Below are 60,919 nucleotides of genomic sequence, written 5' to 3' on the forward strand. Positions count from 1 at the left end.
AACAAGTCAACCTAAAGCAAATTAAGTGACAAAGTCTCTGTGCCACTGTGGCCGCCTAACCTGACGTCCACAGCGAGATGTGATCTGAGGGGACTCCTGAGAAGATGGGGAAAGCGTCCCAGCATGGCCAGTCAATGAAGAAAGGGGAGAGAGGGAGCGACTGCGGGAATGAGGGGAAGGAGGGGCACTAACTGCAGTGGAAGGCGGCTTCCTTCCAGCTCTGGCAGGCATATAAGGGGGAGTAGGAGGGCAAAAAGGTAGGGCCCCTGACAAGGCATTGAGAGGAGGGGCCGAAGTCACTGAGGTGCTTGCATCAGCCACTCCAGCTGGGGTCTGGCTGACAACTGTGGCAGCTGGCAAAGTCCCTTTGTAGGCTTTCAGTCTATCGTGGTGAACAACCCACGTCCGTGAGTCTGTGTTCCTTGGATCCGTGATCTCATAAGTGACACCAGGTTGTCCATTTCTGCACAACCTATGCAGGACCACAAATGGACCCTTCCACCTAGGGGCAAGCTTGTTCCACTTCCGAGCAGGATCATCCAGGAGAACAAGATCACCTGGCTGGTGAGGATGAAACACCATCTTTTTGTCGTAATATGTTTATTGTAGTTGTTTGGCAGCAGCAGAGATTTTAGATGCATCCCTAAAAGCACGTGACAAACGTGTAGAGAGGTCCTGAGCATAAGCTGCTGGTGTACCTGGTGTAGGAGAGGTCACAGAGGGACTACAGTTTAACATGACATCCAGTGGTAGGTTTGGTTCCCTCCCATGTACCAGGAAGAAAGGGGAGAACCCAGTACTTGAATGAACACTGGAATTGTAGGCCAGCTCAAACTGAGGCAGATACTGGTCCCATTCACCTCCACTCTGTGATATGTACTTGGCGAGTTGATCTTTTAGTGACTGATTCAGTCTCTCAACCATACCATCTGACTGGGCCCGGTATGGCGATGTGCGTGTTTTGTTGATCCCAAGCATGTTGCAAAGGTGCTTAATTAGATCTGATTCAAACTGGCGGCCTTGATCAGTGTGAATTGACTCTGGTAAGCCATGTTGCCTAATATAATCCTCAAAGATGCACTTAGCAACAGTAGTAGCACGCTGGTCCTTCAGAGGATAAAGGTTAACATAGCGTGTGAAATAGTCCATCACTACCAAAGCATACCTGTTTCCTTGTTGAGTGATGGGAAGCTCAGTGATATCTGCAGCAATCTTCTGAAACGGCCTTTCTGCATGGATTGGCTGAAGAGGGGCTCTCGTGCGGAGTTAGGGAACCCCGATCTGGCACGGCAAGCACTCTGTACAAAACTTTTTTATATCGCGCATCATGTATGGCCAATAACAGATACGCCGTGCTCTCTGTAGAGTGCGCTCTGCACTGAGATGACCACTGAAGTGATTGCCATGCAAACCTGACAAAGCTGTGGGGATGAGTGTTGTTGGCAGTAGAACTTGGAAGGTTGTAGGGGTGTGAAAGTGAGGTCTTGTTTTCCTGCAGAGTATTCCCTGATGCAGAGTCAGTTTTGGGAATTCATGCCAGAGTTTCCTCAATGTGGGTGAGGACTTTTTGAGGCGACCTAGAGGCGGTCTTTGGGCATTGTCCTCCAGCCAAGCGATGACCTGGCTAAGACAATCGTCATTGTTTTGTTGTCTACAAAGTTCGTCTTGGTCAACAGACAGCGTGTGACTGAAATCAGGAATATTCGAGGTATCCTCAGCAACATGCCTGTCTGAGGAGGTAATGGTAGAGATGATACACTGAACAGCTTGGTTGCAAGTCTCCGAGGTGGGGCGCCTAGACATTGCATCTGCATTGGCATGTTGTTTACCTTCTCTGTGCAGTATTTTGTAGTCATAAACATCCAGCTCTAGAATCCACCGACTACGTCGACCTGTGGGATCATTGTCCACTGGAGCCTTCCTCAGGCTCAAAGGGGCTTATGATCTGTGATCACTGTGAATGGGCTACCAGATAGAAAATGTTTAAAATGTCTTACAGACCAAACAATTGCCCAGAGCTCGCGGTCGAAGGTAGACCATTTTCTCTCAGAAGGCTTGAGTGTGTGACTGGCATAGGCGATAACACGTTCTGCCTTGTCCTGTTGTTGAGCCAGCACAGAGCCAACACTGTCCTGAGAAGCATCAGTGTACAACAAGAATGGTTGTGAGAAGACAGGATGTGCCACACTCGGAGGTGAGTGAGAGAATGTTTTAGTGACTGAAAGGCGTCGTCACATTCATCAGTCCACTTGAAAATCGCTCCCTTTTGGGTGAGGCGTGAAGTGGTGCAGCAATGACAGAAAAGTTCTTGACAAACCTACGATAGTAGGAGCAAAGGCCAACAAATGATCTAACCTCGGTTGTTGTTCTGGGTGTAGGCCATCCACGAACTTTCTCAAGGTTCCTTGCATCTGGCTGAAGTCCAGCATTTGAGACCACATGTCCTAGAAAGGTCACTTGTGTCCGTGCTAGCTGGCACTTCTTGGCTTTCAACTTGAGACCAGCTGAGCGGAAACGACTGAAAACCTCTTCAAGGCTCTGTAGGTGATCCGCAAAGAGCGACTGAACACAAGGACATCATCCAAGTAAATTAAGCATTCCTTCCAGTGCAAGCCATGAAGCACAAGTTCCATTAACCTCTGGAAAGTTGGCGGAGCGTTGGTTAACCCCATGGGCATAACTTTGAACTGGTAGAGAGCTCTGCCAGTGTTGAATGCTGTTTTCTCTTTGTCACGAGGGTCAAGCTCAACCTGCCAATATCCGCTGGATAAGTCCATCGTGCTAAACCAGCATGCACCTGACAAGCTGTCAAGGGCATCTGAGGATGTGGTAGGGGTATGATTCATTAATGGTGGCTGCATTTAACTTCCGATAGTCAATACAGAATCTGTAGCTGCCATCTTTCTTCCGCACAAGAACCACTGGAGAGGACCAGGGGCTACAGCTTTCCTCAATGACATCTTGTGAAAGGAGCTGCTGAACCTGCCTGTCTATCTCTGCTCTGATGTTGGGTGAGGTGCGGTATGCTCTCTGTTTGATAGGTGGAACATCTGATGTGTTGATACTATGTCTGACCATGTCAGTGCGTCCATAGTCTTGGTCATGAGCACTGAAAACATCACTATAAGTCAGCAACAGAGCTTCAAGTTTTTGCCGTTGCTCCTCTGTTAGTGCTAATCCTTCAAGATCAACATCTGGCAGTGTCTGCTGTGGGGTCGAGTCTGTTACCATAGCTACTGTGGCTGCCTCAGCATCAGCTATGAAATAGTCATCCTTGCTGTCTCTGCCTAGGGGATGAAAGTCTCCTAACCTAGTGTCGCAAGGAATCTGCATGTCTGTGTTAGTTGGGTTCATAACTCTGACATAAGTTAGCCCTGCCTGAACAGTGGCTAGCGTGCGTGCTGCCAAAAGACCAGGGAAACCAGGTGGGCCTGGCTCCAATACACCTGTGTAGTCAGTCTGAATATCTGGGATGCCAGTAGTGGGCTGTACTTTAGCTAAAACAGTCATCTGTGACATGGCAGGAACTACAACTGGAGATAAGGTGACAGCGTTACAGCATAAGGAGCAGTCTCAGTAGCACACAGAAGAGGAACGGAGGCACAAGTGCCTACTTTGAAAATCTGTACCCTCAAGTCCAAGACTGCCCGGTGTGCGAGTAGGAAGTCCCAACCCAATATCACTGGTTCTGTAACATTTCTGACTACTTGAACAGAGTGGGTGAAAACTTCGCTGCCTACCCTGATGGTAATAGAAAGTGTGCCCAAAATGTCTAAATAGTCACCAGTCACTGACTTAGGAAAAAGCTCTGAATGTTGCATGGCTTTCGTTCTTAGAGAGGGGATAGACATTCTAAAGGCCTCACTTATGAGTGATATATCTGACCCTGAATCTATGTAAACTTTGGTAGCAATGTTTTCAATGACAGCCATCACATAGCGTGTGGGGTGCCTGTATGGGGGTGGCTGCACCTGTTGTGGGGCCTCAGAAGCAGTAGCAGCAGACACTTGGCCCTCAAAATCTGCTACCATTCGTTTCCCTGGGTAGAGAGGTCATCATTAAAGCTCACATGATGGATTCTCTCCTTTTGTGATGGGCGTCTGTCCCTGGCAGGATATGCTTGGTGTGAGACATGCTTGGATTGAACAGAATCACGTGGGGGAGAGCAGGACTTATGTCTGCAGGAGTCATGTCTGTGAGTAAATCCCTCAGTGAAGTTGTCAAAGGGGCGCCTATCCGGGCTGTAGCGTCTGACGTGATCCTGACTGCTGGCAGAAGGGCGATCATACTGATGACATGGAGAACATGGAGGAGTAGGAGAGTAGCGTCTATCACGGGGACCAGGAGAGTATCTGCGATGATGCTCATCACTGCGTGCCCTGCTTGATCTGTGAGGGTTGAAGTAGTCACCACGGTCAGGTGACATGGATGGAGACCGACGGTATCTGTCCCTGCCACGTTCACCGTGCCATACACCAGGAGAGTCATACTGATGTGTTGAGTGATAAGCAGGAGAAGCATGGTGACTAGCCAAGCGACCATATTTCTTTTCTAACTGTGTTACTTCAAGCCGGAGTGTCTGAACATCCTGTGAAAGCTGTCTGACGGCATCACAAAGTCCAGCAGAGGGGTCTGGGTGAGGCTTTTCTCGGTTTGTGGAAACCATGGCTGAGAGTGTTGAATCATGTGGAGCAGGAGGAGTGGCTACATGCTGATAAACTGATGGGGGAAGGAGTTTTAATGCTTCCTGAGCACGTTCCCACTTACATGCAATAGCTAAGGCCTCCTCTAGGGTGGTAGCACCATGCTCATGACATTTAGCCTGAAGAACAGGGTCTAACCCAGCAACAAATCTTCTAAAGCGTTCCATGTCAATAGCTGACTGTCCATAGTTAGGGAAAGCCTCCAGCACTAGACGTGTGATTTCAGCAGCATAAACCTCCAAAGGCTCCTTAGGTAAACGCTGACGGGCATTGACAAACGTTTGGAAGTGAAGCATGAATTCTTTCCAAAAAACTTCATTTAGCTTAGCTGCACACTGTTCATAGTCTTTCTGCACTTCTGGTGATAAAGACACCCAGTATGCTAAAGCATCTCCACTGAGGCGAGTAGGGAGTATTGTGGCAATGTCTAGCTGCTGTCCATCCGAACAGGCCTTAACAGCTAATTCAAGTCTTATTTTCCACAGTGAAAAACTCTCCTTGTCCTTACCATCTCCGTGAAAATATGGCGGTAGTTCCACTCTGTAGAGAAGCACGGTCCTAGTATCCCTTTGATAGTTGCCGTGCGCGCCATCCTGATCAGAGAGAGCTCCGTCGTCCTCTGGTACATCCACGAGTGACTCTTGCGACATGCCGAAAACACTGTCCAACTTAAACAACCAGGAGCCATCTGGCTGCTCGCAGTTTCCACCGTCCACACGATTGTTAAAAGTCCAACGACTTAAACAAAGTCACAGAAAGGCACCGAGGTCCGCAGCCGCTGTCCGGAATGTCCACTGATGTAGATAGTTGAGTGCCTTGGCTAATCGGAGCTAAACACCGCTGCCACCAGTCTGTAACCCTCCTTTCCTGAATAGTTCCCTTTTCCAGTCTCTTCTGGGAGTAGGTGATAAACGGGCTACAGGGTTATTCCACAGTGGTCTTTATTTGGCTCCAATAGACACCAAAACGGCATAACAGTACAGCGTTCCCTTGTCAGTACGTGCTCACAGATACCTGAGTAACAACTCACACCGTCCCACTGTTTTTACGTCCCTCCTGAAACTACGACCGGTAGGAACTAATCTTTACAACAATAGAAAGGGGACTTATACAGTAACTTACATATTACACGTGTAAACATAAATAATATTTAGAGTACAGTGAATGCAAATAAGATAATAGTTGTTAATAATTATAAACTTAATTCTGTAACCCATAAATAATAAGAATAGGACAGAATCACTCCTGCAGTAATAAACTAAATACAATGCAGTGCACAAACTGCTATAATAACCACCAGGAGATTTATGAAGTCAAGTAATATTAATTAACTAAACAAATGTACTCTGTGTAGCAATAATGGTTACATTAGCACAGCCCGAGTCAGCATAACATCGTCAGGCATGCTAATTTTCCCCTCACTACTGGACAGTTGTGTGTTTTTGTTCAGATGAGTTATGCTGAAGTAAATGGAAGAAACAGAGGGACATGTATTTGCAGGAGAGGAGAAAGGAGACAGACTGGAGGAGTGGGTCAGGGACAGGGCCATCAGGACCCTCCATCACCAAAGGGGGAGGTGAAGAGGGGGGTCGAGGACAGTCGGGCTGCAGAGGACTTCCATGAAGATCAGGGCCAGCAGATGAGGTATAAAGTTTTTTGACAGCACACACAGTGTAAGAAATATTTAGGGAGAAATGTCTTCATAGGCTACAAAGGGAAAGTTGTCTTCTTTTGCCACTTTGTGGACAAACAAGAATATAAATAGTGTCATAGCAGAACCTGTGTACTGTGTTAATATGTACACTTTTGTGTTTTATCAGAACATCATGTACTCCTCTCTGAAACACTACTACCTGCTGCTGCTTCTGCTCCTCCAGCACCTGGCCCATCCACTCCAGCTGCTGTTCCCACATGTATGTAAATGAATAGAGCCACATCAATCAACAAATGATGGACTTGTTATTAAACTGATCATTCTGATCACTATAAAGAAGGAGGATCACAGCTTTCTTTGGACCAGATCTTTTATAATGTAATTCATGCATGTACTTTTTATCTTTGGTAGAGCTAGTGCTGCCTCTCGTGTCACAACCTGATCCTTTTCTGTGTATTTCCTTAGTAGTATTCTATCAATAAAATATTATTGTATCACTAAATACGGCAGTGAGGAGGAGACCCCTGAGCAGGGACGTAATTTGGGGGGGGCAGGGGGGACATGTCCCCTGCACTTTTTAAAATGGCAGTTTTGGTCCCCTGCAGTTTTTACCATCCAAAAACAATGTTACGCTATATTAAATGGAGACAGGTTGAGCACTAGGACCAAGCGGAAAACGGCTGCTCAAGCTGAAGCCTGTTTCCCTTTAGACCGCCCACTGGCCCACAAGCTCATCGATTGGCTTTGCCGTTTCTTGCTAATGTGTGATTGGCCGTCCCCGCTGTCACTCCATCTGGTTGTAAACAGCGCCTGGACTATAGCACATGAGCACACCGGTGTTTAGATAGTTGTCCATGAGTCCACGTTCATCTGCTGCTGTAAGTTGTTAACATGTTGGGCATTTGTTCTGCCTGGGTCACGTCAGCTAGACGGATTTTGATATCAGAGGTTTCGTTTACATTAACATTGAATGTGTGTCTGTGTGTGTGCGTGCGTGCGTGTGCATGTGTGTTTGGTAATTAGGCGCAGCCAGGTGGCAAGATGTCGAAAAAAGAAAACTGGATATAAGAGACTTCTTTAGAAGTCAAAGTGTAAGTTACTCAGAGGAACATATTACACCACAAACTCCTTCCCCTCATCATCAGAAACTCAGACTCTCTCCCCTCCTATTATTATTATTATTATCATTGTTAGTAGTAGTAGTAGTAATAGTATTACTTCTATATTTTTTTATATTCTGTTATTTAACTTTATGATAAATGTATGTATTGCAATTTATATGTTCATATTATGTAATTGTTTTATTCTTGTAAAGTGTCTTTGAGTTTTATTGAAAGAGCTGACAAATAAAATATTATTATTATTATTATTATTATTATTACTGTAGAGCCTCAACAACACAGAGATTTTAAAAAAGCGTATATTTAAAGCCAAAGAGATACACTTTTTGATTTTTTTTTTCATGTATTATTTGTGTTTCGAAAGGCAGCCACTGTTTAAAAACACTAACAATGAAAGTTTGTGGGAAAAAGAAAATAAAACCTTGGAATACAAATGTGATTTTATACATCCATATTGTTTGTGAATAAAGTAGACATAATAATTGAGAAACTGAGTTTTTTCTTCAGACTATACCATCAAAATCAATGATTGTTGCATCCCAAATTGTCCCACTGTTCATATGTCATCCATCAATATTTTTTTGTCAGGTGACAGATAATAGAAATGCAGAAGAAGATACAGGAGGAGGTAGAGCAAGAGAGGCTGGAGGAGATGGAGGAGGAGAGGCTGGAGGAGGTAGAGGAGGAGATACAGGAGGAGGTAGAGGAGGAGAGACTGGAGGCTCACAGGTGAGGTTGAAAGAATAAAGATATGTTAGTCATGAGATTGAGCATTGTGACAAATGTTAGAGTGATGATAATCTTATTTTTATATGTTACTATAGCTTATTATAGCTTATTTTTACTCAAAAATTAGGTATAATTTTATATAAATGAGGCCTATTGACCATACCCCCGTACTCAAACCAGTTGTGTCCCCCCCACCTCTGAAATCCAAATTTCGTCCATGCCCCTGAGTGACTCCAGACAGCAGCTGATGGAGGTGGAGAGGATGTTGCTGGATGCCCTGAGGACCTGTCCACCTGCAGCAGGAGGTGGAGAGGATGAAATGTTCATCAAAAGTCTGCTTCCTTCCCTGCAGAGATTGCCGCCTCAAATAACCAAATTTGTCTTCAAATTCATAAACTGATATATGAATATAGCACTGTTCTGCTTAATCTATAACAACTGGAACCAACAGAATAGTTTCTACAAACTGAGTTAAAAATCTCTGCAGGGAACGAGCCAGACTTGAATCTCCCTTCTCCTCTCCTTCTGACCCCTCCCTCTTCCATTGAACTCCTCCAAGCAAGCTCCTTTGTGTTTCTGTTACAAATTAATTTAAGTTTGTTTAAATGTTAAGTTACATGTTTGTCCCTGCTTGTTTGTCCTTTTTAAAAAGCACTCAGAGAGCGCAGACCTCCTCCATTAGTCCTATCTCCCAATAGTAAAGAATCCTTTAAAAAAATTCCTGGATCCAGACGGTGATCCGGATCACTCCCAAAATCTGATCAATTCTTCCTTATCCCATTTCTGACATTTCCTGAAAATTTTATCAAAATCCATCCTCAACTTTATGAGTCATGTTGCTAACAAACAAACTCACTAACAAACAAACCCTACCGATCACATAACCTCCTTGGCGGAGGTAAAAATACAATAAATGAATTATCTGAATTCAATTTTTAGCAACTGTTAAAATCAAGCTAATGTTAGCTGGCGAAGAATTTACTCACTCATGTCAAACTCTAGCTAATGCTGATTTTACAAATGACCTCAAATTTAATAAGTGATGGTTTTTGCCTATTCTAACTAGCAAAGCAGTAAGGCATTAACCTGTTTATTGTTAGGATGGAGTTGGATAACAATGTGATTTCTAACATCACTCTCCTTCCAAGCATGTGCTCTCACCTTCTTGTTCACAAAAATGCAATGTAAAAATACAAGAAATCACTGTTTTCTTTCCTTGAAGCAGTAATACAGTAAAATACTGTTCTAAACCATTATTTTAAAGTGTTGAAACATAACAGGATCTTACCGTTGAAATTTCCCTGTTAATTTACAGCAATTTCTTAGAGTGCAATCAGGTTCTGATCGACATTCCTCCAAATCACCCCACAAAGTTTTTCACCATTGCCCACATGAGGGTTAGGAATGACGAATCACACTTCTTTATCTGGCAATCTGATGGACGAGTCTGGGTTTGGCGGTTGCCAGGAGAACGGTACTTGTCTGACTGCATTGTGCCAGGTGTAAAGTTTGGTGGAGGGGGGATTATGGTGTGGGCTTGTTTTTCAGGAGCTGGGCTTGGCCCCTTAGTTCCAGTCAAAGGAACTCTGAATGCTTCAGCGTACCAAGAGATTTTGGACAATTCCATGCTTCCAACTTTGTGGGAACAGTTTGGGGATGGCCCCTTCCTGTTCCAACATGACTGTGCACCAGTGCACAAAGCAAGGTCCATAAAGACATGGATGAGAGAGTTTGGTGTGGATGGATTTGACTGGCCTGCACAGAGTCCTGACCTCAACCTGATAGAACACCTTTGAGATGAATTAGAGTGGAGACTGAGAGCCAGGCCTTCTCATCCAATATCAGTGTGTGACCTCACAAATGTGCTTCTGGAAGAATGGTAAAAGATTCCCATAAACACACTCCTAAACCTTGTGGAAAGCCTTCCCAGAAGAGTTGAAGCTGTTATAGCTGCAAAGGGTAGACCAACGTCATATTAAACCCTATGGATTAAGAATGGGATGTCACTTAAGTTCATAATTATGTAAGTCAAGGCAGGTGAGTGAATACTTTTGGCAATATAGTGTAGATTAGTTCTTTTTACATCTTTAATCAGCATCGCAAAGTTCTGGTTATTGATAAAATATGGATTTTGTCATAAGTATCAAATGGTACACCATTTGACATTTCACTCTAAAATTAAATTAAACAGGCATTATCATGGACACCTATGGAAGCATGTGGTACTTTTAATTTATATAATATTTTTTTCTTATGATTATGAAATCAAAACATTTTCTTTCTCTAGTTAGATCTAAATAGTCGAGTAAACAGTGTTCAAGGCCTGAATGTTGACTGTGAAATTTTCTAACATCAGTGAAAGAACAGAAAAGAGAGAGAGAGAAACACTCCACCACAACAAACACTAAACAGAGAGCATGTCAAGATACTTCCTATATCTGTCTCATTTCTTGCTAGCCAATCAAACACAGCGTGGTCTGTGAAGAGAGAGAAACTGTCAGTTTTCTTTCATTTAGCAGGAAGATTTGCGCACGATGACATCTGCAGTGTTTGCCTTCATCCTGACGTGTTTGATTGTAGGAGAAACTGGTGAGTTAGGTTTTTATTTCTATCTGCTTTAAATCACTGTATGCAATGTTTGTATTCAGTGTTTTAAACATTATGTTCTTTGTATTCTCATTTCAGCTCAGACAGTTGCTCTGGAGTCGCCTTCATCTGTTCATCATGAGAGACAAGAAACTGGAGAGAGTCTGACTTTACAATGTGCCTTCAGAAATCACAGTTCTTCACGATTTTATTGGTTCAAGCAACCTCTTGGAGAGAAACTGAGGCTCATCTGTTCTTTCAACCTACATGGAACCTTTAAAAGTTTTAACGGTGAGTTTAAGGACAATCCACGCTTCACACTGGACACTCAAAGCAATATAAATCACTTAACCATCTCAGATTTGCAAATGTCAGACTCTGCAATTTATCACTGCATAGGCTCCGATAGTTTCATACTACAAGTTCTAGCAACCATCACAGTCAGTGTGAAGGGTTCAGGTGTGAGCGTCCCAGCTCTGGTCCATCAGTCAGAGTCTGAAACCATCCAGCCAGGAGGCTCTGTGACTCTGAACTGTACAGTCCACACTGGGACCTGTGATGGAGAACACAGTGTTTACTGGTTCAGAAACTCTGAGGAAGCTCATCCAGGACTCATTTACACCCATGGAGGCAGGAATGATCAGTGTGAGAGGAACCCTCACTCACACACTCACACTTGTGTCTACAACTTGCCCATGAGGAGCCTGAATCTTTCTCATGCTGGGACCTACTACTGCGCTGTGGTCTCATGTGGACACATACTGTTTGGAAACGGGACCAAGCTGGACTTTGGAGGTGAGTTTCTTCATTGATGTGTCTGTGCCCCTGTTATTTACTCAAAGCCAGTTTTTACAACCAGTTTCCTCAATTTAATTTGCCATTGTTTGTCTTTTTTGTGAAATTATCACCCATTTTTGACACATTTTAACACCCTTCATAACCGTATGCTACTAATAAACCTTGTTTCTGCTTTTAACACATTGATGCTAATTTTTGAATCCAGTTCACCACCTTTTCTGCCCATTTGTGCCTCTCAACTCAATTTTTCCATCTGTTCATCCCATTTTACCTCATTTTTACATCAATTTCTGCCCCGTTTGACTCATTTTTGACACTATCTACCCCTTGTAACACTTTTTACACCCAATTTTGCCCATTTTAACCCTTTCCCGCCAGATTTTGCGTCTTTTAAACCATTATAATTAAAATCCCATTTCACCACATTTTCTGCCAATTTTTGTCTTTTTCTTTCTTTCTTTTTACCCATTTTAATTCTTTTTTTTATGAAAGAAGTTTATATTTCCTAAAAAGGCTGTTTACTACAGCAGGCTTTGATAATTTTTATTTATTTGCAAAAAAAAAAAAAAAAAAAAAAAAAAAAATTACATGGTTGTCCTAGCTTAATTTACAATGGACCAAGATCTTTCTGACTCTAGGGGCCCCAGAAAGCTCTCCATCCAGTTTTTGCCACTTTTCATATTTTTTTTTGGCCATTTTAAGCTCTTTCATAACGTTTTGCTACTAATCAATTATATTGTCACTTTTAACCTGTTTTTGCTGATTTTAAAATCCAGTTCACCACCTTTTCTGCCCATTTGTGCCTCTTAACTCAATTTTGCCACTTTTCAATCAAATTTTACCTCACTTTTGCGCCAATTTCTGCCTCTTTTGACTCATTTTTACCACTATCTACTCCTTGTCCCACTTTTTACGCCCAGTTTTGCCACTTGAAACCCTTTTCCACCATATTTTTTCTGCCAGTTTTTGCTGCCTTCTGACACTTTTAAACCATTTTGGCCTTCATAAACCCATACTTGCTACGATTAAAATCCCATTTCACCACTGCTTCAGCCTATTTTTGCCACTTTTTAAACCCATTTTAATACCATTTTAATCAAAGAGATTTGCATTCCTTAAATGGCTTTTTATTACAACATGCTTTGATAAGAGTGATTATTCTTCCTTTAAAAAAATACATGGTGCAGCTTAACTTTACAATGGACCAAGATTGGGCCCCAAATTTGGCAGAGCCCCAGAAAACTCCTACCTTTATCCCCTCCTTATGGGCGGCCCTGATCCCACATGAGAACTCTCTAATCAGACTAAACACAGATATAAAGCTCTGAGCTCGGCTTCTTCTGTCTGACTGTACCCACAGATGAGGTGAGCTCTGGTGTCTTGGTGTATTCTCTGAGTGGAGCTTTGATATCTGCAGTTATCCTGATAGTTGTCCTGGCCTTCTTATTGTACAAGATGAACAAAAGAATCCACTTCTTATCTCAAGGTATGATCACTAACACTGTTAGTATCTTCCTGTTTTCACTAAGTCTTCATTCTGAATTCAAGAGTGATTTCTGTGTTTCACCATCAGAGATACAAGCAAGATTTTCAGCTCCCTCCACAACAAACATGGAGGTAAGAGGATTAGAAATATTTCGTGGCTTCTTTTCTACATATTTGAAGGTTCACTTTGTGACGGACTTTTACTCTTTGTTTTCCAGGGTAACAGAGGAGCAGACGACGTCTGTTATGCCGCTCTGAGCATTAACCTGCCCAACACATCAAGAAGACAGAGGAACACAGCCAGAGATGAATGTGTGTATTCCAGTGTGAGGCAGTAGAAATCAGTGTTTTAATGGATGTTGGAGCAGATTTGGTGACTTTTGAGAATCAAATCTTCTGCTGCAAAGAACCTTTTTTGCTCTTGTCCGGCCATGAACCTGGACCCCCTGATCTAAGGACTGCACCAACACCAAGCAACATTTGATTTTTAGTTTGATATGTAGTAAATATGTGACAGTTTAATGGTTGAGGTTTTCAGGATGAATTTGTCATGTTTTACAAAAGGAATAATAAACTGCCTTTGTACTTTTCATGTTTTTATTAAATAAAAGGTTTGATAAATGAATCATTTACACAATTTTAGTAGGACATACACTAGCAAGGATGCAGTGACTCATTTAATGCAGACTAAGTGTGTATTATGAGATGAATGATGAGGTTTGTGGTGTTTGGCTGGTCTGGGACGAGCAATGAGGCTCTGCAGAGGGACTCAGGATGGGGGTCTGGTCTGTGTGATCTGATCTCAGACTGTGCCCAGGATTTGATATAAGGGTGAGGTGAACAGCTGAGTAGGGAGGGATGGGAAAGAGGTCACTGAAGTGGAGGGGGACGATCACTCTTTTATGAGTGCATTATTAACCCTTTGGGGTCCACGATCAACCTGGCGTGATTTCATCATCTTTGTCACATTAAAGCATGAAAACAAAACCACATTTTGCACTGCAATCAGTCAGTGTGGAAAGTGGGATTTTTTAACCTTTCTCAGTTTTTGTTTGATGTCAATAGGCCAAGTTAAACAGGAAATATGATCATTTGAATTTGATCTAAAATTTAATTTTACACAGCAGTTGCACCGCACTGTACAGCAGTGGTTCTCAACATAGGGGTTGGGACCCCTTTGAGGGTCATGAGACACTGAGAGGGGGTCTCCAGATGCCTTAAGAAACACTGAGAATATTTTCTAAGTAACACATTTGCCACTTTACACCAATTTTGCCAAATTTAACCCATTTTCATCACTTTTTCCCAAGAATTTTTGCCAATTTTAACACATTTTTACTACTTAAAATCCATTTTTGCCCATTAACTCTTGTTTTTCCATCGCCTGTTCTTGCAACCTCTAAACTAATTCTTGCCACTTTATGCCTATTGTTGCCTCTGCAGGCCCACTACTGCCCCTATAAATCCACTACTTTTTACCTACACCCATGTATGCCCATTTTCAAATGTGGTAACATTTCACTGTTTTTTATGCCCATTTTTGCCACTTTAACCCATTTTTGGCTTAATTGCTGCAAATTGTGTTGGATTTTTGACACTTCTAACCCATTTCTGCTACTTTGAAAATTCAATTTCACCTTCTTTTCCACCAATTCTTGTCATTTTTAACTCATTTCAAGCAATGTTGACTCTGTTTTTAATTAAAGGATTTACGGTACAAATAAAAAAATACATTTGCTGCTTTGATAAGTGTGGTTATTCTTCAGGTTAAATATAAAATATAGATATCACAGCTTAACTTTATAGTGGACCATGATTTTGCTGATCTCCATGGGTCCCCAGTTTTGCTGGGCCCCGGGAAGATCTCCCGTTTATCCCCCTTTATGGACGGCCCTGTCTGCAAATTTAACTTGCGATTCTTTTTTTTAGGTGAAATGTGTAAAATTGGGAATATCAACATCTGACAGTCAATTCTAGATTGCAGTGCTCATTTCTCTGGTCCATCTCTGTTACCATAGAAACATGCAAAATGCAAAAATTCAAGGTAAGATGGCGGTGTCCATGGAGGGGAACCTCCCTATGTATGAATAAAAGGCTAAGTCTGTGTGTATTATCATATATTATATTTAGGTGATTAACAGTAGTTTAGATAAACCTTCTCATAAATATTATGTTTCATTTTTACTAAGTTTGTTCCTCTTAATGCAGCTCGGCTAAATATTACACACTGCATACACTTTAACTTCCTCATTTTATGTATTTTGAACAAACAAGTAATAAATCATTCTGTATTATAATGAACATAATATTAAAGAGATGAAACTTTAACTGTTCCTCCCTGTGAGCCAGACCTGTGCTAAGATGACATTATTTATTTATCTATCTTTATTTATCTACTTCAATCCCTGTCATAAATCTACCGATTTGTTGAACTTAAAGTTTTATACCAATCATCTTTAAACTAGGGCTGAAAAATTCTGAAAAAACATTCTACTATTATTTTGACTCCTTTTGCAGATGCAAGGGCACATTCACACCAGAGCTGTTTGGTCTGCTTTAAATAAACTCTGGTCTGTTTTCCTGAATAGTCCAGTCTTTTGGAGTGGTGTGAAAGCTCACACGGACTCTGGTGCAAACCAACAAGCGGTCTCTGGTCCATTTCCAAACAAACCCTGGTGTGGTTCGTTTGAGGTGTGAAAACAAAGCGGACCAACTTGTGAACCAAAGGCAGGAAGTGGCATAAAGCGTAATGATTAGTGGACTTTTATGTGATTTAATACACTCAAATATATGTTCGTACCTCACTTGGCGTCTGTGTAGCCATAGCAACACCTTGTAGTCTCTCGTTCACATGTTGGCTTGCCTTTTTCTTCGTTGCTGATTTATTCATCTCACGCAAAGAACGACATGCTGGACAGATCACCACCTCACTGACTGCTCGTAATGCCCCAGTGTAAACGCAGAAACCTCAAGACAGCATACATTCTGTTTTTTTCATTGTTTAATTGGGCAGAAGAGATGGATTTCCACTTTCGTCTTGTTCTACGCCTTCTTTTTCGTCTTCGTCGCCGTTGGTCTGTGACGACAGCACCCCTAATGGGCAGAGGTTGTAGGTGTTCTGGCAGTTTGGTCCAACCAAGATCAGTGTGAATGCAAACCAAACCAAAGGGAAGTGCAACAATGTTGCAATGTCCTATCAAAAGCAGACTGAGTCCCCCAGACTGTCAGGTATGAAAACGGCCAAAGCCACATCCATTTCCTGAGAGGGGCGGAGTCAGACGGCTCATTAAAGACCCTGTAAAGTGAAATCCAAAGTTTTTGTCTTAATACTCTAAAAATGTTGGAATATGGTTGCTGCAAACAGGTAAAAACTCAGATCTACATTAGACTGAATTCTGGATTTAGGCCATTTCATCTCTTTCCTGGCTTGGTTTCATGTGGGCGGGGCCAATATGTGGGCTCACGATGTCATGAGCCCACAGTAGAGAATGACCCCGCCCTCCTAATTCTACAATATTGTGGAAGGAAGCAGTCACCTGGAGCAGGGACTTCTGGTTCATTTTGTGCAAAGGAATTCAGTCTTGTACTCTTGTACCGTTCTATAATGTTCATGTTTCATTGCAAAGTTATAGTTATGCATGTTTTGTTTTATTGGTTCATGTTTTTAGGGGAAAATATTTTTCCAAGTATGACACCATGAGTGAGGGGGTTAATGCTGCAGACTACCCGTGTCCTGAGTGGGCGTGGTTTCAGCTCTTTCAACAGACACGCCCACACCATCCTGGAGCAGATTTTACTGACTCATTTTTCTGGATTTGAAGCTGAATTTTACAAACTTGGAGATGCTGTATGTGACTGAAATTTGACCTGGGGGTTCATAACACAGTGATCTATTATACAACAAACCTAAATACAGATTTATTTTTACTTTACGGGGTCTTTAACATTTTAAGCCACAGACACAGAAACAGCTCATTCTGAGCAGGGCTGAAACAGAGGGGTTTTTAGAAATACAAAAACCCAAAACTGGTGTTTTTTTTTTTGTTGTTGTTGTTTTTTCAGCAACAAACTTCACAGGCATGTCTTAGGGACCTCTGAGACCAATATAAACTTTTCTTAAAGGGGTGTAATATTGCAACTGCTGCAATTTTCACTGTAATTTTCAAATTGCAGTAGTTGTTCATTTCTGTTGTATGGGCCTGGAAGCTAGGCTATACAGTGTAACAGATGGGTTCGGTTTCTCTGTGGAATTTAGTTTTGGTTGATTTGGGCCTCAAAACAATGTTGGCTCAAATGTACCCACTATCAAAGGGCTTGATTTTTTACCCAGAAAGCTTCTGTGTTTTTGTCACTATTTTGCAATGCAAGAGTATGTAACTGGTGGCCAAAGTTCACATCCCAAAATAGTGACATATAAACATAAACTTTAGGGGTAAAAAAAAAATAACATGCTTCAAAATATTTTCAGTAGTGTGTGCTTTTGAGCCAACATTATTTTGGGGCCCACACTGCCAAAGGTACCAAAAGCTGCTTCAGTGACCATGGTGTTGCTGTGCTTGATTGGCCAGCAATCTGGCCTGACCTGAACCCCATACAGAATCTATGGGGTATTGTCAAGAGGAGGATGAGAGACACCAGACCCAACAATGCAGATGACCTGAAGGCTGCTATCAAAGCAACCTGGGCTTCAGTTACACCTGAGCAGTGCCACAGGCTGATCGCCTCCATGCCGCATTGATGCAGTAATTCATGCAAAGGAGGCCAAACCAAGTATTGAAGGCATAGAAATTAACCTACTTTTCAGAAACCTGACATTTCTGTTTAAAATATCCCTTTTTATTGATCTTATGTAATATTCTAATTTTCTGAGACACTCAGTTTTGGGTTTTCTTATCTGTAAGCCACAATCATCAACATTTCAAGAAATAAAGACTTGAAATATTTCACTCTATGTGCTATGGGTCTATATAATATATGGGTTTCACTTTCTAAAATGAGTGACAAAACTTGAACTTTTTCATGATATTCTAATTTTTTTAGATGTACCTGTATAGCAGGGGTGTCCAAACTTTGTCCTCTTAACAATGGTGGGCCCACTTCTCACTTCTCTTCCCTATCCTGAGGATTGTAAAGTCAGTAAAACCAAACTTTTGATGGTTAAGATGTGTAATTAGGTATAGTTAAATGGCTAGTTAATGGCTGACAAAGCAAATAACCAATCATTTTAAGGATTTCAGGGAGACCAGTCAGATCTTAGGGTGCCCTGGTCTGCCCCTAAAACACAATCCATACCCCTATTGGCCTTCATGATCCATCAGGCATTCAAAATATTGTTAATATGTTGGTTGCCATATGTTTTCAGATCAATCAATTCGTCTTGTCAAAATGTTTGTTTACAGAAATAGCATGGTAGCAGTACAACACAGTCAAGCACAAGCTTCATGTTCAAACGTGGGCCTTATTTTATTTAATGTTTAGAATTTGCTGCAGGCCAATCAAAAATGGACCACGGACCACATTTGGCTGCTGCACCATAGTTTGGACACCCCTGCTGTGTAGCCTAGCTCCCTGGCACAAACCATACAACCAGCAAGTCCTTCTATGAGGACCAATGCTCACTGAAATCACTGTAGGCTAAAGCAACTACTACTGCTATGTACCTCAATGACCCAACTTCAAAAATACTGGAATATCCCTTTAATAGCTGTAACTCATAATGCCATTGAATCTAACTGTTACTCAGCATTAGTATCTACTGAAGCTGTTTAAAGAAGCTCTCTCTTTAGAGGTCGTTGGATGAGAAGCTGTAATGAAGGCCTGTCAGGTGATGTGACTGGGCCAGCCATCTGTCATTCTAGGGAAACAATCAGTGGGCTGCACCCCATGCTATGTAGCCTGGAGAAGAGCAATGAAAGGAAAAAATCACAGATAATTTCACCCATGAGAAAAAAGCCCAGAAAGCCAAATAACCAGCTCTGCTGTGGCCACAGGTGAGCTCTGCTACCTTCATCTCTGCAGTGGAATAAACAGTTATGAGAGAGAATACCACACTGACAAAGCCACAACACTAAAACAGCGAGCATGTCAGTGTGTGTCCTATATATGCTCCATCTACTGTTAGCCAATCAAATGCAGCGAGGTCTTTGAAGCGGTGGGAAACTTTCAGTATTCTTCCATTCAGCACGAAGATTTCAGAGCGATGACTTCTTCAGAGTTTGTCTCCATCCTGGCTTGTTTGGTCCTGGGGGTTCTTGGTGAGTTAAGCTGTTATTGCTTATTTAATTTGGTTTATGCGATCTTATTCAGTGTGAGTAAGGTTTTCAATATTTTGTTCTCATTTCAGCCCAGACAGTTAATCTGACATCGTCTTCATCTGTCCGCCATGAGAGACGAGAAACTGGAGAGAGTCTGACTTTACAATGCGTCTCCAAACAAAACAGTGTTCCATGGCTTTACTGGTTCAAGCAAACTCTTGGAGAGAAACCCAGACCCATTTCTACTATTGGCAGATATGGAACAGATCAAAGTTTCCTTGGTGAATTTAAGGACAATCCACGCTTCACACTGGATTTTCAAAACAATAAAAATGACTTAACCATCTCAGATCTGCAAATGTCAGACTCAGCCATTTATCACTGCATAGGTTCAAAAATCTCTGTGTTAGAAATTCTAGCAACAATCACAGTCAGTGTGAAGGGTTCAGGTGTGAGCGTCCCAGCTCTGGTCCATCAGTCAGAGTCTGAAACCATCCAGCCAGGAGGCTCTGTGACTCTGAACTGTACAGTCCACACTGGGACCTACTACTGCACTGTGGTCTCATGTGGAGACAGGACCAAGCTGGACTTTGGAGGTGAGTTTCTTCATTGATATGGCTGTGCCTCTGTTATTTACTCAAAACCACATTTTATAACCAGTTTTCCCCAATTTTAATTACCATTTTCCATCTTTATTGTGAAATTTTCACCCCTTTTTGGAACATTTTAACCCCTTCATAACTTTATGCCACAAATAAAAGATATTGTTTCTACTTTTAACCCATTTGCTAATTTTTGAATCCAGTTCACCACCTTTTCTGCCCATTTTTGCCTTTTAACTACATTTTTTTACTTTTTAATCCCATTTTACCTCATGTTGACCTACTGTTGTCACTATCTACCCCCTTTCATACTTTATATGCCCAATTTTGACAATTTTAACCCCTTTTCAAAAGTTTTTTTCTGTTGGTTTTTGCTGCTTTCAAACCATTTTGGCCTCTTTTAATCCATATCTGCTACAATCAAAAGCCTTTTTCACCACCTTTCTGCCTATTTTTGCCTTTTCCAACCCTTTTTTAACTCTGTTTTAAGCAACAAAGTTTAAATTTCTTAAAAGGCTTTTTACTACAGCATGCTTTGATAAGGGTGATTTTTGGTCATTTAAAAAATAAATGGTTATCACAGCTTAATTTACAATGGACCCAGACTTCTCTGGCCTCTATGGCTCCAGAAAGCTCTGCCCTTTATCCCTCCTTATGGGAAACCTTGATCCCACATGAGAACTCTGTAATCAGACTAAACACAGATATAAAGCTCTGAGCTCGGCTTCTTCTGTCTGACTGTACCCACAGATGAGGTGAGCTCTGGTGTCTTGGTGTATTCTCTGAGTGGAGCTTTGATATTTAAGACTGTCCTGATAGTTGTCCTGGTCATGAAGAACAAGAGAAACAGCAGGAAATCTGATGGTAGTATTATTTATTCTCTAAAGCTTGTTTGACTTTCATGGCCTTTGTTAAAATACATTTTTCTTTGTGTCTCAATCAGAGTCTTCCTCCACCACCACAGCAGAGGTGAATCCAAATATCTCACATTTAATGACTGTTAATGTGTTACCAAATATTGGCTGCATATTGAATACTTGCTTGAATAAAATCTATTTTGTTACCAGGATTACCAAAACCTCCAGCAGCTCTATCCTGCTGCAGTCAACGTGGCCAAGAGATCAAGAAGACAGAGAGATCTGACCTGGAGTGAATGTGTGTACCACACCTTAAGGAAGTAAAACCTGACATGTTACATCTGAGCTTTGTTCTAAAGGAAGCAGATTTTCTACGTCACTCTTTTACTGTTGAAAGTGAATTTAGATCTTTGTTCCTTTCAGAAAATGTAAAACTTTGAGTCCTTCTCTGAATTTAACCCATTCATGTCTGCAGTGGTATTTTATGATTTCCTTTATAGCAACTTTTGTTCAAAGTAGAGCTTTACATTTTTCTGAATTCTAGTCAGGACATGTGTTTTGCCTATTTCAATTCATTTACATTATATAGGATTATCTAAAAATAATCACCACTATCTGCTGAATTTCCCCAATAAACTATCATAAATTGTGGTTATATTCCCATGTTTGCAATTTAATATTTTATATTTCTAAATAAAAATGCAAGTTTCATTCTGACAGTATGAACCAGCTCCTACCAGTGCATTGATTTAAGAATCAAATGAATGCAAAGAGATGCATTTTGGGATGTTACTTTCTAGATTTATCATTAAAATAATGACTGCATTGCTGCACCAGTGTGCCCTGAAACCATGATTTAGACAGAGCAGGCAGCTTCAGTGTGGTTATTATGCCAAAAACAAAGTTTAACACTGTTATATATTAAGACATAGACAGGAGTGCATGTACAAAATGACCCACTGACTTCATGTGACAGTATTAAGACTTCTCAGGAGCTCCAGTTTAGCTGTGTTGTCTTCATAGAAACCCAATGAAGCTATGAGATTTAATCAAAAACTTACCTTTCATGCTTTTATTTTGTAATTTTTCTCTCATTGATGCTGTAGAAGCTTTACAGAACTTCATAATAAACTGCATTATTCATTTAAAGTTTTCAGATTGTATCATTGATGTTTGTATGAGTTTATTCTTTTTTTCCAGAATTATCAAATAAACTGACCAACCTTAAATCCTTCAAATGTGTGTGTGCAGATTTATCCAGATGTACTTTAGTATTTGTTTGAACCATATTTACCAGAACATGTGACTCGCCCTGCCTACATCACTTTGTTTATATTACTAATAAATTCTGTGTCTTTTAATCTGTTTATAGTCAAATGTTTGGTCTGTGTTGGTCCAGATTAGACCTTTATTTTCTACAATCATGATTAATCACACGTTTAATTCCAAAATAACTTAAATCTTGATCTAAATACAAAGATTCATTTACAATCTTAACTTTTAGATTGTAATGAGTGCTGCACTTATGTACTGATGTGTAGACGTGTGGTTATAGTGGCTGATTTGTTTCCTTTTTTAATCTGGGTCTACCTGCGTTTGACAGTCAGCTTCAATCATCTTTTCATTGTAGCTGTTTGCGTGCAGAAAAGAACAGACGGAGGTAAAGGTCTGATGATGTTGTGGTTGTTTGAAGCCCCTGCTAGTGCAGGAGGCCACTTCTAGTCATGTCATCAAGGTTCATGTGGTTTGTGTGTTTGATAGCCATCATGCACTCACAGAGAGGCCCGCCCAGAGAAGTGGCCGGGCTCCTGACAAACTCAGAGGATGAGCCCTCACCTGTGTAGTTTAATGACGGTGTCACTGCATGTGTGTTGGATCAGCAGCATTGGTGCTAGCATCCTGGCTAACAGTTACTTCATGTGAGAGCTGAACAGTGTGTTAACTATTACTGTGTTCTGATGTTGAAATTATTTATTTGCTTTACTTTTAAACAACCTTTTCCATCCATAATTGCCACATCTTTTGCCACTTTTAACCCATTTCAGGTGTTTTTTTTAGCCAACTTTAACTTTAGCCATGTTTTGCCACTTTTAGCTTCTTTTGACCAATGTTGGGCCATTGTTGCTTTTTTCTTCTTCTTTGTGCCATTTTCTACCACTTTTTACCCATTTCTGCCACATCTTTTTGACAATTGTGCTAACTTAAATGTCTTTTTGCCTATTTTAGCTGCTTTTAACCAATTTCTGCCACACTTTGCCCATTTGTATTTCTTCATCCCATCTTTGCCCACTGATGCCACTTTTTTTTTTTGCCACTTTTTGCCCATTGTGTCCACTTAACCCAATTTAGACACCTTTTGCTCATTTTTACATTTATTTTAGCAACTTTTTGCCTCATCTATTTGCCACCTAATCCCCTTTTTGCCAATTTTTTGCCACCCCCACCCATGCTTGCCTATTTCTACCCACTGTTGCCATTTTAACCAATTTACACCCCTTTTTTTTAACTATTTTAATCCATTTTGTCTCTTTACCACTGATTTTTTTTCTTTTATTTTGTCTCTTTACAATTATTCTGTTCTTATCCAAATAAAGTTGTCTCAGATGGATATTTTTTGTACCTCTTTTTGCCCATTTCTGCAATATCCTGTGGTAACTTTAACTTACTTTAGCTGTTTTTGGTCATTTTTTGCCACTTTTTGCTGCTTTTCACCCATTGTTGCTACATTTTGCCCATATCCATGCACTTTTGCAGCTTTTTGCCCATTTTATCCATGTTTTGTGTCTTTTTGTCCATCTTTTGTCACTTTGTACCCATTTTTCCCCCTTGATGCCACTTTTTTGCCACTTTTTGCCCATTGTGTCCACTAAACCCTTTTTTGAAACCCTTTTTCCCATTTATCTGCTTCTTTATGCCACCTTACCCCAATTTTGCCACTTTTAATTCACTGATGCCACTTTTCACAGTTTTTCCAATTTCTACCCTTTGTTGCTTTTTTAACCTATTTTTTGCCGCTTTACATCAATTTTTACCAACTTTTGCCCATTTTTTGTCACTCTGTGCCAATTTCTGCCCATTGATGCCATCCTTTGGTACGTTTTGCCCATTGTTGCATTGTTTATTACTACTTTTTGCCTATTGTTGCCAATGTCTTCCATTTTTCAACCCTTTTTAGGTCAATTTTTTACTGTTTTAATCTGTTCTTCAGCAATCTGTGCAAAAGGAGCTCCAAAACATTGTAGAGTGTGTAAATGAACATCATTTTTAGGAATTCACACATTATTGTATATCATAAACCTTTTTTTTTTAAACTGGTGTTTTGTTGTATTATTTTGAAAAAGTAGATTTTTTTAGTTTCTGAGCTGTAAGCCAAATCATCAAGCAAAAACATTTAAATATTACACTTCAGATAAGATTAGTCAAGAATATATAGAAGTTTAACTTTCTGAATAATAATAATAATAATATTAATAATAATAATAATAACAATAATACAATTATATATATGAGTCAATGATGAAAAAGGGTTGGCAAGATGAGAAAAATAAAATCCCCCCGAAACTTGTTTTTACAGCATGCATTTAGTTTGTTAAAATGTAAATTTCATATTTTGATGGTTTCAGGTAGTTTAAAATTCATTTTTTTCATAATTAGACTAAAATTAGCTGAAAACGTCAAAATGTGTAACCATGAAAGAATTACTGCTGTTAAATATTTATATACCTAAGGTGTATTCAAAGGTACTTATGTAAACAAGTAACTCTTCTTTACATATAGAATGAAAATAGATCATATATAAGTACCTTACATTTGTTAAAATACGCATGCGCCGGATGTGTGAGGACGCTGGCGTGTTTGTCGCCGCTTCACAATCCTAAGAAAACTGTCTGCTTTCGCTTAATGTCGATTATTTCTTCTTACATTTCTTCTTATTTCTTTCTTCTGCTGTTCCTCTGCTGTTGCTAAACCATCCAGTCGAGCGCTGATTGATATCAGTTAGCTCTAACTTTGCTACAACGAACCTTGTGTTGTCATCAGCTGAAGTACTCACCGCCCCACAGCTGTTAGCATCCTCCGGCTAACCTCTAGCCCCCTGTCTTAGCAAGTGTCCCACCGGAGCTCCGACTGTACTTTTCCCCTTCGAATCTTAAGCATTCTCTCCTGACCACCTGTGAATCTTCCATCAGGTTTTCCCAGCTAGATGCCCGTGAACTGTAATTCCTCTCGGATTAGCTGTTAGCTCGTAGCCGCCGATCAGCTGTTAGCCTCTGTGGGCTAGCAGCTAGCTAGCTAGCTAGCGGCTAGCAGCAGCCTGCTCCCACGGCTTCCTCGCGCAGCTAACATGGTGCTCTTCAAATACTTGCCCCAGCAGCTTCTCAAAGTCATCTCTTTCTCCACTCCAGCCTGTCTTACAGACATTAAATCCCTTGGCCTTCTGCGTCGTCCTCGTTATATCCACAGAGCACAGAAACAAAAGTTTGTTTACTCCAGCCACGCTGTCCCCACAGTCCAGTCGGACCGGCGCCCTGCCCACTCTCGACGACGTCATCACAACAAACCACACGTACAGCTCAGTAACCTGAGACCTCTCAGATGCACCAACGTCCCTCCCACTTCCCTCTGCTTATCATCTTCAAACATTTCCACCACATTTATGCTGCAAAATGCCCGGTCCATAAACAATAAAGCCCACCTCATCCATGACATCATCACAGACAGGAAAGTAGACTTCTTATGTCTGACTGAAACCTGGCAAAGCCCAAACGACTACTTCACACTAAATCAAGCAACCCCACCTGGCTATGTGTATATCCAAAAACCTCGCACCACTGGTCGCGGTGGGGGGCTGGCCGTGATATATAGAGAAGATTTCCAGGTTAAGGAGCTACCAGCACCCAGCACCTCAGCTCTCGAGTGTCTAATCATCTCTCTCACTGGATCAGCTCCACTTCAGATCGTCCTCATCTACCGGCCTCCCAAAGCAACTACCACCTTCCTGTCAGACCTGTCTGAGCTCCTCACCTCTGTCTGCTCCAGGTCTTCTTCCATACTTCTCCTTGGAGACTTCAATATCCACGTTGACTCCACCAGCTGCACACTCACCTCTGTATTTCTATCACTACTGGACTGCTTCAACATCACACAGCATGTCCAAGGACCCACCCACTCCAAAGGTCACACACTGGATCTTGTGTGCTCCACTGGTCTCACCCCATTCATTCCACAATGCCTGGACCTAGCCATCTCAGATTACCATGTTTTCTTCTCCATCCCCACCCCCCTCACCCAGACAGCTTACAAAATGCAACGTCACTTTCCGTAACCTCAAGTCAGTAAGCATCCCAGCCCTCAAGAACATGTTAGCTACCAACCTGACCACTACACACCCTATAACCACAGTTGATGCCCTGGCCAATCACTACAATACAGCACTATCCCCCAGCCTGGATTCTCTCGCCCCTCTGAAGACTCGCTCAGTCTCCTTTACCTACCCAGCCCCCTGGTACACTGCTGAACTCTGCTCCATGAAGGCTTCTGGCCAACAGCTGGAGAGACTTTCTAAAAAATCTGGCCTCACCGTCCATCTGGAGGTCTATAAAGAGCATGTGCGCTCCTACAAAGAAGCTCTCTCCAGAGCAAAGTCCAGCTACTACTCATCCATCATCAGTGACCAGCAAAACCAAATTTAAATATTTTTCATAACGATTATTATATAGAAACATTTTCTTTCTCTAGTCAATCTAAATAGTCAAGTTAACAACATCCAAGGTCTGAATGTTGACTGGTGACATTTTCTAACATCAGTGAAAGAACAGAAAAGAGAGAGAGAGAAATACTCCACCACAACAAACACTAAACAGAGAGCATGTCAGGATACTTCCTATATCTGTCTCATTTCTTGTTAACCAATCAAACGCAGCGTGGTCTGTGAAGAGAGAGAAACTGTCAGTTTTCTTTCATTCAGCAAGAGGATTTGAGCACGATGACATCTGCAGTGTTTGTCTTCATCCTGACGTGTTTGATCATAGGAGAAACTGGTGAGTTAGGTTTTTATTTCTGTGTTTTAATTCACTCTATGTTATCTTTGTATTTAGTGTTTCAAACAGAATATTCTTTGTGTTGTGTTTGTGTTTATTCTGTTTTCAGCTCAGACAGTTGCTCTGGAGTCGCCTTCATCTGTTCATCATGAGAGACGAGAAACTGGAGAGAGTCTGACTTTACAATGTGCCTTCAAAAATCACAGTTCTTTACAATTTTATTAGTTCAAGCAACCTCTTGGAGAGAAACTGAGGCCGATCTCTTATTCCAGCAAACATGGATCTTTTACTAGTTTTATTGGTGAGTTTCAGAACAATCCACGTTTCACACAGGGTACTCAAAATGGTCAAAACTACTTAACAATCTCTGATTTGCAAATGTCAGACTCAGCCATTTATCACTGCATAACTGCAGAAACTTTTATAATACAAATTCTAGCAACCATCACAGTCAGTGTGAAGGGTTCAGGTGTGAGCGTCCCAGCTCTGGTCCATCAGTCCGAGTCTGAAACCATCCAGCCAGGAGGCTCTGTGACTCTGAACTGTACAGTCCACACTGGGACCTGTGATGGAGAACACAGTGTTTACTGGTTCACAAACTCTGAGGAAGCTCATCCAGGACTCATTTATACCCATGGAGGCAGGAATGATCAGTGTGAGAGGAACCCTCACTCACACACTCACACTTGTGTCTACAACTTGAACATGAGGAGCCTGAATCTTTCTCATGCTGGGACCTACTACTGCGCTGTGGTCTCATGTGGACACATACTGTTTGGAAACGGGACCAAGCTGGACTTTGGAGGTGAGTTTCTTCATTGTCAACATGATCCCACATGAGAACTCTCTAATCAGACTAAACACAGATATAAAGCTCTGAGCTCGGCTTCTTCTGTCTGACTGTACCCACAGATGAGGTGACCTTGCATGTCTTGACTGGAGCTTTGATATTTGAGACTGTCCTGATAGTTGTCCTGGCCTTCTTATTGTACAAGATGAACAAGAGAATCTGCTTCTTATCTCAAGGTATGATCACTAACACTGTTAGTATCTTCCTGTTTTCACTAAGTCTTCATTCTGAATTCAAGAGTGATTTCTGTGTTTCACCATCAGAGATACAAGCAAGATTTTCAGCTCCCTCCACAACAAACATGGAGGTAAGAGGATTAGAAATATTTCGTGGCTCCTTTTCTACATATTTGAAGGTCCACTTTGTGATAGACTTTTACTCTTGGTTTTCCAGGGTAACAGAGGAGCAGACGACGTCTGTTATGCCGCTCTGAATGTTAACCTGCCCAACACATCAAGAAGACAGAGGAACACAGCCAGAGATGAATGTGTGTATTCCAGTGTGAGGCAGTAGAAGTCAGTGGATGCTGGGTGACTTGAGAATAAAATGTTCTGTTGCAAAGAACTGTTTTCTCTCTAGTCTGACCGTAAACCAGGACTGCACCGACACCAAGCAACATTTGATTTTTAGTTTGATATGTAGTAAATATGTGACAGTTTAATGGTTGAGCTTTACAGGATAAATTTGGCATGTTTTGCAAAAGAAATAATAAAATGCTTTTGTACTTTTCATGTTTTTATTGAATGACAGAGTTGAAGCGTGAATCATCTACACAGTTTTAGTAGGACATACACTAGCAAGGATGCAGTGACTCATTTAATGCAGACTAAGTGTGTATTATGAGATGAATGATGAGGTTTGTGGTGTTTGGCTGGTCTGGGACGAGCAATGAGGCTCTGCAGAGGGACTCAGGATGGGGGTCTGGTCTGTGTGATCTGATCTCAGACTGTGCCCAGGATTAGATATAAGGGTGAGGTGAACAGCTGAGTAGGGAGGGATGGGAAAGAGGTCACTGAAGTGGAGGGGGACTAGCGCTCTTTTATGAGTGCATTATTAACCTTTTGGGGTCCACGATCAACCTGGCGTGATTTCATCATCTTTGTCACATTAAAGCATGAAAACAAAATAACATTTTGCACTGCAATCAGTCAGTGTGGAAAGTGGGTTTTTTTTTACCTTTCTCAGTTTTTGTTTGATGTCAATAGGCCAAGTTAAACAGGAAATATGATCATTTGAATTTGATATAAAATTTAATTTTACACAGTGGTGGCACCGTACTGGTTCTCAACATAGGGGTTGGGACCCCCTTGGGGGTCGCAAGACACTGAGAGGGGGTCTCCAGATGCCTTAAGAAACACTGAGAATATTTTCTAAGTAACACATTTGCCACTTTACACCAATTTTGCCAAATTTAACACATTTTCAAAACTTTTTCCCAAGAATTTTTGCCAATTTTAACACATTTTTACTACTTAAAATCCATTTTTGTCCATTAACTCTTGTTTTTCCATCGACTGTTCTTGCAACGTCTAAACTAATTCTTGCCACTTTCTGCCTATTGTTGCCTCTGCAGGCCCACTACTGCCACTATAAATCCATGTCCACTACTTTTTACCTACACCCATGTATGCACATTTTTAAATGTGGTTACATTTCACTGTTTTTTATGCCCATTTTTGCCACTTTAACCCATTTTTGGCTTAATTGTTGCAAATTGTATTGGATTTTTGACACTTCTAACCCATTTCTGCTACTTTGAAAATTCAATTTCACCTCCTTTTCCACCAATTCTTGTCATTTTTAACCCATTTCAAGCAATGTTGACTCTGTTTTTAATTAAAGGATTTACGGCACAAATAATAAAAAAATACATTTGCTGCTTTGATAAGTGTGGTTATTCTTCAGGTTAAATATAAAATATAGATATCACAGCTTAACTTTATAGTGGACCATGATTTTGCTGATCTCCATGGGTCCCCAGTTTTGCTGGGCCCCGGGAAGATCTCCCGTTTATCCCCCTTTATGGACGGCCCTGTCTGCAAATTTAACTTGCGATTCTTTTTTTTAGGTGAAATGTGTAAAATTGGGAATATCAACATCTGACAGTCAATTCTAGATTGCAGTGCTCATTTCTCTGGTCCATCTCTGTTACCATAGAAACATGCAAAATGCAAAAATTCAAGGTAAGATGGCGGTGTCCATGGAGGGGAACCTCCCTATGTATGAATAAAAGGCTAAGTCTGTGTGTATTATAATATATTATATTTAGGTGATTAACAGTAGTTTAGATAAACCTTCTCATAAATATTATGTTTCATTTTTACTAAGTTTGTTCCTCTTAATGCAGCTCGGCTAAATATTACACACTGCATACACTTTAACTTCCTCATTTTATGTATTTTGAAGAAACAAGTAATAAATCATTCTGTATTATAATGAACATAATATTAAAGAGATGAAACTTTAACTGTTCCTCCCTGTGAGCCAGACCTGTGCTAAGATGACATTATTTATTTATCTATCTTTATTTATCTACTTCAATCCCTGTCATAAATTTACTGATTTGTTGAACTTAAAGTTTTATACCAATCATCTTTAAACTAGGGCTGAAAAATTCTGCAAAAAACATTCTACTATTATTTTGACTCCTTTTGCAGATGCAAGGGCACATTCACACCAGAGCTGTTTGGTCTGCTTTAAATAAACTCTGGTCTGTTTTCCCGGATAGTCCAGTCTTTTGGAGTGGTGTGAAAGCTCACACAGACTCTGGTGCAGACCAACAAGCGGTCTCTGGTCCACTTCCAAACGAACCCTGGTGTGGTTCGTTTGAGGTGTGAAAACAAAGCGGACCAACTTGTGAACCAAAGGCAGGAAGTGGCATAAAGCGTAATGATTAGTGGACTTTTATGTGATTTAATACACTCAAATATATGTTCGTACCTCACTTGGCGTCTGTGTAGCCATAGCAACACCTTGTACTCTCTCGTTCACATGTTGGCTTGCCTTTTTGTCCGTTGCTGATTTATTCATCTCATGCAAAGAACGACATGCTGGACAGATCACCACCTCACTGACTGCTCGTAATGCCCCAGTGTAAACGCAGAAACCCCAAGACAGCGTAAATTCATTTTTTTTCATCGCTTATTTGGGTAGAAGGAGATGGATTTCCACTTTCGTCTTGTTCTACACCTTCTTTTTCTTCTTCATCGCCGTTGGTCTGTGACGACAGCACCCCTAATGGGCAGAGGTTGTAGGTGTTTAGACGGTTTGGTCTGTTTGACAAAGATCAGTGAGAATGCGAACCAAACCAAAGGTAGGTGCAACAATGTTGCAATGTCCTATCAAAAGCAGACTGAGTCCCCTGGACTATCAGGTATGAAAATGGCCTAAGCCACATCCATTTCCTAAAAGGGGCGGAGTCAGACAGCTCATTAACATTCAAACCCACAGACATAGAAACAGCTCATTCTGAGGAGGGCTGAAACAGAGGGGTTTTTAGACATGCAAAAATACAATACTAGAGTGTTTTTTTCAGCAACAAACCCCTCAGGCATGTTTTGGGGACCTCTGAGACCAATGTAAACTTTTCTTAAAGGGGTAAAATATGTGACCTTTAATTTGAGGTCAAATAAATATTGCAACTGCTGCAAATTTCACTGTAATTTTTAAATTGCAGTAGTTGTTCATTTCTGTTGTATGGGCCTGGAAGCTAGGCTATACAGTGTAACAGATGGGTTGGGTTTCTCTGTGGAATTTAGTTTTGGTTGATTTGGGCCTCAAAACAATGTTGGCTCAAATTTTCCCACTATCAAAGAACGTAATTTTTTACCCAGGAACCCTCTTTGTTGTTGTCACTATTTTGCGAGAGTATGCAACTGGTGGCCGAAGTTCACATTGCAAAATAGTGACATAAAAACATAAACTTAAGGGGTAAAAAAAATAACATGCTTCAAAACATTTTCAGTAGTGTGTGCTTTTGAGCCAACATTGTTGTGGGGCCCACACTGCCAAAGGTACCAAAACCTGCTTCAGTGACCATGGTGTTGCTGTGCTTGATTGGCCAGCAAACTGGCCTGACCTGAACCCCATAGAGAATCTATGGGGTATTGTCAAGAGGAAGATGAGAGACACCAGAGCCAACAATGCAGATGACCTGAGGGCTGCTATCAAAGCAACCTGGGCTTCAGTTACACCTGAGCAGTGCCACAGGCTGATCGCCTCCATGCCACGCCGCATTGATGCAGTAATTCATGCAAAAGGAGGCCCAACCAAGTATTGAGTGCATAGAAATCAACATACTTTTCAGAAGCCTGACATTTCTGTTGAAAATATCCTTTTTTGTTGATCTTATGTAATATTCTAATTTTCTGAGACACTCAGTTTTGGGTTTTCTTATCTGTAAGCCACAATCATCAACATTTCAAGAAATAAAGACTTGAAATATTTCACTCTATGTGCTATGGGTCTATATAATATATGGGTTTCACTTTCTAAAATGAGTGACAAAAAATAATGAACTTTTTCATGATATTTTATTTTTTTTAGATGTACCCGTCTAGCAGGGGTGTCCAAACTTTTTCCTCTTAACAATGGTGGGGCCACTTCTCACTTCCTTTACTCATCCTGAGGATTGTAAAGTCAGTAAAACCAATCTTTTAATGGAAAAAATGTGTGATTGGGTATGCTTAATTGGCTAGTTAATGGCTGACAAAGCAAATAACCAATCATTTTAAGGATTTTAGGGAGGCCAATCAGATCTTAGGGGGCCCTGGTCTGCCCCTAAAACACAATCCATACCGCTATTGGCCTTCATGATCCATCAGGCATTCAAAATATTGTTAATATGTTGGTTGCCATATGTTTTCAGCTCAATCAATTCGTCTTGTCAAAATGTTTGTTTACAGAAATAGCATGGTAGCAGTACAATACAGTCAAGCACAAGCTTCATGTTCAAATGTGGGCCTTATTTTATTTAATGTTTAGAATTTGCTGCAGGCCAATCAAAAATGGACCACGGACCACATTTGGCTGCTGCACCATAGTTTGGACACCCCTGCTGTGTAGCCTAGCTCCCTGGCACAAACCATACAACCAGCAAGTCCTTCTTTGAGGAGCAATGCTCACTGAAATCACTGTAGGCTAAAGCAACTACTACTGCTATGTACCTCAGTGACACAACTTCAAAAATACTGGAATATCCCTTTAATAGCTGTAACTCATAATGCCATTAAATCTAACTGTTACTCAGCATTAGCATCTACTGAAGCTGTTTAAAGAAGCTCTCTCTTTAGAGGTCGTTGGATGAGAAGCTGTAATGAAGGCCTGTCAGGAGATGTGACTGGGCCAGCCATCTGTCATTCTGGGGAAACAATCAGTGGGCTGCACCCCATGCTATGTAGCCTGGAGAAGAGCAATGAAAGGAAAAAATCACAGATAATTTCACCCACGAGAAAAAAGCCCAGAAAGCCAAATAAGCAGCCCTGCTGTGGCCACAGGTGAGCTCTGCTACCTTCATCTCTGCAGTGGAATAAACAGCTATGAGAGAGAATACCACACTGACAAAGCCACAACACTAAAACAGCGAGCATGTCAGTGTGTGTCCTATATATGCTCCATCTACTGTTAGCCAATCAAATGCAGCGAGGTCTTTGAAGCGGTGGGAAACTTTCAGTATTCTTCCATTCAGCACAAAGATTTCAGAGCGATGACTTCTTCAGAATTTGTCTCCATCCTGGCTTGTTTGGTCCTGGGGGTTCTTGGTGAGTTAAGCTTTTATTGCTTATTTAATTTGGTTTATGCGATCTTATTCAGTGTGAGTAATGTTTTCAATATTTTGTTCTCATTTCAGCCCAGACAGTTAATCTGACATCGTCTTCATCTGTCCGCCATGAGAGACGAGAAACTGGAGAGAGTCTGACTTTACAATGCGTCTCCAAACAAAACAGTTTTCCAAGGCTTTTTTGGTTCAAGCAAACTCTTGGAGAGAAACTCAGACCCATTTCTACTATTGGCAGACATGGAACAGATAAAAGTTTCCATGGTGAGTTTAAGGGTGATCCTCGCTTCACACTAGACGGTCAAAGTGGTAAAAATGACCTAAACATCTCTGATCTGCAAATGTCAGACTCAGCGATTTATCACTGCATAGGTTCAGATATCTCTGTGTTAGAAGTTCTAGAGACCATTACAGTCAGTGTAAAGGGTTCAGGTGTGAGCGTCCCAGCTCTGGTCCATCAGTCAGAGTCTGAAACCATCCAGCCAGGAGGCTCTGTGACTCTGAACTGTACAGTCCACACTGGGACCTACTACTGCACTGTGGTCTCATGTGGAGACAGGACCAAGCTGGACTTTGGAGGTGAGTTTCTTCATTGATATGGCTGTGCCTCTCTTATTTACTCAAAACCACATTTTATAACCAGTTTTTCACAATTTTGTTTACCATTTTTGTCTTTTTTTGTGAAATTTTCACCCCTTTGTGCCACATTTTAACCCCCTTCATAACTTTATGCCACAAATAAAACATATTGTTTCCACTTTTAACCAATTTTCTAATTTTTGAATCCAGTTCACCACCTTTTCTGCCCATTTTTGCCTTTTAACTACATTTTTCACTTTTCAATCCCATTTTACCTCATTTTTTACTACAAATTCTGTCGCTTTTGACCCACTGTTGTCACTATCTACCCCCTTTCATACTTTATATGCTCAATTTTGAAAATTTTAACCACTTTTCAGCATTTTTTTCTGTTGGTTTTTGCTGCCTTTAACCCATTTTGGCCTCTATTAATCCATATCTGCTACAATCAAAATCCCAATTCACCACCTTTCTGCCTATTTTTGCCTTTTTCAACTCTTTTTAAATTCTGTTTAAAGCAACAGAGTTTAAATTTCTTCAAAGGCTTTTTACTACAGCATGCTTTGATAAGGGTGATTTTTGGTCATTAAAAAAATATATGGTTATCACAGCTTAACTTTACATTGGACCCAGACTTCTCTGTCCTCTATGGCCCCAGAAAGCTCTGCCCTTTATCCCTCCTTATGGGCGACCTTGATCCCACATGAGAACTCTCTGATCAGACTAAACACAGATATAAAGCTCTGAGCTCGGCTTCTTCTGTCTGACTGTACCCACAGATGAGGTGAGCTCTGGTGTCTTGGTTGGAGCTTTGATATCTGCAGTTATCCTGATAGTTGTCCTGGCCTTCTTATTGTACAAGATGAACAAAAGAATCCACTTCTTATCTCAAGGTATGATCACTAACACTGTTAGTATCTTCCTGTTTTCACTAAGTCTTCATTCTGAATTCAAGAGTGATTTCTGTGTTTCACCATCAGAGATACAAGCAAAATGTTCAGCTCCCTCCACAACAAACTTGCAGGTAAGATTTAGGACTGAATAACTAGTATACCAATACCAATATGTTTCTCATGGCCCATTTTTTCTGATAGACGTGCGTACTTTTTACAGGGTGACAGAGGAGCAGACATCTGTTATGCCGCTCTGAACGTTAACGCATCAAGAAGACAGAGAAACACAGCCAGAGATGAATGTGTGTATTCCGGTTTGAGGCAGTAGAAGTCACCATGGTTCATCTTTTACTACGTCACTTTAAACTGATGTTGGACCAGATTTTTCAAATCATGTATAACATTTGGAGTTTTGAGTATTTTTGAGGAAATAACTGTCTTCTTTTACACTGATATGATGATAAATATTTTAGGATTTTTTTTGCTCTTATTGAGACAATGGACATTGGATAGAGTTGGACATTGAGGGTCTTCAGGTTGGCAATGAACCTTCAGGATCTAAACCCTACATAGCCCTACATAGCTATGTACAGGCCAGGGGCATATATTTTTGTTAGAAAAGCCTGAAAAAGTTATTTTTGCATAAATGTGTTCCCTTTAAGATTGAGCATGATGAACTATTCAATATTTTTTACTGTACATGTTTCATTTTTTACCCAAGGACTCCATGGAGCTTTACATCTGACTTCTTCTCACACTGTTTTATGTTTTCTGATTCATTGTTAATTAATTGCATGTTTGAAGTTTCTGCACACCAGGCAAGCATTAATCCATCTCTTAGTCATGCCAACTCTTCTCTATTTTCAGTAACATTGCTCTTCACTCTTTTTTGATGGACTGTGTCTGTTCAGACATTTACACAATTAGCTGGATTAATTGTGAGTTTTGAGAAAAAATGTTTGAGGTAAATGTCAGACTAAAGAAGAAGAATGTGTTTGTTCCAAATGACAAATCATTTATCTTTTGATGTTATTTGAGAGATTTTTTCCCCAAAAGGAGTGAGACTCTGTTTGAATTTAATATCTCTGCAATGCACAGCACATATGCCAGATCCATGGCAACATGACATTAAAGGTCTCATATTTTAGCTCTTTGAGACAGGTTTATTTTGGTATCAGAGGTCCCTGAAACATGCCTGTGAAGTGTGGATCTGTTTCAGCCCTGCTCAGAACGAGCTGTTTCTGTCTCTGTGGCTTTAAATGTTACTGAGCTGTCTGACTCCGCCCACTCAGGAAATAGATGTGGCTTTTTTTTACTTTACTGGAACGATACACATTCAAACATTGAACTGTGACAGAAAGATCAATTCTGAAGGACATGTCTTATTGATTTAGTCATGACAGAAAAATCAACAGAGAATTTAAAAGTTATACAATGACACAGATCTAGACATAAAATCAGGAATGTAAGAGTACATTAGAGTCCAGAATATATTAACTAAACACAGACAGATTGCAAATATCTGCTCTTATGACTCAGTCTACAATGTTCCAGTGTCTTTTTAGCGGATACTTTAATCCAAATGGACTTAAATCTGACACAGGTGTTACTGTCATTAAGGATCTTGTCCAAGGGCCCACTCTGGAAACTCTGTGCTCTGAAGCCCCAACCTTTTCTCAACACTAGAACTGACATGGACCTAAATACCATCCTCCACCGACAACAATGACGCATCCAAACACATAACAAAAGTGTTCTCTTAACTGGACACCGCGTTAGAGCTCTACATTTCAAATGAAAAATGAGTCCTACCATCAGCTGCTAATATCAGTCCTCATGATGACAACTGAAACCTCTGCTAAAGCTGGAAATCCAACCATCCTGGTTTATTTGGACTAGTCCCGAAAAGACAAAAGCTCCACAGCAGATAGTCCGGTCCAGTCCTCCTCTCATTAACGGCTTACCCAAGACTACTTCTGTTAATAAGCCAGGAAGAGAGACAGAGCCTTTGTTATCAGCCCCAAGTGGTCCATGCTGTTCTGCATGATGTGATTCTGTGTTGACTACAATCCATCTTTATCTGAGGATTGGTCATAGGTAGTTTATCAAAGTCCACTACAACTCTGCTCGGCGTAAGCCTCCTCTCTCTGCTGCTGCATCGGTGTTTACGACGCTTAGCTACATAATTCCCTTTGTTTCAGCCTCTTCATTACTCGCAGTGATGACACAAAATCCCTCCATACCGCTGATGATATTAAGTAAGTAAGTAAGCCTTTGGTTAACCAGGAAAATCTCACTTCGATAAAAATTCTGCTTTATGGGAAAGTTCTGGTCAAACTTTCCCACTTTCCCTGCATAGTCCCCAGCAATACTGAGCTCCCACAGAGAGATAGATTTGCTTTGATGTCATCATGCATACATAATTAGCCATGTGCTTGCTGTCTGAGGAGATAAGCCACCCCAGCACCACAGGACAGTAGATGTAGTTAGATTAGGCAACTTTTAGTTTATATTAATGCATTCTTGCACATATCTTCTAGGTTACACAAAATATGATATGTAAGTATTCAGTATTTACTTATCTGGTCATTTGCATGTTTTCTGCCGGAATTTTGACCGGTTTTATTTTCAACTGCCGGACTTCCGCCCTTTTTACTGGCCAATGACTGGCAAATGCTGGCTAACAGAGACTCAGGCTTAGCAGCCCCATGTAATCAGAGTGGTACAATCTTGGTTACATAGCATTTGACTATGAGGTTCATAGTCGAATCAGACTCCTTCGAATCGGATCGTTGAATCACCAACTTTTCCAGGTCACCCCTGCTCATTAAGTTAGATACAATTAAAGAACAGCCTCAGTTAAGTTTTACCCATTGGCAGTTTTAATGTTAAACAGTCAGCGGTGAAAACCACTGAGCAGTCCAGTCACACTACAGAGCAAGTGATCCACTTGTAGCTTGGACATCTTTGTATTAGGTGTGTGTAGTCAAATACTGGCAGCTGAGAGGAGGATTCAGAGGGCGGAGCTTTCCTCCAACCAAACCTGGGGACGGTGCTAACTCCCCATGACATCATGAGGGGAAAATCTGAGAACGGCTTGTTTCAGCACACATTCTCTGAAAGGTGGAGCAGATAGATAGATAGATAGATAGATAGATAGATAGATAGATAGATAGATAGATAGATAGATAGATAGATAGATAGACAGACAGACAGACAGACAGACAGATAGATAGATAGATAGATAGACAGACAGACAGACAGACAGATAGATAGATAGATAGATAGACAGACAGACAGACAGACAGATAGATAGATAGATAGATAGATAGATAGATAGATAGATAGATAGACAGACAATATTGCCAAAAGTATTCACTCACCCATCCAGATAATTGAAATCAGGTGTTCCAATCACTTCCATGGCCACAGGTGTATAAAATCAAGCACCTAGGCATGCAGACTGTTTCTAGAAACATTTGTGAAAGAATGGCTCGCTCTCAGGAGCTCAGTGAATTCCAGTGTGGTACTGTGATAGGATGCCACCTGTGCAACAAGTCCAGTGGTGAAATTTCCTCACTCCTAAATATTTCACAGTCAACTGTCAGTGGTATTATAACAAAGTGGAAGCCAATGGGAACGACAGCAACTCAGCCACCAAGTGGTAGGCCATGTAAGATGACGGAGCGGGGTCAACAGATGCTGAAGCACATAGTGCGCAGAGGTCACCAACTTTCTGCAGAGTCAATCCCTACAGACCTCCAAACTTCATGTGGCCTTCAGATTAGCTCAAGAACAGTGCGTAGAGAGCTTCATGGAATGAGTTTCCATGGCCGAGCAGCTGCATCCAAGCCGTACATCACCAAATGCAAGGTAAAGCGTGGAATGCAGTGGCGTAAAGCACGCCGCCACTGGACTCTAGAGCAGTGGAGACACATTCTCTGGAGTGACGAATTGCACTTCTCCATCTGCCAATCTGATGGATGAGTCTGGGTTTGACAGTTGCCAGGAGAACGGTACTTGTCTGACTGCATTGTTCCAAGTGTAAAGTTTGGTGGAGGGGGGATTATGGTGTGGGCTTGTTTTTCAGGAGCTGGGCTTGGCCCCTTAGTCCCAGTTGAACTCTGAATACTTCAGCATACCAAGAGATTTTGGACAATTCCATGCTCCCAACTTTGTGGGAACAGTTTGGGGATGGCCCCTTCCTGTTCCAACATGACTGTGCACCAGTGCACAAAGCAAGGTCCATAAAGACATGGATGAAAGAGTTTGGTGTGGATGGATTTGACTGGCCTGCACAGAGTCCTGACCTCAACCTGATAGAACACCTTTGGGATGAATTAGAGCAGAGACTGAGAGCCAGGCCTTCTCGTTCAACATCAGTGTGTGACCTCACAAATGTGCTTCTGGATGAATGGCCAAAAATTCCCATAAACACACTCCTAAACCTTGTGGAAAGCCTTCCCAGAAGATCTGAAGCTGTTATAGCTGCAAAGTGTGGACTGACGTCATATTAAACCCTATGGATTAAGAATGGGATGTCACTTAAGTTCATATGTGAGTCAAGGCAGGTGAGTGAATATTTTTGGCATTATAGTGTAGTTCTAAATAGTAAATTAGTTCTTATTTCATCTTTAATCAGCATCGCAAAGTTCTGATTATTGATAAAATATGGATTTTGTAATAAGTGTCACATGGTACACCATTTGACATTTCACTCTAAAATTAAATCAAACAGGCATTATCATGGACACCTATGGAAGCATGTGGTATTGGTATAAAGATGTCAAAGAGTACTTTCCAGGGAAATATTTTTTTTAAAGCAAAGATGCATTGAAATATTTAATGCAGACTAAGTGTGTATTATGAGATGAATGATGAGGTTTGTGGTGTTTGGCTGGTCTGGGACGAGCAATGAGGCTCTGCAGAGGGACTCAGGATGGGGGTCTGGTCTGTGTGATCTGATCTCAGACTGTGCCCAGGATTAGATATAAGGGTGAGGTGAACAGCTGAGTAGGGAGGGATGGGAAAGAGGTCACTGAAGTGGAGGGGGACTAGCGCTCTTTTTTGAGTGCACTATTAACCCTTTGGGGTCCACGATCAACCTGGCGTGATTTCATCATCTTTGTCACATTAAAGCATGAAAACAAAACCACATTTTGCACTGCAATCAGTCAGTGTGGAAAGTGGGATTTTTTTAACCTTTCTCAGTTTTTGTTTGATGTCAATAGGCCAAGTTAAACAGGAAATATGATCATTTGAATTTGATATAAAATTTAATTTTACACAGTGGTGGCACTGCACTGTACAGCAGTGGTTCTCAACATGGGGTTTGGGACCACCTTGAGGGTTGTAAGACACTGAGAGGGGGTCTCCAGATGCCTTAAAAAACACTGAGAATATTTTTTAAGTTACACATTTGCAATTTTACACCAATTTTGCCAAATTTAACACATTTTCAAAACGTTTTCCCAAAAATTTTTGCCGATTTTAACACATCTTTAATACTTAAAATCCATTTTTGTCCATTAAGTATTATTTTTCCACCGCCTGTTCTTGCAACCTCTAAACTAATTCTTGCCACTTTCTGCCTTTTGTTGCCTCTGCAGGCCCACTACTGCCACTATAAATCCATGTCCACTACTTTTTACCTACACCCATGTATGCCCATTTTCAAATGTGGTAACATTTCACTGTTTTTATGCCCATTTTTGCCACTTTAACCCATGTTTGGCTTAATTGTTGCGAATTGTATCGGATTTTTGACACTTCTCACCCATTTCTGCGACTTTGAAAATCCAATTTCACCTCCTTTTCCACCAATTCTTGTCATTTTTAACCCATTTCAAGCAATGTTGATTCTGTTTTTAATCAAAGGGATTTACATTTTTAAGATGGCTAAAAACTGTGGCACAAATAATAAAAAAAATACATTTGCAGCTTTGATAAGACTAGTTACTTTTCAGGTTAAATATAAAATATAAATATCAAAGCTTAACTTAACAGTGGATCATGATTTTGCGGATCTCCATGGGTCCCCAGTTTTCCTGGGCCCCAGAAAGCTCTCTGCTATATCCCATTTTCTGGACGGCCCTGTCTGCAAATTTAACTTGCATTTTTTTTAGGTGAAATGTGTAAAATCGAGGTTATGGACATCTGACAGTCAATTCTAGATTTCAGTGCTCACTTCTCTGGTGGAAACTGTGGCAACCAGTGGAACTGTAAAAAATGTGTGTCTGTTATTTTGGTATATCTCTGTTACCATAGAAACATGCAAAATGCAAAAATCCAAGGTAAGATGGCGGCGTCCGTAGAGGGGAACCTCCTTACCTATGAATAAAAGTCTGTGTGTATTAAAAACAAGCATTTTTTTGTATTTAGGTGATAACAGTAATTTTGATCTTCTTATCTATGTTATAGACAGATTGCATAGGAAAAAGCACAATGAAATTACATTTGGCAGTCTCCTCTGTAGCAGCAAACACAGTCGTCCAAGCGATGGTTAGAAATCCGCAGCCCCATGTTGTCCATCCCGCTGGCGAGAGGGCGGGCACCCTTGAGAAAGATGCTCTGTACAGCAGGTCTATGTGGGTGATGCTGAACAGACAGTGTCTAGGGTGTGAGGGGTCCATCAGGATCCTGGAGGCCCGCTTGTGAGGATGACTCCGATGAATGTCTTTGGGGGGAGGGAGGGGAGAGCCAACAGCCCCCTCTAGTCTTATTGGAGTCGGGTGTCTGGTCAGCTCTGTGTATGGCATGGCCAACTAGCTCCACAGCTAGGTACAGAATGTTTTCATGCAGCCAGGCCTGTTATTATCAAGATACAGTCGTCCAAGTGGCGGTTAGAAATCCACAGCCTTATGTCGTCCATATTGTTGGCAAAGGAGCAGTCACTGAAAGAAAGATGTTTGGCACAGCAGGTTTGTGTGGGGTTGCTCTTAGCCTCGCCTGCAGCCCGGGTCGTTTGCCTCCCGTCTGCCTTCTTACACAATGCCGTCTCTGCCTCCTCCCCACCCAAGTGTAGGTGTCCTGCTGCCTCTGCATCCTCCTTCTTTCAGTCTCTGAGCGCCCTGTTCTTCGGATAATCTCCATCGGGAAAGATGCAAACTCTGTGGGCACGCTTCCTCTGCAGTAGTCAAAGAAGCAGTCTCTTATGTCAGTTCTGGTATGGGTGTAGGGCTTTGTTTTGCTGCTAGTGATGGAGCGCCGGGCCGCTGTATCAGTGTGTGCCGCCGCCATGCTACCTCAGTAGGTAGCCTTCTCTGTTGTCATAGGTTTCCACATATGTTGCCAACTTAATTGTGAAACAACACTACAATTCTAAGACATAACTCAAGAGTGCATCTACCTTTTGCATCTAAAAGGTCTGGCTATTGAATGAGACTTGGCTTATGAGGATTGCTCCTTTAAGAAAGGACTTGCTGGTTGCATGGGCCAGGAAGCTAGGCTGGAATTTCGTTTTGATAGATTTGGACCTCAAAACAATATCGGCTCAAATGTAACATCTATGAAACATTTTTTAAGCTTTTTTTGTTTGTTTGTTTTTACCCAGATAGCCTCTGTGTTTTTGCCACTATTTTGCAATGCAAGATCACATTACTGGTAGTTGAAGTTCACATAGCAATAAAATAAAATGCTTAAGAAAAATGTCAATAGTGTGAACTTTTGAGCCAACTTCGTTTTGTGGCCCAAGTTTACTCAAAACTTGCTAAATTCCACAGAGAAACTGTACCCATCTGTTACAATATATAGCCTAGCTTCCTGCTCCACACAATCAGTGAGGTCCTCTTACAGGAGCGATGCTCACTGAAATCCCTGTTGGCTAATGCAACTACTACTACTGCTATGTACCTTATATCAGGGGTTCTCAACCTTTTCATTCCGCGACCCCCAAAATAAAGATGCCAGTGACCGGGGACCCCCACTGTACCTGAGGGTGGTTGAACACAGCCATGCACATTCAAGAATAGTCATGTGGAGACAAGGAGGGATAAATGGGAGAGCTTTCTGGTGCAAAGCCAAAATGGGGGCTAGCAACATCATGGTCCATTATAAAGTTAAACAGTTGTATTTCATATTTAACCTGAATATTAACCACTCTTATCAAAGAAGGAAATATCTTTTTATGCATTTGTGTGGTAATGACTCCTCTTAAGAATATAAATTCCTTTTCTTAAAAACAGAATTAAGTAAGTTAATTATGGCAAAAAAGGTGGATAAGGTAGTGAAATTTGATTTTAAAAGTAGCAGAAATGGGTTAGAAGTGTAAAAGAAAAATAAAAAGTGGCAAAAAAATCATCAGAAAATGGAAAAAAATGGTTAAAGTGGCAAAAACTTGCATATAAAGTGGTAAAAGGGGGTAAAAAAGTGGCTGAAATGGCTTTAAAGTGGCAAAAATAGGTGGAAATTTGGTGAATTAGGTTGAAAAATGGATTTAAACTGGCAAAAAGGGTTAGCTGCAAGAGAAATATGGGTTAAACTGGCAAAATGGGCATATAAAAAAGGGGTAATGTGTTTAAAATGGGCAAAAAAAGTGGTAAAGAGGGGTTAATAGTGGCAATAATGGGTCAACAGATCCAACAACAGGCAGAGAGTGGCAAGATTCAGTTTGGTAGTTGTAAAAACAGGCAGAAAAAAAGTGGTGGAAAGGGTTTAAAATGGACAAAAATGGGTTTTGGGTGGCAAAAATGTGCTAAAATTGGCAGGAAAAGGTGATGAAAACAGGTAAAAATTTGTGCACAAGTGGGGTAAAGTGACAACAGTGTAATGTGAAAAATTTTATAAGGCATCTGGAGACCCCCCTCTCAGTGTGTCACGACCCTCAATGGGGTCCCGACCCCAACGTTGAGAACCCCTGCCTTACATGACCCAACTTCAAAAATATTACTATCTAATCTACTTGTAGATTTACTGCCCAGCAGTAGCAGCTACTGAGGAGTTGTACAGTAAAATATGAGCTTTCCTTACTGGCAATACCAACATAAACATAAGAACGAAGAGAGGAAAGAAAAACCGTTTGAGGACTGATGCTGTCCAGCGTTGAGCAGCTCTCCTTGACTGCTTTAAAGAAGCTCTCTCTTTAGAGGTCGTTGGATGAGAAGCTGTAATGAAGGCCTGTCAGGTGATGTGACTGGGCCAGCCATCTGTCATCCCAGGAAAACAATCAGTGGGCTGCACCCCATGCTATGTAGCCTGGAGAAGAGCAATGAAAGGAAAAATTCAGATAATTTCACCCACAAGAAAAAAAGCCCAGAAAGCCAAATAAGCAGCTCTGCTGTGGCCACAGGTGAGCTCTGCTACCTTCATCACTGAAGTGGAATAAACAGTTATGAGAGAGAATACCACACTGACAAAGCCACAACACTAAAACAGAGAGCATGTCAGTGTGTGTTCTATATATGCTCCATCTCCTGTTAGCCAATCAAATGCAGTGTGGTCTTTGAAGCAGGGGGAAACTTTCAGTATTCTTCCATTCAGCACGAAGATTTCAGAGCGATGACTTCTTCAGAGTTTATCTCCATCCTGGCTTGGTTGGTCCTGGGTGTTCTTGGTGAGTTAAGCTGTTATTGCTCTATTATTTCATTCAGTTTATGCAATCTTATTCAATGTGTGTAATATCTTAAACATTTTATTCTCATTTTAGCTCAGACCGTTGCTCTGACATCGTCTTCATCTGTTCATCATGAGAGACGAGAAACTGGAGAGAATCTGACTTTACAATGCATCTTCAAACAAGACAGTGTTCCATGGCTTTACTGGTTCAAGCAAACTCTTGGAGAGAAACCCAGACCCATTTCTACTATTGGCAGATATGGAACAGATCAAATTTTCCTTGGTGAGTTTAAGGACAATCCACGCTTCACACTGGATTTTCAAAACAATAAAAATGACTTAACCATCTCAGATCTGCAAATGTCAGACTCAGCCATTTATCACTGCATAAGTACAGATATCTCTGTGTTAGAAATTCTAGCAACCATCACAGTCAGTGTGAAGGGTTCAGGTGTGAGCGTCCCAGCTCTGGTCCATCAGTCAGAGTCTGAAACCATCCAGCCAGGAGGCTCTGTGACTCTGAACTGTACAGTCCACACTGGGACCTGTGATGGAGAACACAGTGTTTACTGGTTCAGAAACTCAGAGGAAGCTCATCCAGGACTCATTTACACCCATGGAGGCAGGAATGATCAGTGTGAGAGGAACCCTCACTCACACACTCACACTTGTGTCTACAACTTGGCCATTAGGGGGCCTGAATCTTTCTCATGCTGGGACCTACTACTGTGCTGTGGTCTCATGTGGACACATACTGTTTGGAGACGGGACCAAGCTGGACTTTGGAGGTGAGTTTCTTCATTGTCAACATGATCCCACATGAGAACTCTCTAATCAGACTAAACACAGATATAAAGCTCTGAGCTCGGCTTCTTCTGTCTGACTGTACCCACAGATGAGGTGACCTTGCATGTCTTGAGTGGAGCTTTGGTATTTGAGACTGCCCTGATAGTTGTCCTGGCCTTCTTATTGTACAAGATGAACAAAAGAATCTGCTTCTTATCTCAAGGTATGATCACTAACACTGTTAGTATCTTCCTGTTTTCACTAAGTCTTCATTCTGAATTCAAGAGTGATTTCTGTGTTTCACCATCAGAGATACAAGCAAGATTTTCAGCTCCCTCCACAACAAACATGGAGGTAAGATTTAGGACTGAATAACTAGTATACCAAACCTTTTTTTCCTGCATTTCTTACGTTTCTCAAGGGCTATTTTTCTGATAGATGTGCGTACTTTTTACAGGGTGACAGAGGAGCAGACGACGTCTGTTATGCCGCTCTGAACGTTAACGCATCAAGAAGACAGAGAAACACAGCCAGAGATGAATGTGTGTATTCCAGTGTGAGGCAGTAGAAGTCACCATGGTTCATCTTTTACTACGTCACTTTAAACTGATGTTGGACCAGATTTTTTAAATCACGTATAATATTTGGAAATAACTTTCTTCTCTTACACTGATATGATGATAGATTTTTGGGGTATTTTACTTCTCTTATTTGAGACAACGGACATTGGATAGAGTTGGATATTGCGGGTCTTCAGGTTGGCATTGAACCCGGGTCACCTGCTTCAGGATCTACACCCTACACGACCAACTCTCCTTGTCATCAAAACAAATGAACAGCACACCTCTGAGAATGTTTCAGTCACAGGATTTAATATTTGATTCTTTGCATGTTTTTTTTTTGCTTTTCAAACATTTAGATGACGGAACATGACTGACATTTCCATGTACAAATGTTATCTCTACTGCTGTCTGACTGGGTTTTTATCCATAATGTATCCTATGTATAAAAATGTCTTCACTGTGTTACAACAGAGGGGCTTTTGTTGAATTTTATGTTTTAAGATTGAGCATGAAGAACTATTAAATATTTTTTACTGAACATGTTTGTTACTTTTTTTTACCCAAAGACCCCATGGAGAGTTACATCTGACTTCTCCTCACATTGATTCATGTTTTTCTGATTTACTGTATGCTTTGGACATATTAGCACTTTATTGATTCATCTTTTTTTTTAATTTATTGCATGTTTGTAGTTTGCTTGACACAAAACAAGCCTTTATCCATATCTTGGTCACGCCAACTCTTGGTACCACTACTATATTTGCAGCAACAATGCTCTTCACTTTTTTGATGGTGGATTTCTGTACAGATAATCAAACAACTAGCTTGATTAATTGTGAGTTTTGAGGGAAAATGTTTGAGGTAAATGTCAGACTAAAGAAGAAGAATATGCACCAGTTTTTTCCAAATGACAATGAGTTATCTCTTGATGTTATTTGAGAGAATTTTTCCCCAAAAGGTGTAAGACTCTGTTTGAATTTAACAATGGGCAATGCAATGCCCAGCACATGTTGCAGATGCATGACATTAAAGGTCTCATATTTTAGCTCTTCAGGACAAGTTTATTTTGGTCTCAAAAGTCCCAGAAACATGCCCGTGAATTGTGGATCTTTGCATGTCTAAAAACCCCTCTGTTTCAGCCCTGCTCAGAACGAGCTGTTTCTGTCTCTGTGGCTTTAAATGTTAATAAGCTGTCTGACTCCGCCCACTCAGGAAATTGATGTGACTTTTTTTTTTTTTTTTTTTTACTTTACTGGAACGATGTATGTTCAAACAATGAACTGTGACAGAAATATAAATTCTGAAGGACGTGTCTTACTGATTTAGTCATGACAGAAAAATAAACAGAGAATTTAAAAGTTATATAATGACACAGATCTAGACATAAAATCAGGAATGCGAGAGTACCTTAAAGAATCCAGAATATATTAACTGAACACAGACAGATTGCAAACATCTGCTCTTATGACTCAGTCTACAATGTTCCAGTGTCATTTTAGCTGATACTTTAATCCAAATGGACTTAAATCTGACACAGGTGTTACTGTCATTAAGGATCTTGTCCAAGGGTCCAATCTGGACACTCTCTGTGCTCTGAAGCCCCAATCTTCTGTTAACACTAGAACTGACATGGATCTCTATATACCTAAAACAGCCAGCAGGTCAAATGTACCTGTCATTAAAGTGCCTTGATTTTCATTAATAGCACTGATCAAAGACTGTTAATTAACTGCAGACATTGAATAGCTTATTTACCAGAGACAGAGAACTAGTTTACTGTTAGAAGATGATCCCGAACTTGTGATTGCTAATCCTGAAACTTCCCCATCACCAGATTCTTCTTCATTCAGAAGCACTGAGATCACCTTTGACATTTAACGGTGGTGGATGTCTTTTTGTCCCAGTTGTATCCATGCTGAAGGCTGATTTATGACTTTTGGTTAGGTATTGCTGCAATAGAGAGAAGGTGGGACAGTGGGAAAATCAAGGCTTCTCATGGGTTAATTTGACCTGCATGGTGGTCCTAGATATAAATATCCATTAATAAAATTTGTGTTTAAGCACGTATATGTTTTATGATATCAGGTGCTATAAAACAGACTTTTCAGAAAAGTCAAAGACTTACAGTCTTTAAAACTGTATACTCATTAAGGAAGATACAATTAAAGAACAGCCTTGGTTAAATTTTAACTATTGGCAGTTTTTGTAACGAAATGCCGGACCAAAGGACCCAAAAGCAGACACAGGATTCAAGCACGTTCTAGTCCATTTAATCAGAAAATAGGTTCGGTACACAGGAGGTCAAAACAAGCAGGCAGAGGTACAAAAACGGCAGGCTAACTTGGAAACTAGGACAAGAAACTGGGTCAAATAAATCACGAAGGTCAATCAGAAATAAGGCTCGAAGGAATTGTACACAAAGGAAACAAGACGATCTCGCACAGCTGACAGGGAGTGAATGAGCTAAATACACGAGGAGGGGAACACTCAGCTGGGGATCACCAGGTGCAGCCACTCGACAATCAACACAGGTGAGACACATGAGGATGATCAGGACGTGGGGAAACAGGTAGGGATGGGCAGGAAGGAGTGATCTGGAAAAGAGACACAAGGTAAGTATCCAAAATAAAACAGGAAATGACAAACTAGAAACATGAGGGAAAAGGTAACTTAACTAGCTCAGTCTGGAGATGTGACAGTTTTAGTGTTAAACAGTCAGCGGTGAAAACCACTGAGCTCTCCAGTCACACTCAAAGCAAGTGATCCACTTGTAGCTTGGACATCTTTGTCTCAGGTGTGTGTAATCAAACAGTGGCAGCTGAGAGGAGGATTCAGAGGGCGGAGCTTTCCTCCAACCAAACCTGGGGGTGGTGCTAAGTCCCTTCATGACATCATGAGGGGAAATCTGAGAATGGCTTGTTTTAGCACACATTCTCTGAAAGGTGGAGCAAGATAGATAGATAGATAGATAGATAGATAGATAGATAGATAGATAGATAGATAGATGGACGGACGGACGGACGGGCGGGCAGGCAGGCAGGCAGGCAGGCAGACAGACAGACAGACAGACAGACAGACAGACAGATAGATAGATAGATAGATAGATAGATAGATAGATAGATAGATAGGCAGGCAGATAGATAGATAGATGATAGAATCATTTCATCCACAATTTACACACTGAATAAATAACATGCGCAGGTGTTTTCAGGATTCTCTGAATCTTTAGATAATAATAATTTTTCTATAGACGTGGATGCTTTCATGAAATGGTATTAAGTTTAAATGTCATATAAAATATGAGTTTATGATATTTGGCAACCATTGCATTCTGCTTTTATTCACATTTTATACAGCGCTCCAATTGGAGAAGGTTTTCCCCTGCATTTTTGCCTTTTTTACACAAAAGCCAGTCCATAAGCAGGTAAAATAGGGAGAACTTTCTGGGACCAGCCACAAAGAGGACCAAGGCAAAGAAGTTGTCATTTGTTAAGTTGAGCTATTGTTGGACGGGCTATGGTCACTTAAAAACTAAAGTTCCATATAAACAGTTAAACTCCTAATGGCCCACCAGGAGAATGATCAGTATGTACCAGCCACAGATGAGCTCTAACACCTTCATCACTAAGAGAGGGAGCTGTAGCCGGAGTGAGCAGGCAGGAGAGAAAAACACCACAGTGACAAAGCCACAGCACGGAAACAGCAAGCATGTCAGTTTGTGCCCTACATATGCTCCATCTCTCGTTAGCCAATCAAATGCAGCGTGGTCTGTGAAGAGGGGAGACTGTCAGACTGTCTTCTTTCACTCACAGCAGGAAGATTTCAACACGATGACTTCTCCAACGTTTGTCTTCATTCTGACATGTTTGGTCCTGGGGCTAGCTGGTGAGTTGAGTTTGAATTGATTTTTAAATATAACTGAATAAAAGCTGAATTAAATGTTCTACTTTAGTGTTTTTCTTTGTTTTCCATTTCACTTCAGCCCAGACAGCTGTTCCGAAACCACCTTCAGCTGTCAGACATGAGAGTCGAGAACCTGGGGAAAGTGTGACGTTAGAATGTCCCTTCAAAAATGATGAATCTTCATGGATTTACTGGTTCAAACAAACTCTAGGAGAGGACCTGAGGCTTATCTGTTCCACCTACAGATATGGAAAGAATGCTACTTATAACAGCGAATTTAAAAACAACCCACGCTTTGTAACGGACACTCAAAATGGTAAAAATCGCTTAACAATCTCAGATTTGCAAGTGTCAGACTCAGCTACATATCACTGCATCACTTCAGATTACTCCATGTTAGAAATTCTAGCCACCATCACAGTCAGTGTGAAGGGTTCAGGTGTGAGCGTCCCAGCTCTGGTCCATCAGTCAGAGTCTGAAACCATCCAGCCAGGAGGCTCTGTGACTCTGAACTGTACAGTCCACACTGGGACCTACTACTGCACTGTGGTCTCACGTGGAGACGTGACCAAGCTGGACTTTGGAGGTGAGTTTCTTCATTGTCAACATGATCCCACATGAGAACTCTCTAATCAGACTAAACACAGATATAAAGCTCTGAGCTCGGCTTCTTCTGTCTGACTGTACCCACAGATGAGGTGAGCTCTGGTGTCTTGGTGTATTCTCTGAGTGGAGCTTTGATATTTCAGACTGTCCTGATAGGTGTCCTGGTCCTGGTCACTTTCCTGGCCTTCACAGTCCGCATGATTAACAGGAGAAAAAAGAGGAAATCTAACGGTAGTATCATTTATTCTTCATCCTTTAAAGCTTGTTTGACTTTAATGGCTTTTAATTTAACTAAAGTTTTTCTTTGTTTTTCAGAGTCTTCATCCGACATAGCAGAGGTGAATCCAAATATCACATTTATGACTCTTGAATTATTATGAAACAGTGATTGCATATTGGATTCCAACTTGAATATGTTCTTATTTATATGAAGAAAATAAATAAATCTAATTTGTTTTTACCAGGATTACCAAAACCTCCAGCAGCTCTGTTATGCTGCAGTCAATATGACCAAGAGATCAAGAAGACAGAGAGATCTGACCTGGAGTGAATGTGTGTACCACACCTTAAGGAAGTAAAACCTAACATGTTACATCTGAGCTTCGTTTCCTAACTGTACATTTAGATTTCTGTCTCTAGAATATAAAGTGACGGCCAAACAGACAGTGTGAACAGCTTCAGTCCCTTGATTTGAGAGATGAGTGCAAAGAGATATGTTTTATGTGAAAGAGTGCTGCAGCAGGAGTGCATGTACAAAATGACTCACTGACCAATGATCTCCAGCTGATATGGCAGCATTAATACTTTTCAGGAGCTCTTGTTTTGTTGTTTCCTCTGTGTAGCAACCCAGTAATGGCTAGCAGTTAAGCTTGGTGATTTTGTTCCTTTTAGGTTTCTACTTCCTGTTTTTCTATACTGTTGTACGTTTTGGTTACTTCACTTCCTGTTCAGCTAATAGCTTGATAAAACAGCTTAACATGATTCTCGTTATGCCTTAAACTTATTTTACTTTACCTTACTTGTTACAAGTAACTTTGTCCACTCCTAGAAGGCATTATAAATGTATGAAAGCAGTTATGTAATTTATTTTTGTATGCATTTTCAGTGTGCAGGAAATTTAACCTCAACCCCAGGCTATTGCTTTGCAAAGTAAATTCAGTAGAAGATCAGTGATGGGTTGAGCAGGCAAAGAGATCATCTGAAGGTTGTCTTGTTTGTGAAATCAGGAATGTATTTTTGCACATAATTAACAGCAACATTTTGGTGCTCCAAATCACTGATGCTGTGGAAGAGGGGTGTCCAAACTATGGCCTGGGAGCCAAATGTGAAAATTGATCTAGTGTTAATTGGCCCACACAAATGATGGAAATAAAATAAAATATGGCTCATACTGGAACATGGAACTTGTGCTTGACTTTCTTGTACTTTGTGGTTTCAGCAGCAGGCACTACCTTACCAATTCTGTAAACAAACATTTTGATGAGAAGACTTTATCTTTGTTTTTGTTTTTTTTTTGTTTTTTGTTTTTTTTGTTTTTTTTTTCCATTTACAAAACTATAAATGATGACCACTAGAACCCAAAATGATAGCACTATTATTACAGCAGCAAATGGCAGTAACAATAGTGTTCAAGGGGTGGAGCCAGGGCCTACCTGGGCCTCCTGATATCTGATTGGCCTCCCCAAGACCCATGACGTGATTAGCTATTTACCGTTAACATGCCATTTAGGTATACTCAATATTTTAACCTACATTAGATTGGTATATACTGACTTTAATATGGTCAAGGTGTGGTCTATGAATGTGGACCCACTTTCTCTTATGTTTTTAAGTACGGCCCCCAGGAGAAAAGTTTGGACACAACTGCAGAAAACGTTTAAAGAATATTTTTACACACTGTATTTTTCATTTTAGAAGTAAAGTTATTAGGTTGTAAGTGTATTATCTAATCTGTATGAATGTTATTTTTTTATATTAATTATTAATAAACTAAGTTCTGCAAAGTGAAAACAACCTTTGTGTGAATATTTAATCCAGATTTATTTTATTTATTATTATTATTTATTTATTTATTTATTTATTTTGGTCATTTTTAATATTTTTTCCTGAAAGTGTGGCTTGGCTTTACAACATCATTTTTAAAAAATATTATTTTTATGGTAAAATTTTAGGTTTAGGTTGTTAAAGAATTTAAGAAAAATTAATAGTGATTAATCAAATTTTTAGTCATGTAAGAGACTTCTTTATTTTGTATTTTAAAACAAAATTTCTGTCAATATTGTGAAGATGTCCTCATGAGAATGTTATTATAAATACAACATGATGTGTTTTATGATGATGAATTTTAGATTAATTGTTCAAAGAAGTACTGCCCTGATTACCAGTGTGGTCTGAAACGTTGGGGGACCCCTTAGGAGGGGCACCCAAGATAACATAAACCAGTAAATTATAAAGCTAAACCTATTTTTAGTTTGCTGCCACTCCTAATAATGGAGCTGGAATTTCATCTCCAAACCAACACACACCAACAAAAGGGCCTTGGCTTGTATTTCTAAACTAGATCTGATAAGGACTTCTTCAATTCTGAACCATTTCTGAGAAAACTATGCAGCGGTGAGCATGTGAAGTTTGCTGACCATCAGGCACAGTCTTGTGTCTTATATGTGGAGAACAAATTGATGTTTGTTTCATTTTTACACCTGCTGAATGTGCACCATGACATCTCCAGTGGCGGTGATCTGTCTCCTGGGTCTGTTCATGGGGGAAGATGGTGAGCTGTGTTGTGTCTTTAGGTGTAAAATCACACGATTTTTTTTTGCAAATGTTCTGCTTATGTTGATTTTTTTCTTTTCATGTAAAATCTACATTCACGCCGTCTCTTATTTCACTTCAGCTGGGATATCAGACCAAAACTCGTCCACGTGTGCTCGCCAGGAGAGCTGGTACTGGGAGAGAAACCAGAACGCATCTCCTCTGCTCTTCTTTTTTCGTTCAAAGACAATCAGCGCTTCTATCTGGATACTCAAAATGGTAGAAATCATCGGACAATTTCAGATCTGCACATTTCAGACTCGGCTATCTATTACTGCATAAGCTGCTACCTATCTGCATTAGACATCAGAGAGACCACCTCAGTCAGTGTGAATGGGACCCAGCTGGAACTGGAAGGTAAATAACTTTTATTAGGAGTAGATCAAACATTGGAGGAAAGAGGAAGTTTGTGGTTTTGCTTTCCAAAGCGTGGGCTGGGGTACTCTGATGGGCCGCAGAGTTCCAGCTGGTGGGTCGCAAGAGGACGTTCAGGATAAATTTAAGTCCCAGAATCAAATACACACAGCTAGAAAATGTAACTTCCATTTCAACTTTTTCCATTTTATCATTTGTATGATTTACAGCACTGGTGTCATGGTTGAACTGGTCATGGACTCATTGATAACACTGTTAATATTCGACTAATTAGGAAATTACACCTATGGATAGATTAAGGTTTTAGGGAGGCATTTGTCAGGTCACAGAGAACATTTGAATAGAAGAATTTTAGAAATATTAAATTTGGTTGGGTTTGCAGATGCTCAAAACATGGCAAATGCTCGAGTTGTATCAATTGTACTGTGTGACTCTGCAAAGGCTTTCCTATTAAAGTCCCTGTAAAGCAGGGGTGTCAAACCCAACCACAGCAGGGGTCAGATTCTGAATTTAGGTCTAACACGAGAGCCTGACAGGGTCAGGGGGATTTAACACTGATGATGAATGATTTTGAGATTAGAAACTCAAAATAATTGATGAGTTTAAAGACTCAAAATCTGAGATAAAGGGTCAAAATCATTTATTCAAAAGGTCAAAACATGAAATTAAATGTCAAAATAATGTTTTTAAAAGGCAAATATATGAAATACAAAGTTGCAATAAGGTTTTAAAGATCCAAATATACATATATACATTTCAAAATTGCAAGTTTAAAAGTTCAAAATATGGGATTAAAAGTCAATATTAGGAGTGAAAAGGGTCAAAATATGACTCAAAATTTAAAATTGTGAACCCAAAAGATCAGGAAATGAGACAAAAAATAAAAATCATGAATTGAAATGGTCAAAATATGAGGTAAAAATTCTAAATCATAAGTTTATCATAAATGTGACATGCAGAATTTAAAATATCACATGAAAACACCATTTCTTTTCCAATTCCTTTTTTGATTATTTTTACTTTGTCAAATTCTTATGACTGATCAAGGATATGTTAAATTATCAAGGTTAATTTTGCAGACTTCATCCTGTGGGCCTGTTATAATAAAAATAGAATTTGATCTCGTGTGCCGGGTTTAACTGTACCACAGGCTGGATTTGGCTCCCAAACCTTCAGTTTGACACCCTTGCTGTAGAGTGACATCAATAAAAAAAAAAAAAAAGAAAAAAAAAAAAGAAATCCAAACTTTGTGTCTTTACACACCAGACATGTTGGAATAAGGATGCTGTGAATATGTGAAAACACTGAGATCTGTGTGTTCCTCTGTCCTGGCTGGGTTTAATCTCTGTGGGGCAAATATAGGACTTCTGACTTTAAACTCAGAATTCTGACATTTTCTTTAATTAAAAAAAAAAAAAATGCATACAAATTGTTTTTCAATGTTTCTAATCCTCTTCTGTACTTGTACACTCACTGCAGCGTAAAAAAGCGTATCTAAAAAGACATTTTCAGCCTTTTTGCTGTATAAATCAATATATCTTACCCCACATGTTTCTTTTTGTGCTCTTTGGTTAAAAATGCATAGGTCTTGATCGTCTTCATTTTAGAAGGACGCGGTTTATAAATCTTGTGGTGGATTTACCTCCAGCTCTTATCAGATGGCTAAAATCGCTCTTTAACTGAACATTTAACCCTAATCTGGACCCAGGCTGATCTATGACATGAGAGGTCTGCTTGTGGCCGAGGAGCAGCGCTACATTACGCAGAGGGTAGCCCTAAGGCATGCAAGGATGTGAGATTGTATAAGAGGTATCTGGCTGCAGACCTCTATAGTTAGGTGTTCTGACTTAACTGCTGCTGACCTCTACAATGGGGCGACCTCGAGGGACCCTGTGGGGTGGGAGGGGATGTACTGCTGTTGCGTAAGCTCTGTCATTCAGTGGCCCATTCTGGTTCCAGCCTGGGTAATGTACCCCCCCCCCCAAGCACAACATGTGTGGCTACAGAATGGGTCCCATGTGGGTTAGTCGGTAGGTTCCATGGCCCCACCTGTGATCCCCCAAGTGTGGATCAGCCCATGAGAGACACATCTAGAGATCCTTGAAATTGCCCATGTTTACTACAAGAAGGATCTATCTTGGATCTCTAGAGATGAGGCATGAACTTAACCACAAAAAAGGAACTTGTTATGGATCAGAAATGAAATAAAGTAACAATACAAAAGTAAATGTTTGTAATTCCAAGGTTGAGAGAAATGAAGGCTTGTCCACTGAGCTCTCTGGGAGTTTTACACTGTTTTTTTTTTTTTTTTAATATAATTTATGGTGGCTGCAGATCAGCAACGCAGTGGCGTAACCATAGTGTGACTGAAGTAAAAATAAAACAAGCAAGCTTTGAGATTTTAAAACAACACTCTAGTTATAGACTCAGTAATACAAAGAGCCCTATATTTATTTATACATATGAGCTGTCTTATTCTAAATGTGAACGTATGCAACACTAATGCAGCTGCAGAAGGATGTGCACGTAGGCGACAGCATTTTTAAATGAACACTGAAACAAGCCAGAGGCCAGTGCAGTGCTGCTGGTAACCACAAAGCTCTTCATCTCAGTAACCAATCTTTTTCTGCAAATGCAAACCGTTGGACCAATCAGGTCAGACTATACTGCCCTGCTTTGTGCAAGCTGTACGGCTGCAGCTTCAGTAAATCAGAGCAGCTGAGGACAAGCAGACAAGATGATGCTGTACTTTAAGGTTATTTTCCTGCTCTGGACTTTGGGTGAGTAACAACTCACAGAACCTTTCCATTCATATTCTCAGCTCATAATAAATCCTATACATGTTTGTTTCAGGTGTGGCACAGTCAGGTAACATCTCCCAGCCTGTGTCTGTCCTGACGGTGAAGCTTGGAGATTCAGCAACAATTGAATGTCACATAGAGAGTGAAATGCGTCGAGGAGTGTGGTACAAGCTGACCAAAGAGAAAAGACTACAGAATGTGGCAACATTCAACTCCAGATACGACCTTAGCACGCTGGCTCAGGAGTATGATCATCGTTATTCTGTAACGTTCAACATGTTCGGCAGTAATCTGAGTATTTCTGCAGCAACGAGGGAAGACACCGGAACATTCTTCTGTGGAGTGTTGACCTCAAACGATATCCAGTTTGGATCAGGAACCTCTCTGAAGCTGACAGGTGATGTCTTTGATTTAATTCATAAATATATTTTTTTACTTTAAATTGGCAAAAACATGAAGGCACTCTGTTTAAACAGTAAAAATACCTTAAAGTGGGGGTATTACGCCTTTTTTCAAGGCTTTACACCATCTCTCTGATACCCATGTAGTAGCTTCACATGGTTTACAGCTCAAAAAACTTCTCATGTTTCTCACACTGGTGTCCTGAAAAACCCTTATTTTAGCCTCCGTCTGAAACGCTTTGTTTTCACTGCTGTCTCTTTAACACTGACCGACCCCCCGCTCCGCAGACCTGCACAGACCTGAGACCTGGGGGTCTCCCAGGAACAGTGGCTGGAAAACACTACTTAAGATCTAGACTTTTATTTTAGTCTTTAGATGAGCATGCCAATTAATTTTAGCCACATTTTAGTCATTTTTTATGTCTTTCATATATTTTATTCCAGATTCGGTTCTTAATGATCTGAACTCTCTTTGGTCCCGCATTAATATTTTTTTTAATCTGATTTGAGCCTTTCTGATCTGATCTTAACTGATCTGATCGGTTCTGATCTCATCTCATCTGATCTGTTCTGATCTGATGTGATCTGTTCTGATCTGATCTGTTCTGATCTGATCTGTTCTGATTTGTTCTGATCTGATGTGATCTGTTCTGATCTGTTCTGACCTGATCTGATTTGTTCTGATCTGATTTGTTCTGATCTGATGTGATCTGTTCTGTTCTGATCTGTTCTGATTTGTTCTGATCTGATGTGATCTGTTCTGATCTGTTCTGACCTGATCTGATTTGTTCTGATCTGATCTGATGTGTTTTGATCTGATCTGATCTGTTCTGATCTGATCTGTTCTGTTCTGACCTGATCTGATTTGTTCTGATCTGATCTGTTCTGATCTGATCTATTCTTATCTGATCTGATCTGTTTTGATCTGATCTGTTCTGATCTGATCTGATCTGACCTGATCAGTTGTGATCTAATCTGTTTTGATCTGATCTGATCTGATCTGTTCTGATCTGTTCTGACCTCATCTCATCTCATCTCATCTGTTCTTTTCTGACCTGATCTGATTTGTTCTGATCTGATGTGATCTGTTCTTATCTGATCTAATCTGATCTGTTTTGATCTGATCTGATCTGATCTGACCTGTTTTGATCTGTTCTGATCTCATCTAATCTCATCTCATCTGTTCTGTTCTGTTCTGTTCTGTTCTGTTCTTATCTGATCTAATCTGTTCTGATCTGATGTGATCTGTTCTGATCTGATCTGATCTGTTCTTATCTGATCTTATCTGATCTGATCTGATCTGATCTGATCTGACCTGTTCTGACCTGATCTGATCTGATCTGTTCTGATCTGTTCTGTCCTGATCGGATCTGTTATGTTCTAATCTGATCTGTTCTGTTCTGACCAGATCTGGGTTTATCTAATCTAGTCTGATCTTATTGAATTGAATCGAATCTGATCTGATCTGATCAAATTGAATCGAATTAAATTGAACTGAATCTTATCCGATCTGCTCTGATCTCATCTAATGTAATCTAATCTAATGAAATCTGATCTCATCTCATTTAATTTAATCTGATCTCATTTAATTCAACTGATCTGATCTAATCTGATCAAATTCAGTCTAATTTGATCTAATCTGATCTGATCAAATTAAATTAAATGGAATAAGATCTGATCTGATCTAATGTAATCTAATCTAATCTGATGTGATCTGGTTTAATCTAATCTAATCCGATCTAATCTGATCTGATCAAATTGAATCGAATTGAATCAGATCTGATCTGATGTAATCTAATCTAATCTAATCTAATCTAAACTGATCTGATCTAATCGAACAAAATCAAATCCAATGGAATCGAATCAAATCTGATCTCATTTAATGTAATTTTATCTGATCTGATCTACAGTAATCTAATCTGATCTAATCAGAATCAAAATACTAATACTCGGTTGTTACAGACTTACACTTGCTCTTGAAATTTCAAAGTACAATCACAGATACAATACAATATTAATGGAAGGAGAATAAAATAAAAATAGGAAGAAGAATAAATAAGAAATTGCAATGGTCAAGTAAAGTGCAGAATATTAGAAATAAGAAATAAAACTATTTACAAAGCGCAGTGTTTAGGAAAAAAACTATGTACAAGCATCAGTGTATAGAAAAACTGGTTAGTGTAGGATATTGCACAGAGTATTGCACAGTTTAACAAAATATAATACAATGTTATTATCAGTGTTGCACTCTAAGGTTATTGAGTTTGACCGTTGGGCATGCCGTTGAAAAGACTGCACAGTTGAATGTAGTTATATACACTGAAGAAGTTGTGTGAGTGTGTGACCCTCAGAGGGAGGAGTTAAAAAGTTTGATGGCCACAGGCAAGAATGACTTCCTGTGACGCTCTGTGGTGCATTTATGGGGAATGAGCCTAGCACTGAATGTGCTTCTGTGTTTCACCAACACGTTATGGAGTGGGTGGTGGATGCTGTCCAAGATTGACAACATCCTCCTCTCTGTCACCACCGTCAGAGAGTCCAGCTCTACCCCTACAATGTCACTGGCCTTACGGATGAGTTTGTTGAGTCTGTTGGCATCTGCTACCCTCAGTCTGCTTCCCCAGCACACAACAGCAAACAGGATCGCACTGGCCACCACAGACTCATAGAACATCCTCAGCATGGTCCTGAAGACGTTAAAGGACCTCACCGTCCTGAGGAAGTAGAGGCACTGAAAGCACTGAAGAAGTCAAAAAACATGATCCTCACAGTGCTCTTCGGTTTGTCCAGGTGAGGGTAGACGCGGTTGAGCAGGAAGGTGATGGCATCCTCTACTCCTAGGCAGGGCTGGGAGTAATGTAATCTAATGTAATCTGATCTAAACTTATCTAGTAAATAGAAATCTGATGTGATCTTATCTGTTCTGATCAAATCCAATCTAATCTGTTCTAATCCGATCTGATCATTTTATCTGATCTTATTTCATCTCATCACATCTAATCTAATCTTATTTTATCTTATCTAATCTAATCTAATCTAATCTAATTTGTTCTCTTTAAACTGATGTTATCAGCCAAATTCTGATCTAATCTGTTCTGATCTAATCTGATCAAATCGATTCGAATCAAATCAAATCAAATCTAATCTAATCTGTTCTCTTAAAACTAATGTTATCAGCCAAATTCTAAAATTACAAAACCATAATAATACCAAAAAAAGTTGGGACATTGTGTAAAATGTGAATTAAAAACAGGATACAGTGGCTTGAAAATCAAACCACTGTATATTCAATTGAGAACAACTCAAAGTCAAATAATTAATGCTTGAAATAAAAAAACCAATCATTTTCTATTAACGTACACATTCAGAATTTGATGTCTGCGACAAGTTCCTTAAATAAAATACTTTTTTTTTAAGTTAAATTTTTTTTCCACTCATTTGAAGTATCATTTCTTTGAATGCTATGATAGTCTAATATCTAATATCAACCATATCAATTAAATATTTCTGAATAAATAATTAATTATTGCATGTAGATTAGCTTGTATTTTATAATGTATTTTTGGTAAGATGACCAATTTTATTATTATCTGACAGAGTTGAAAATGGAGGTTCAAAGTAATGCAATAAAAAAGTAAATGGTGGGGCGTGCCCTGAACACCTCACAAGGGAAGCGCCCTGGAGGCATCTTAACTAATTAGATGCCCGAGCGACCTCATGTGGCTCTTCTCAACGCGGAGCAGCAGCGGCTCTACTCCGAGCTCATCCCGGATGACCGAGCTTCTCATCCCGTCTCTAAGGAGAGCCCAGCCACCCTACAGAGGATCATTTCGGCCGCTTGTACCCGCGATCTTGTCAGTTATTTGTTAGTTATATGTTAATGTATCTGCACACGCCATGAAGATGCTCATGTTGCAAAGTTAATGCTCCTAATGACATAAATCACCCACACTGACTGTTGGCTTATGCGAGTGTTTCAGAGGGTTAAATTGTAGGCTGCGGGCCACAGTGCGGGTCATATTTCTTGCACAGGTCCGGTGTGTTTATTTATATCATGACCGTCTATAAATAGCATCAACCGGAGTGCCACACCACACCAATGCGAAGGTGAATTAACTCGTAGCCAGCATTAACTATCTCATATCGGCGCATTAAACATCTCGTGGCCACGCAATATAATTATTATTTTTATGTAT

At 40.4% G+C, this 60,919-nt stretch overlaps 2 protein-coding genes, 2 pseudogenes and 1 gene segment (V, D, J or C); all 5 read left to right on the plus strand.

Annotated features, from left to right (window-relative positions):
• Positions 1–10,741: 10,741 nt before the first annotated feature.
• Positions 10,742–13,433, plus strand: LOC121504601 (M1-specific T cell receptor beta chain-like). Its single transcript, XM_041779525.1, has 5 exons — positions 10,742–10,796; positions 10,893–11,588; positions 12,952–13,077; positions 13,165–13,208; positions 13,295–13,433. The coding sequence occupies exons 1-5, from the start codon at positions 10,742–10,744 to the stop codon at positions 13,412–13,414; spliced, it is 1,041 nt and encodes a 346-aa protein (XP_041635459.1). The 3' UTR covers positions 13,415–13,433.
• A 13,339-nt stretch (positions 13,434–26,772) lies between these two features.
• Positions 26,773–28,190, plus strand: LOC121504603 (annotated as a pseudogene).
• Positions 28,191–33,381: 5,191 nt separating this feature from the next.
• Positions 33,382–45,831, plus strand: LOC121504958 (annotated as a pseudogene).
• Positions 45,832–49,648: 3,817 nt separating this feature from the next.
• Positions 49,649–52,167, plus strand: LOC121504604. The gene is made up of 5 exons (XM_041779528.1): positions 49,649–49,711; positions 49,809–50,315; positions 50,423–50,566; positions 50,651–50,673; positions 50,800–52,167. Exons 1-5 carry the CDS (start codon positions 49,657–49,659, stop codon positions 50,911–50,913), a joined length of 843 nt encoding a protein of 280 aa, XP_041635462.1. The 5' UTR covers positions 49,649–49,656; the 3' UTR covers positions 50,914–52,167.
• A 4,091-nt stretch (positions 52,168–56,258) lies between these two features.
• LOC121504960 lies at positions 56,259–57,079 on the plus strand. The segment is given in 3 exon segments: positions 56,259–56,301; positions 56,375–56,719; positions 57,012–57,079. Coding segments are annotated over 3 exon segments (456 nt in total).
• The last annotated feature ends 3,840 nt before the right edge of the window (positions 57,080–60,919 follow it).

The sequence above is a fragment of the Cheilinus undulatus genome, linkage group 22 (assembly GCF_018320785.1).
Source record: "Cheilinus undulatus linkage group 22, ASM1832078v1, whole genome shotgun sequence".
Lineage (NCBI taxonomy): Eukaryota > Metazoa > Chordata > Actinopteri > Labriformes > Labridae > Cheilinus > Cheilinus undulatus.

Excerpts from the sequence above, each read along its gene's own strand:
- LOC121504604 (XM_041779528.1), top strand. The coding sequence starts at position 49,657 with ATGACTTCTCCAACGTTTGTCTTCATTCTGACATGTTTGGTCCTGGGG. Across the intron at positions 50,567-50,650 it reads AAAAAAGAGGAAATCTAACG|AGTCTTCATCCGACATAGCA; the intron begins GTAGTATCATTT and ends TTTGTTTTTCAG. Across the intron at positions 50,674-50,799 it reads CTTCATCCGACATAGCAGAG|GATTACCAAAACCTCCAGCA; the intron begins GTGAATCCAAAT and ends TGTTTTTACCAG.
- LOC121504601 (XM_041779525.1), top strand. The coding sequence starts at position 10,742 with ATGACATCTGCAGTGTTTGCCTTCATCCTGACGTGTTTGATTGTAGGA. Across the intron at positions 11,589-12,951 it reads GACCAAGCTGGACTTTGGAG|ATGAGGTGAGCTCTGGTGTC; the intron begins GTGAGTTTCTTC and ends CTGTACCCACAG. Across the intron at positions 13,078-13,164 it reads AATCCACTTCTTATCTCAAG|AGATACAAGCAAGATTTTCA; the intron begins GTATGATCACTA and ends TTTCACCATCAG.